Genomic DNA, 72,089 nt, shown 5'->3' with positions numbered 1-72,089 from the left:
GCTGGTATCATGACAGCCCTTGCTCTCACTCTTGAAAATGTGCTTCCTCAGAACAACAGAAGTGAGTGGAGATCTGGGCTGTACCACGATGCAGATGCTCTCTTGCTTCAGCTGCCTTATTGCAGAGTGCTCCCGAGCCCAGCCTTGTGCATCACATGTGCAGGAAGCCAGGTTACCCAGAGACCCAATGCTCACCAAAGGCAATCGACATGGTTTTCAGAAGCTCTCAGAAGCGTAATACATGCAGCTGGAGTCTGTCACTTAAGTTAAACAGACAGTTACAGTTCAGCACGAGACGAGGCCATTTGCCATGCGTGTGCGCACACTCGGGGCATGTAATATCTTTCAGCATTTAGCATGACAGGTCAGCTCTGGTTGATCAAACTCCTGAACCAAACTCCCTCTGCTCAGATGATGTTTTGCCTGACCAAATTATTCAGGATTTTGCTGCAGTCTGTCTCCCACAAAAGCATAAAGCCTTAGTCTGTCTCCCACAAAATGTAACCTTAGATATAAGGTTACCTCACGCTTCTGCTCATTTTTGTGCCACTGAAGCATTACCAGAAAATAACTCCTAAAATGAGGAACCAATAGTGAAAAATCATTATTATTACAAAACATCTTTGTCTTCTAAAACCGTACCTGTAAAGCTACATTTGAAAAGGTTACTTTCTCAAAAAAACATATAATGTATTTCATTAAATCGAGAGAATAAAATTAGGTACCAGAGCTGACAAGACTAATGACAATGCTGTTCAGTGCAGTCCCAGTGCCCAATGGAGATTAGGTTATCAGAGCACCAACACCAACTTGAAGAATGTCTCTTGAAGTCCTTATGATTTAACAATTAATAGGAGGATTTGTTTGATAGCTAGATGCAGCCAGATAAAAAGGACATTCAGTTCCAATTACCCATTATTTTGACTATAACAGATTAACAGCATGCTTTGAAGCATTTTATATCCAAACCTGTATAATTGGAAGTGAAAAAATTCAATTCACCAACTTCACTACATTTTAAAAAGAATACTCAGTTCCCTTTTAATAACAAATGTGCAAATATTCCTGACTTTGAACTGAAAGGATGAAAGATACAAGTCAAAACCTGGGAACCAGTGATGATCATTTTCTATTTTAACAATTCTAATACTTACACAATATTTTTATGATGGTTTGCAAATATTTTTTATTGCCCTCACTGGTATACATTAAATTAGTTCACAAATGTTCATCCCGCTGAAACTAGTAACAAACATCTTGTTTCTTTTTTGAGAGCTCATCTTTATTAATTGGGTCTCTTAATCCTGACCCTCTTAATTGTTAACAGCAAAGGAATGAAGAGACCTGGAACTGTGTCTGATGTGAATTACAGCTACTGAATTTGCTCTGATTTCATTATAAGATTTATTTTTGTGTTGAGGCACAATATTATTTTTTCCTACCTGTACTTCCCATTGAATGCGGAACGCTTCTCTCACTCCTTTCTCTAAAAATCTGCCTCAAATTCACCCCAACTTGTTTTTGGAAACTTTTCCATTTCAGAAAATTCAGAATGGTTTGGATGTTTCTATTGTACATTTCTCTTAAAATGCTGTTATGACTATTATTATTTAGAAAAATACACAGCTCTTAATATTATAATAATTGATGTATTGTACAATTTAGTTAGACCAGGGAAAGCTGATTTTCCATGGCACTCAACAGAAGCTGCATTTTCTTTTTTTTTTCACAGACAGACCTTTAAAATTACTTTGGTGAATGACTATGTGCTTTTTAGGAGAAAGAAAATGATCTGTTCATTTGTAGGGGACACTTTTCATAAGCATTCTGACTACGTGATGATACAAAGCTGCATATAAATTAGCGTGGGCTGAAAATGATGTCCTATCTGGCAAGTAGTAGTGGATCTGGAGTTACACAATATTTTCAATTTTAGGAATTGGTTCCCATTAAAATATCTTTTTAATTACCTTGGTATTTACCATCTTGTTAGCTACATTTGTATTTTTCTGATCTAGTCACAACAGCTATACATTTCCTTCAAAAGATAAAAGTTGTCCTCTTTTTATAAATTTGTTTGCATCAGGTTTGAAACCTTACAGAAAACATCAAATATGCCAACAGTTGACAGTAAAATCAGAAGTAGTGGTTTTAAATATATATTCTAAAATAATCAAAAGGGTTCTTTGATGCCTACCTCAATAATTGCTTACTATGTTTTACCCTTATAAAAATGTGTCTTTGCTTTACAGATGAAATGAAAACTCTTAAAAGATGTTTTAAATGAATAATTCAAACAATGATTGACAATATAATTGTTTATATTTTTCACATTAGCGTATTCACTTTATTCCTTCAATTTATAAAACAAGTTATCATTCTCTGTGATATTTATAAAAGTTGAATAAATAAAAGAAACTTTGTAAAGATGTAATTTTTTTTTACACTGTATTTGCTAATCTGTTCCCATTATTTTAGTTCTTTGAGAACTTCTGGTACCACTTGCATGCCACGTTTGGCGGGATTTGAGCTATAGTAAGAAAATACATAAACATTGGCAATTAAATTGCCTTATCAATTTTCTGCAGCTTATTAAGTTGTTTTATTGTAAAGGAAGATTAGTGTCTTCAGACGAAATAGGAAAATACCTAAGCAGGAGTCCATGCATTAAAGCTGTGATATCTTGTACAAACCCACCTCCTGAATGAATTCTTAAAGAGACACAACTAAATTAACATGGGAATGTAGGGAAGTAAAATGAAGTAACAAGCTGAACAAACAAAAATGAAAATATTAAGATGGAATTGGAACATCTTTCATATGTGCAGAAGAATCTCTTAGGGAATGAACTATGCATCTTGCGATGCAAAAATCTTATACAGAAATCATAATAAATACAGAAAAAATGGACAGCCAAAAAGCTACAAATAGATTACAAACCCACTAAGAATAAAAGTATGTTTGGGGAGAAAAAAAAAATTATATATATATATATATATATATATATATATATATATATATATATATATATGTGTGTGTGTGTAAGAACAAAACAAACAGTAGCAAAGGAGCAGCTACAAAGACAGCAAATGGAGACCACGACCCAGAATTACGGTTTACAAGGACAAAAAGGACTTTGAAGTTACGAGCTTGGCAGCAGCAGCAGAAGGGACAGCTCATATAAAAAAGGGAACATGGAGGGAGTTGCTTTCATGTCAGCATAAGCAGCCTCTCCCTTTATCCTTATTTCCCTGTACTGCATTAATGGCCAAGGACCAAATCCCATTCAGAGTAAAGGGCAGTTCCCAAGCTGAAGATGCAGCATACAGCTCCCATCATGTACTTCTCACAAGGCCATAGGACTAAAGCCTTTCCTGACATAACGTCTTAAATTACATTTTGAGTCTGTAAATACTCTAACTTCCCCAAAGCCATCCCAGTGCAAGACTAGATTTGAGAAATGCACTGGCTAGATCAGCTAGCGGGTATGTGAAGCGTTACAGGCATCTAACACAAAGATGTGAGGTTATGAATTCGTGCTATTCAGAACACAAAATGAGATTCAAATTTGACCACAGTAATCACTAAGTGGAAATTTGAATTAGACAAATATCTATGAAAGACTTTTGACAGTAGTTTTTAACTCAATATTCACAGAAGTGATACTTCCTTAAATTTCTGAATATACTTTTTCGAAGCATAAGTTCAGCTTGGAGAAGCAGAGCCTGAGAAAATCAACTAGTTAGCTAGTGTTAGACAAAGCCATACATCATGGCTGTGAAGAAGTTGAATGAACAGTTGAGTTTCAGCAGATCAATTCTGATTAAATTTTAGAGAGAGGAAAAAAAAAAAAAAGCACTGCAAAAATTCTCCTGGGATCAATGCCACCTTCCCAGTTTTCAGCCAGACAGTTATGTTTAAAAATATTTTGTTCAGAATTCAGGCATCTGCTTTGCTCTGTGTTTATTTTGCAGGTTTGTGGTAGAGGGAGTGGCAATGGTTGAGGTCTGTTGTGTACAATTCTTGGCTGCCTCTGTCTTCTTTGCTTTTAATTTATTAACTTATGTGACTGATTGAGAAAGACATTTAAAAATTTGCTAAGATGTAATTGTGATTTGAACTAATATTAAGTACGTGCTTAACTATTTAATGGGATGAAAGCAACAGTCACTCTACTATTTGCTTGTTTACTTACACTTGTGCTGAACTCAGTTCATCACTTTAAAAAATACATACAAAACTTTGTTAATTCAATTAAGGAGCTGAAAGCATGCAGTAAGGCGAGACAAAACATCATCCACAAAGTAAGTGACTTTTTTTTCTTTCATTGCAGCAACACACCAAAGCAAAAGGACGCATGACCAAAGGGTGGTTATCATTTCCAGTACCACTGCATTCTGGGGAAAAGCTTTATCATGTGTTGAGTTCAGACAGAAAGTAAGTTCAAAGGGCAGAAGGTTGCTTAAATTGATCTCTAACTACTAACACAGGAAAGGAGGAATGTACTGGAGAAAGGAAGAAGTCAAAACAAATCTAAATCAGAGGGATTTATATGCTGGTAGCAAACTAAGCTGCCTTAAAACCTTGGCTAGTAAGGGTATTAATATAAACGCATATTGTTCTGGTGGGGAGGAACATGTTCCTCTCTCTAAAGCGAAGAACTTCACAGCATTTATGTGCTCTGCTGCTCTCATAAATGATACTTTATGGCATCGATTCTGTCAACACTGTTCCTAATCCTGACATTTGCTGACATTTTCCATTTTGTAAAATAAAAAGAGTTTAAAATTTCTGGCTTTGACCTTGACATAATGAACTGATGGATCACAGCAAAGAAATTGAGATAGTATCATCAAATTTGTTCCAATCCCTCCTTTTGGTGCTATCAAAACTGCAGATTAAATTATAGTTTTTATTAGAGATGCCTGGAAAATGTATATTCTTTAGTATGGCATGGGGGTGTTGTAGAGGAAACACATACAAATGTGTCATCTAATACTGAGACAGAAGTCCAAATGTAAAGTAATTCAGGGAAAGTTTCCAGAAGAAAATGCTTTTAGAGTCAAACAACTAGGTGTTTGGGATTTTCTTTTTGGCTTGCCCAATTTAACAACATTGCTACAATCTAAATGAATATCCAATTTAAGATCTAGAGAGCTTCCTTTGGTGTTATGAATAAAAGCAAGTTGTTATGCTGTCTCCTGGATAGGCAAGAGCTTGGCACTTTGAATACTGAGAACTTGTTTATTGCTAAACTAAGTCTCATGTTAGCTTTGATGTGTCAGATCAAGTCCTGTGTTGCCAGCAATCAGTGTGATCCAGGGCAAGTCACCAGAGTGCTTATGCAGATAACGCTCCCCACCGAAAATTAATAATCCAGTTAGGTAGAATTTGGAATAAAATGCAGAGGTATTAAAATGCATATAGTACTTCGAAGTGTCTACTCCGTGTGATTCAGGGGCTAATCAAGCCTGGTGATAGCCAAAAGGCAGACAGAAAGCAGTTCCTTTTCCCTCCTTTAATCCCCCTCTTACTAGTAAAAGCACATCATAAATAGCGCAGAGCCATACAAAAACTTTAAAAGAAACCACGAAATGTGCAGATGTGATGCAGACACTTGTTTCTGCCTTCTATTAGTTAAAACAAATGTCAATGCTTGTATTGCAAGGCCTGTGATGAATCAGATTAACTGGGTTGATGGCATCATTCATGTAATGCCTACACGCACCCCTTCTTTGGACAATTTCAAGGGTGAAGTGCATATGAATTGAGAATGGGAAATAAGTTTTCTAATTTGCTTGTAATACAGTTTCTTCACTGTATTACTACCCATTCTCCTCTTGTTCTGTCTTTCCTCCCTCATCTGTGAAAGATCATCTCAGAAGAGGTTTTTGTACTGAAATTTAAGCTTCTATTATTTTTAACATATATTGCCTTCACATATTACACAGACTGAGGAGAACAATCGTGGCCAACACCCTGACAGAGCTAACATGCAGTCAGTCTGTCTCCAACCATCCAGAATTAATATAAGGTGAGGAATGTCAGCTGTGTCTGGAGTAGCATCCTTCCAAACAGTATGACAAGCAGTCAGTAACTGACAGCACAATTTATTCCTTCAAGGCAACACAGGGAGCCACAGCAATGGTCAGTGAGAAACCATCATCCTGTAGGATCTGTATAGTGTTTGGTAGCCTACCTTACACATAAATTGGTCATGAGCCATGATTCATCAGAGTAACTTGAAAATGGTTTTGCAGGGATGCCACTGGACTCATACGTCACCTAGAAAGGGCCCTCCTGAATTGCTGTGGCCAAGCTATTATGAATACCAATTCCCAGTGAGTTTCTACAGGAAATAGAGGGAATGCTGAAGGTGAAAAGAACTGAAGGACAGGGGATAGAGAGGGGAAGAACTGAGTGGCAGATGGAAAAAAAAAAAAAAAGGGTGGGGGGAGACTAGAGACTGAAAGGTAGGAAGGAGCTAGGAAAAACAGAGGTTAGCAGAGACAGGGAACTAGTAAGGATCATGCTGGGAATAAGAAGACTAAAAAGGTTTAAAGATTGTTACTGTCATTTTAGCCTTTCAAGTTCCTCCATGTGTTTCTCCCGTATCAAAATCTAATTTGAAAGATCAAATCTTGGCTTGGTAACACCGAACTTTCTTTGCTTCTGCGTAAAACTACTTGCCTCCTTCATTAATTGTAGACAGATTGATGTTTACAGATGCTGCAAGTGCAAACAAAGCTTTACCCAGCTTGGTTAAGGCTTCTTCTGTCAGTCCCTGTCATCTGCTCATGCCAGAAGGGTGAAAGGAGGGCTCTTCACCTCAGCGTGAGCCAAAGCTCACAGAGCTGAAGGTTGGCAAAGGGTCTAAACAGTTGAAAGAGGCATCTGCTTTTTACCACAAAAATGACCATAACTTTTTTGATAGATAATCCAGACTGAGATTATCTGTAAATTTCTTTCATGAAGAAATCTACAGAATTGAAAAACTGAAACATGACAATGATCTCAGAGGCATTTGTCCACTCTCCCACATCTTCAGGCAAGCCCAAGGACAAGTCTGCAAAAGACTGACAGCGCTGGTTTCAATGTTCCTTATCCTCAGCATGATCCATATTGGCAGTTTTAACTTAAATCTACTGCTTTGTCTTCCGAAGAGGGACAAGTGCTTTAAATAAATCTTCTCTTCCTGTGATCTGTGTTAGCACTTCATTTTCTCTAAACTGAGTGAAGAATTTATCCTGATTTAACAGACATCTGGGAGACACGGGAGTAACAGCACTGGTCATGAGATCTTCAGGACTGCTCCAGAATAGCTTGCAGCAAATGTCTTGGGTCAGCAGTTTAAGCTACATTCAGAACAGAACAAAGATAAATTCCTCCATGTTGTATACTAGCGTCTTTGTGTCTCAGTCAAATCTTATTGGAGTCAGAGAAAATGACCTGGGCTGGACCTTTTGCCTGTCAAATAAGGCTGCTTTCCCACACTTCACAAGCATCATGTTTCTTTCTGGTTGCTTGATAGCAACCAGTAAGAGAAATTTGAGGAAGAGAACTCAAGACAGATATGTCTACCTGCATTTTCTTGGCTGGCTTGGATAGGAAAAACAGTTCTTTAGAGTCATCAGAGTCCATTAGTAAAAACATAATATCCAGTGCAATGAAAATTCCTGAGAACTGCTTCTCTTAAAAACGTACTCTAAGTAAAAATTGAAGTCGATGTCCCACAAAGAAAGAGAGAAATACATGACTACATCACGAAGATGAAGAAGAAAACTACACTGTGCTGTGAAGAGCTATGTCAGTGGGAAAAGGCTGTTTGCTTATTTTTATTTTCCCTCTAAAATTGCAACTGTCGTGTAAACTCTTTAGTATAAAGATCAGAGCTAGTCACTAAAGTGCTAGTCAGAAATGCCAGGCACTGCAGAAATCAGAATTTTAATTTGAGTTTTGAACAGAATGAAGCCTTAACATAGCTCTCAAGCTATTTAAATATGGAAAAAATTAGCTGAATGAATAAAAGAAAATAACACAGCTGGTGACTATTTAAAAAGGAAGAGCTAGACCGAGTTTTTGAAAGTTCAAACAGGGACATTCAGAAATAAGTTCTTATAAACTATGCAAAATCAGATGTTGTACAAATAAACAACTGTATATCTATTCATCTCTTCAGATCAAGGCTTTGACAATAATTAATCGTAATGAAGGTTTCTCCAAGAAAACTCAAAAATATTTAACTCTGAAAAAGCCTACACGTTTGGTTAAGTTCATATATATGTGTGTATACATATATATATATTTATACACACACATTTGAAAGCAATTTAGTGCAAAGTACTTCTAGAAGCATCTCTTCTTTCTGTACATTATTTATCTTCACTGAATTATTTTGTAGCATTTGGAAAGACTAATTTAGGCAAAAAAAATTTCCAGCTAAAACTAACATCCAATTTTTTTTTTTTTTTAATAGTTTTTGGACTCCAGCAACATAATAGCTACTCACAGAGTATACACAGACTGCTCCACCCTCATGCTGGGCTGACTCGCAGCAGCTGTCCAACATATGTCTCTCAAGTAGTTTATTTTGCCATCAGAGCATTACAAAATGTAAAGTTTTTCCATTCTGCAGGCAAAAGACTTAAGTGGGTCAGGATCAGCATATTAACCTGAGCTCCTTCGCATCCTGCACACTAACAATTCTACCTCCCCAAAGAAATGCATTCCTTCTTGTACAGAATCCCAGCATTGTTCAGCAGAATTTATCTGCCAAAAACAACGCATCTAACTTTTAAAAAGGGAGAGAGAAAAGAAAAAAGGGGGTATACTAAACTCAGGAGCTGCGCAGATGAAAATCTCCAAGTTGTTCATGCACTGATAAAACTGAAAGGCCCACTGATATTTACAAGTCTCGCCCATCTGTACAGCCCTACTAGCTGACCTCTTTCCCACTACTGCTAAGCGTATGGATAATGCACTGCCTTTTGTTCTAGTAATTTGCATAGTAGTTCCCTTTGCTTCATATTTTTACAGCTTGCATAGGTTCACTTATTTTGATGTCAAAGTCTCTCCTGCAAACCATCCATTTATTTTCACAGCAAACCCTTTGGGGCCTAGCTTGGGTTTTTTGATAAAAACAACTTTTTAAAGAATATTTTCCTTTCCTGAGTTTTCCACTTACTCCTTTACAAGATACCATGGCCCCACAAAAACCTTTAGCAGTAAATACCTGGGCTAAGCCTACTCTAGATCAGCTAGATGAGGAATGGAGGAAAAACAAGACTGCTAAAGCTTCCACTTTGCCCCAACAGAGAAGCAGCACAGCCATGCCCTTTCCTAGGATAGGATCTTGCTGGTCCTTGGTCCAGCAATGAATCAGGACCATGCTCGTTGCCTGTCAGCCAAGGACAGCCACAGGGAAAAAGCAGTCCTTTGGGAATCACTTTCTGTTATTGTGGCTGGAGGTCATATTTCATCTTGAAAATGTTAACTCATTTCTTCTTTAACAAAGAAGGGGCACATTACTCAGGAGCCTCTGACACGATACTGGAGGTCTACCCAGCCTTCCATTCACCTTCCATTTAATGCACGATTGCTTTTTCGTTTCTTTTTTGAAACCTGTTCACATTCTGAATTCCACACTGGTTGTATTTATCATTGCTGGAGTTTTTAAACCTAGTCAACAGGTAGAATTTTCCAAGATATCACAGCTTTAAAAGCCCAGGTTGCTGTTTTAGACTCTTTCCTACAGTATTGAGTCTAATCATTTCCAGTACCACTGAACAACTTAATAGGCTGCAAAAACTTGATAAGACAATGTAATTGCCAGCTTTTATGTATATTCTTAAAATAGCTACATTCCTCGTAGAGGTTGTACAGGATATAAGTGTTAGCAGAAACAATTAAAGAACTGAAACAATAGAAGCAGATTAGAGAATTATAACATGCAAAAACTATTAAAAATTCCAAACAAAACGTCCTTATTCCTTGCCTTGCATAAATAACAATTTTAGATACTGGAACAAATTACTCAAAACCAAGAAATCTGGTTCACTATGAATAATGAAGATAATATATACCAGTGCTACAAGAAAAATAGGTATAAAGCATCTTGTATCGGTTCAGGTAACTGAAGCTCCTGAAACATTGAACTTTATCTTAAACATTTCAGGTATTCAAGCCAGTGGAAAAATACAATCATTTATGTGTTCCAAATAGTGGTGTCCAACACACAACCAGTTAGAAACTCCCAAAAGCAAAAAATCAGCTCCCGTAAATAATTATGTAACTATGAAAACAAATGGGATTCAAGAACTACATTTTTCCTCTAACCTTGACTTCTATCAATAAAGTACATTTTATTCTGTGTATCTCTTGATCACACTTTAATATATGCTTTTTAACAACATTGACAGGAAGCAATATAGGTTAACTGTTCTATTATGCATCATATTAAAAAGACAGCAAGGTTTTTCAGGGGGAAAGAAATGGTAAAATAAAAGAGTTTGTAATAAAGTGATTTGGAAGAGACTAAATTAATCTTACATTCCAATCAATCTGCAAATGAAAAGATACTTGACTCAATCTGTCAGAAAAGTCAGACAGGTACCTGATCAACTCAATGGAAATCCTTTTATAAACTCAAGCTATGATGAATACTGTAACCTTACTTGAAGAAACGGCATGCCTTATCCTCACAGGCATGGTAATAGGGATGAATTTTCAAGTCTGAATAACCTGATCAAGGCATTTCTTTATTTCATGAAAGAAATGACTCCATTAAGTGTTTAATCAAACAGCACTGTTCTATTAAATGATGAGACCTCTAAAACAATGATCTTGAGAGCTCCCCATGATGGAAAATTTCCAGATTATATGACTAGAGGAATCCTGAATATCTGCTCAGTGTAATAAGTCTGCATAAGGAGAAAAATAATCAAATTAGAAGGAGATTTCCTATCGGTATTTCTGCTGACTTCCTGTAACACAAGTTTATGCTGTTGGGATAATCAACGTGAAAGATACACAGGTAAGCACAGCAAAGGCAAAGCAGACCAAATTACTTTACAGCTCTATCTTTGCTCACCTGAAAGACCAGGTCAACTTTAAACTTTTCCAGTACATTTGGTAATCAGATACTTCATTACCTTCTGCCTCCATATGCTACATTACAGAAAAGCAATAGGGTAGTCTAATACGTTAAGGATGTTTAGATCTTATTTCAGTAACATCCAGAAGCTGCAAACCAGCTGCTGCTTAGAAGTCAGTACGACATTACTACAGTCATAGGTAGGGCTCAGCTCTAGCCACGCTAGCTTTTTTTCTCAAGTTCAGGTACTGATGAAATCTATTAAAAAGCATCATGAAAACCAGCAGTCTAGCTGCCTATCTCATCCAAATCCCAAATGGGCTTTCCAGTCTATGCTTTGCTCAGTGATCTTGCAGTTACTATGGTGCTGAATCCCAAGCACTTCCATTTTCTCAGGTTGCTGTACTCAGCCCCTCCTGTAGCTACGCTACAAAGTGGGGCAGTGTGACAACAGGGGGCTTCACCATTTTCCCCTCTAATGGCATTCTTCCTCTGCAGGAGGGGAAAGCTGGCCCCGAGCCCTCATGAAGGGTGCGCGTACTGCAGTGGGTGCTGCCTCTTGCACAGGTGGCAGCCTACCCATCAGCCAGCACTGAACACAGAGCCGCCACACTGAGCTGGTTTCCTCCAGCATAGACGTGCTTCGTTCTGGTGTTCCCTTCATATGTTGACAGCTCCACATTTAGCTGGAAGCTGTGCAAAAGACTGCACGCAAGCACAGGAAGCTGGCAGTAAAATGCAGAAGGACATAAAAAAAAAATGGTACAGGGGTAGACTTTAAGGTAAAAGTTGAGGGCATCCTTTCCCACCGTGAATGAGAATGTATCACTCCATATTAAATACACATGCTAAAACATACAACTTGTTTGGGAATCAGACCTCGCAGACAGCTCACGCATTTTAGTAGAAGATGCTCACTGATGCCAGGACAAGGTTTTGCCTTAGTCATGTTGAACAATAAGGTTAACAGCCCGATGAAAATAATGTTTTGTCAGCTGATGTCAATCCCTTGGCTTAGCTTATATTGGAAATTGGGTGAAGAGGGTATTCTAGGGAAATACCACATTCACTCAATATTAGGAGGTCCTGGAAGCTCCCTGAGAAAGGCAAGAACGCGAGCACCTGCTGTGCTTTTCCTGAAAACTTGTCATTTGCCACATGGAAAAAAAGAGACAGACAGAGGGAGGGGAGGTGTTGAGTCCTAGCGTGGGTAGTTGTGTTGCTGACATTTAGCAACAGTAGGCTGACTTTCACTGCTGAAAGTGAGCCAGAAAGGCTCAGAAGAAAGTTTGCAGTATCTGAGAAATACTGAAAGAGAGAAACTAAAATATTAGGCAGAACAACACAGCAGTTGGTATTTAAATGACAAGCAGATACCAAGTGTGGAACAAGGTAACTATGGGAACTTCCTCCAATTGCTAAGAGGTGACTGCAGTTCAAGGGCATGGTCTGCTGTTCAGTACTTTTATGGAAGTTTGTAAACCAGGTTCTCAGCTTGTGGGCTGACTTGGCCCTAAGCGAACCCATCTTGATTTACACCAGCCAAGAATGTGGCCTTAGCACATTATTAGATTCATGGAGATAAAGGATATATGTCATGGTGTTAGAAATAAGTCAGCTTATAACAGTTAAAATGAATAAATAAATCCAATTTCAGAGCAGCTCCTGATCTCTGGAGGGTATTATAACATAGCGACAGTGATTATGATAGCAAGTAATGATAAAACATGCCAGCAGATACAAAAAATATGTCTGAGACCACAGAACAAAAAAAAAATCTGACATTTAAGATCCACCAATCCATTTTGATATTGTCTATTCACATCTAAACAGCTGCTTTGGGAAACAATGATACAGGAAGGGCCTCTCAGTCTATGAATATGTGACACAAACTGATTCAATATTGTCATGAGCAACTTTTCAGTTCCAGTACTGAAGTTTTTATTATCACTGCTGGAAAGCCATGCTTACCAGAACCATTCTGTTGCCCATCACTTAAAATAGAGCCTTACAGATATTTTTTACATTAAAACACATTACCATTGTTCAAATAAGGCTTAATTTACAAAAGCTAGTAGCTTTGGGTACAGCCTAAAGGAGTTGTACTTTTCTTGGTTTGATCTAGGTTGACTTGCCATGATAATTTTGTTTTCTTTCTTTCTTTCAGTTTTGTGTACACTTTTAAATTCTTTGTTCATGTGGACTCTGTTCTGATGCATGAGCAGAGGTTTCTGAAAAATGTCAAAGATAACTTGGTCAGGAAAACATGAGAAAATCTGAGATTCTGGTAGCCACATCATCCTTGGCTGAAAGGATGCTGCTAGATAAAAACTGGAAAGATAACGTATTTTTTTTCAAATTTAGCTAGTGAGAAAACACATAAACGTGATGATTCTAGTCATTATAAAACAGGTAAGTGGTTCCTCTGAATAATAATAACAACAATAAAATGCAAAAGAAAAAACTATGAAAATTTTAAAGAAAGGCACACACTAACTTCAATAACATACACCTCTACTGCCTAGAGTCTATGGCTTTCTCCCTTCCCAGTAAGTTTTGGGATCTTTCCTGTTGAATAGGGGCCATTGTCACAAGAATTCTGCATTAATATTCTCCCCATAAAGGCACAACTGTTCTAACAGAGAGCTTGCAGCAGAATAACTCTTATCTGCAAAAAAGAATATCATTATGGGCACCAATAAGAAAGAAGTAGATGGAAGGATGCTGAAGAAAGAACCGAAAACCGCTACACGAAGATAAATTATTTACACAGAATTCCATCTAGGAGCACAAAAATCTTTTTTAAAGTCACATTCTTTTAAGCCATAATTTCAGAATAGAAACAAAGAGGTGCTGAAAGATAAATGATAGTCTTAAAACTACACACAGTGCACTTAGCAAAATAAGGGAAGAGTAAGGAATATGAACAGTATACAAAATGCTAAAAGTAACGAACAGGAAGATATATCTAAGCCATATTCATTGGCATTAGTTTTTGTTTAACAAATGTACAATTGATCTTTTATCATAAGCTCGTCACATTTAGTCCAAGCTCTATCTGGGGAGTTAGTTGTGTATGTGCCAACTTTCATAAGTGAGACATGGTTATTAGGCTTTTAAATAAAATATGTGAAGCTCAGAAAATGGTTGATATCACTTGTGCATTTTAATTGAATTACTGGGGTAAAAAAAGGTATTTTTATCACATTGCATCTTAATAGAGCCTCTGGATTAAATGCTAATTAATTTGCCACCAAAATTTGCTGTTAATCAGTTGCATGTCAGGATACATTCTGAGTGACATTTAAATTATAAAGTATAGTGGGATTATCTCCACTCTTGCAAATTACCTCTTTATAAAAGTCAAAGTAAACATTATGCACTCACTAGAGATATCATTATTCTCCTGTTTACTCTCTGTATGATTCTTTGGATTATAGGTTGTCTCAGTCTATAGATATAACACTTAGATCAATTTGGAAAAAAAGGAGTTGCATGTTTTAAGGCTGACCGTTGAAGATACAGCCTCCAATGACCAACCTCATTAACCATTGTCTCATCAGGTTTGTGTGCAGCTGACAATCTTTCTCCACAGTAAAGACTAAATTGAACCTTCCACAGAGCACTGAAAATGCTGACGACTCCATCAGAAGTACACTGGCCCTGACTCATTATCTGTAGTTTAAAAACTACAGGAAAGAGATGTATGAGTAGAAGCTCATTTTCTATCTTACCTTTGTATGAAAAATGCCCATCAACTAAAGAGTTCAACTGAAGGAAGGTAAAGGAAAACAAGGCAGACAAACGGATGGATGAAGCAATTAAAAGAAGTAATAGATGAAGTATCTGTAACAGTATCACAAATAGCTACCATCATTTTATATTAAAAAAAATAATAGAAAGTTCATTTGATACATAAGCAAATCATTTTGTTGAAAGACGAAAAACTGGGACAAGAAAGGAGAGTATTAGTTCTAGCCTTCCTCATGTTTGAACAGTCTATTACTATTTTATAAAAATTATAATTGAAGTGTCAGCTCCTTTATGTAGTGTAAACTAAGGAAGGAGCCTTTATAATGGGACTCTGAATCATCAGACTGATATATTTTTTAAAGCCATTCGGTGAGACTCAGTGTGTATCATATACACCACCATATCTCACAGACACATCCTACTAAAGCGGGACATTGGCAGAAGAGATGAAGAAGATCTTCAGAACAAAATTCTAAATTTGTTAAAGCACAGAATTAATAAATTAATTAATTAATAATTAATAAAATACTAATTTCTTTTGAAATGGATAGGGTCCAGTGGTCTCAAATTTAGTCTAAAATCTAAATTAAAAAAAAATAATAATAAAAAAAAGAGAAGAATCTTGAGAAATGTCTCTCAAAACCTTGACTAATCCTGATTTTTTTGACACAATGAAAAAGAAAACAATGGCAGAGTATTTGTTCTCAATTACAGTTTTGGTCTCATAGTCACACTTTCCAATGATTTTGAACTTGGTCGCTAATCTAAAACCTACAACTGACTAAGTATAGATTTAGGGGTATAGTCAAGTGCAATTCATAAGGGAAAGGAAAATGTCTCTAGAATAGAAGAAAAAAAAAAAAAAAAAAAAGCAAAACTGCCTGAGCATCCATGTACGTAAGAAACATTTTTTCATTTACCACTGCAACTGTTATTTATGTTAAACTGCTCCCAGATGGAGAAAAAATATCAAGTATGGAGGAAAGCATGTTGTATGCAGGGTCTTTTCCCTGTCCTTACCCAATTCAAGTAATCCTCACACAACCCACAGAGACCCAACCACTTGGATTTTGTGAAAAGGGTTCTTGTGGAGTAGACTCACCTTATTCCTTCTCTTTTGGCTCCACCATCATCGCTCAGCAGAAAGAAGTAATTGTCCTTATACATAGGTGGGAGAGTGAAATAGTTACCAAGGAAACAGGCTTAGTTTGACAGAGATTTGGAAACCCAAACCCAGCTGGAGATGGGAAATCTGAGTATCCTCCCCCAGAAAGCATTTGAAAACTAGATGCAATCTGGCAGCAATTAAAACACAGTTAACTCTTACCATTCTTCCCTTTGAAATTCATCTTTCATTTTATTTATCTACTTTTTAAAACATTCTCTCCTTTGGCTAACCAGATTCCAGTAGAACAGCAACAAACAATCCTGTAGGCCAACATCTAGAAAGGACACACAGATCTGATTTTCTAAGTTTAGAAGGAAGATTAGTCCTCTGTATTCAGGTGAGGAGAGTCCATGTTGTGCCCCTAGGAACACATGTGGGACTCTCACATGAAATTCAATCAACATAAGTAAGACCAGATTTTCTCCTAAAGCTGGAACTCAGTCCAGAGTTCAGTACAGTACAGACATGCCATTGATTACTTGGAGAGATGTTTTAAAAAGGATTAAAGGTGGCAGGATAGATCCTGAGCTGGTGTAAATCAGTGGCAGTCCCATTGATTTACTCCTGGCCAGAGGACAGCTAGTCTAATTTACACAAGCTAAGAATTTCAGGCCATTGCATTTGAAGATGCAGGCAGCAGAAAACAATACTGCACAGAGATGTATCAGCGGAATGTAAATATAACAACAAAACAAGGACGGGGAAGAACTGTTTTGAGGTGAAAAGTCCAAGAGTTAATGGCCTAGAGCTAGACACAAGAATATCCACCACAGACAGTAAAGGTGCATTTGAAAAGATGGACTTAGCAGAGTCTTTTCCTCGGAGAAAGGACAAACAAGTAACATCTCCAGGTGCTTTCCCTGGAAAGTTAGATTTCAATCTGAATATTGTCTTAACTTAAATTACTTAAAAGTGATGATAATTTTGTTTCATGTGTGATGTATTTGTTTTACTAATCCATGACTACAATTTTACCTTTACAGAAGAACTGCAGACTGCCCCCTGCTTTTTGCACTTATATGAAAAATATATACCAGAAAATTATGGAATTTTTCTTCAGTCAAGAATCTATGGATTCTTATCATAATGAGCTATGTGGAAGAGACTTAATGAAAATCCTCAGAAAAGCCATTGTTACAAATGAATAATGAGCACTTTTCACGGCTTAATAATTTTTTCTCCATACTTCAGAAAAAAGAGGTACTGCAATGAGGGAAAAATGGAGTTTTAGCTTAGGTGCACAGAAACATTCCCAGCTGAATTCATGAATAGTCTTTCCAAATCATTTTAAATGCCACAATTCTACATTTCAGATACTAGATTTCATTTATAAGGGCTTCTAAGCTAAAACCTTCATGAAAACAAAAACCAAATTACTATCATGGCAAAGTGAATTAAATTTAATTATTTTAACAGCTGCAATTGTGTCGAAAATGAACTCTAGCTAAGCCTTCAGGGATTTTGGTAAGATATTATCAAGGTTGTTGAAAATGAAAGTTGTTAGTAACCTGAGTTCACTGAAGGATGAGTGTTCCATTTTCCATCTCATGGGGATGCTCAAGCCGTGTGCAGGGCAAGTTCATCCTCTCACACAGCCCTGACCAACCCTCACCATCGCAGGGGGAAAGCAGGCACAGTCTGGCCTGAGCTGACATGGGCAGACTTCACTGGCTGATTATGCTCAAAGGTCCAAAGACCTTCCCAACAGCCAGATAGAGCACCACGTGCTCTCTCTGCCACCATGACCTACCACATGCAATGTATTCATTAGAGAGCTATTTCAACTGGAATAAGTTCTGTGGAGGTGCCCTGCTGTAACAGTGAGAAATCTTTCTCCTTGAAAAAAAAAAAAAAAAAAAAAAAAAAAAAGATCACACCAAATCTGAGTCTTCTATGATGCATAACCCACCTGGGAAGCTTTGGTGGAAGCTTTTTTTCTCCCCCCTTCCTCTGCAAGTTCTGCTAGAAGTCCAAACACTCTAGCTCTGACTAAATGCTTATCTAGACTCAGTTATCTAAGATACATAAATTTCCTCTTTACGAGCATGGGGTTTGGAAAGAATATTAATCAGTTAATTAATTGACTGTTGCCCAATTCTGTGACTATTTTAAAAGGAAATTGAAGATATGCATGCAAAACTAGACATTCTCTATGAAGACCTTGCATGGGGAATCATGAACCAGTACAAGCGATTCTCTTGCTTGTCTTGCCAAAATAATTATAAACATAATAGCTTTTCTGGGTGAATAAAGAATATTATTTGATAAGTTCTAGTAGACCTTTCATTTCAAGTTGAAAAAATTTATCATATATTCTTGAATTAAATTTCCAATGCCCCCTCGTATTTTTAAGTTAAGAATGTACAAGCAAGCACCGATCAGTTATATGTGTCAAAACAGAAAATTATGATAGTGCAAATCAAAGAGAATGATGAAACTGGAGTAAGTATTCAAAATTATAAATTGGACTGAAACTTTTGCAAGGGCTATATTGCTCTTGTATCTACATATTTACACACAGCATTTTTCTATTATTTCTTCTCTTGTATTCTAGAGGATGGTCTGAGTAGTCAGCAACACCACAAACATTACTTACGAACCTGATAAAGCCAAGTATCAGGCAGAGTATAGTTGTGCTGAAACTCTTATTTAGACTGTTCAGCAGTGAGTAAAGGTGGGGGGCAGGCAGTAGAACTGATCTGCACTCCCAGTGCCCATCTGCCCATTAGCTCCTCATCCACACAGTGCTGGTGGATTCCAGGAATGGGAAGAAGGAACCTACAATATAGAGACCAGTAGCTGTTCACTGCATGTTCAGTGGCAAAGCCTAAACTGTGGCTTGATCTTCTACTTGATCTTCCTCTATTCAATTATTGGCTTAAATTATTTCCTTTCTTGACAGTTATTAGTCTGAGTCACATAAGTAGTTAAGATTTTTTTCATATCTCTGTAAAGCTATCTATTCATACATATTCTTATATAATTAATACATTCCTACAGGCTGGCTTGATAAGTATAGAAGCCATTTTCTTTTTTTCTTTTTTCTTTTTTTTTTTTTTTTTTCCCTCTCCTCAGACGCCCCAAAAGCGTGGCTTATCTTTTTCCTAGTCCAATTTAGAATATAGTCTGTGGGCTTTGCTAGCAGGAAGAGAATTTTAAAAGGGTTAACTCAACAACTGGAAAAGAGGACTGGAAGAATAAGGACAACATTAAAATAAAAAAGGTCTCTGTAGAAGACTACACACAGAATATTGTACTTCCTTAGACTGAAGCCAGCTTTCATATACAGTCTAGTAAGTGAATCACATACAAATAATATACTTGGCCCTGTTCCTAAGTGGCAGAGCAATAGCCAACCTATTCCTACGTTTAGTTCTGCATAACTTTCACAGAGGTCATTGTTCCTGGTTAGTCATTTCTCTCCCTTGGTGACATTTTTTTTAATGAAATGAAAAATTGCAAGGAATTTGGTTTCTGATCGACCCAAAATGGTTTTATTCTTCTCCCTGCAAACCAGTAAAGAGGTCTAGTCACAGTGCTATAGAAAGTCTTCCATGAGATGTCAACAGACAGCTTTCCATGTATGGCACAAACTGGGACTTGTTAAACAACCAGGGTAACACTTCCATTTTATCTCAAACTAATAAGTGTTTCACTCTCCTTATTTAGCCATGTTTTCTGACAAGAGTATAATTTGAAGCTGCAATCTGAGCTATAATTTGATACATCAACTGTAAATTTTCTTGTTTTTCCCTAAGTCAGACGGTTAATACTATTTACAGTAATGTCATTGTCTGGCATCGATATGCAGTAATATAACACCATGTCACGTAGTTTGACACATTTTAAATTAAAACTGAGCAGATAGTCCTTTCCCATACCAAGTTCCACTATCGTTAATCAGCCACATATTGTTCCTGAAATTTAATTGTTTTTAAAACTGTGATGTTAATTCAGAGACTTACAGGTGGAGATTGCCAGCTGGCAAGCACTAGATGAGAAATGACATTGACCTTCAAGCGTGTGTATCTGCTTCAGCCCTTTGGGAGATCACCTTTTTCAGATGGAAAACTAAAAATCCCACTCTTTACTGGGAATGGTTACAAAAATCATACTAAAATGCTTTACTTTAATATGGCTTCACCTGCTCTGCAGAAGTGAGGAAGAGTTCACAGCTATACAGGCCCACCATGAAGAACCCTATTAACCTTCCACCTGCCCAAGTCAGCCTTCCCAGCATCCTTACATGAAATACACCAGAGCTGCTACCATACATAGATGCACTTCCTTGGTATGGTCTAGCTGATGAGGGATGGGGTATTGCTGGGTTCATTTCTACGGGCTACATTTCTCAACTGTAGATTCTTCTGGGATAACTGGAAGGATCTCTGTGTCCCCAGTGATGTATCTTGGGCTGCTTCTAATCTTTTTCTGGAAGATACAAGAAGCCTGTGCAAGGAAGTCTCTTCTGCAAAATCAAAGAGACCAGAAATAACAGCTTGTATCCAGCAAAGCCAAGAATTACGGCAGCTGGTCTGGATCATGCACCATTACAAAAAGATCAAAAATACTCTTCACATTTCAATATGATCCTGATAATAGGTTACAAAATAAGACTTCTACGTTTGTTGCCTAAAGCTAGACTAAGATGCTTTATGCTACCTTTTGCCTGAACAGACTGTGGGACCTTGCTTCTTTCCTTGGAAAATCTGTCACTTTCTGACTATGGGACCTTCATAAATAGAAAGGGACAATTGCTGACCTAGATGACAAGATTAACATTGCTAATCTCTTATGTACTGGCAGAAGTTTTAGAATTAGAAGAGGAACTTCATCCCAAATCAACTGCTGATCATTAAGATTTTCAAAAACTAAAAGTTCTAGGGTACAAACTTACTAAAAAGGTGTGAGAACCAATATTTCATACTTAATTTGAGGTCAGAGATAGAGACAAAATATTTATTACTATTTGATCTAGCTTTCTGATAGGGACTCGACTTGATTAGCATCCAAGCGTAAAATAGGTATCATCCTCAGATCAAGTAAAAACTACTATACAATTATAAATTTAATAAAAATCTACTGAGACCTAAAATTATGCACTGCTACGGTCAAACAGGAAAGACCCTCACTTAAAGAAACAGGGTCAATTCATTTATTCAAGTTGGAAATGTGCCTACCATTGCAGTATTAAGTAGGAAATAATTTGTACTCAGGCAATAGCTTCTAGAACTTACCAGCATTCTGTAGCAAGCAACTCATTTTCAGGTTTCCATTCAGTCCCATTTGTTATACAGTCTTAAGAAAAATATTAATCTTTGGTTAAAATATTTGTTATTGTATCACATATCGTGTCGGAAGTTTAACATTCTTGAACCAGAGAGAAGAAATTAGAAACATCTTGAGGAGAGCATTCTTGTTATCAATCATGTCATCTTGAACATGTTTAGAAGCTTGCTGCTGGCGCCAGGAATGGATGTTTTATTCAAAAGAATGTATTTAAAGAAAATGACAGCACTTTTCAATTCAACTTTTCTAAAACAAGAAATCCTTCAAGTCTTCCAAGCCATGTGGATTTCAACATTCCAGTGATTAAGACTATTTTCAATTATACATGCTTTTTCCATTATTTTTTCATAGCTTTAGGGTAGATTTTCAACACTCTAAATGAAGAATTAAGACACGCAAATCACTCATGACTATTAATGGAAATTGCACAGACGGTGGAAGAACTGGTACAGAACAAGAAAAACCAACACAAACCATCAAAAACTTGAGCAAAGCCTGTCATGAACTTTGCAGAATGGATAGACCTTTCCTGTTGTTTCCCATCTTGCCAAACTGCATGCTTCCAACTTCTAATTAAGAAGGAGAAAATGTCAAACAGCCATAAGAAGATTGGAGATGGTGAGATGACAACAGTTTCATGTACCCAGGATTTTCAGAAAGCTCTCTTCTGGATTACATAAACACAAAGATGGATAACCCGTGGAGTTTACACTCAATAGAGCTTCTGGGTAAACAGTGGTGGGGTCTCCACTTGTAAGAGGGGACAGATACTGCTGTTTCCATGTTTATCACTGTTGCCATTTGAAAAAAAAAAAGTACGATTAAACAAAGAAGGAATATACAACACACTTATCTATTGTAAGTTGTATGTATTGTAACTTGAAACTCACTTCATTACACTCCTCTCTTGCCTCAGCAATGTCCTTGTCTCCAGGAAGTAATCCAATTTCATCAATATAATTTCAGAAACAATATAACTAAAACATTCATTAAACCAAACAGATTTCAGCCTTACATTTGTTGATTTTCAGGCTGAGAAGAAAGAGGCCATTGTCCTTTTTCTTCTCCCCCCCCCCCCAAATGACAACTGTAGATAGATTCCAAGAGTGAAAAGGCTCGTGAAGAAGGCTTATGCAGAATGGTTGAAGTAAGCCCAAAACTCACTGCTGTACTTTCTCCCCCCAGCTCATTTATTTTTAAGTACAACCAATGACATTTGATTTTGTTGCACCAGTTGTTTTCTCACAGTATTATAAATGGACTTTGAGGAACGCTAACTATGTTCTCGTGGTTAGCAAACATGGAATTCAGGGTCATCTCTCATGCAATAAGCATCTAATCCAGATATTTTGAATTATGATATAGCATTGTGAATCTCTTACTCTTCACATAAACACTTGTTTGTTATACATACTTTCAACAATAACACATTATTTTCAAATAATATGGTTTTGCCCTCAAGCACGTGTGTACAGTTTGAAAAGTTACAAGCTGTTTTTTGTGACCCAAATGATTCTGCTTTTGTATATATTCAGCTAACAAAATATAAAGTACAATTATTTGGTTTAAGCTGAAGAAATGTATCGTTAAGTACTACACAAACATCATTCTTCATTATACTGTCAGAATTTCCTTGAAATGAATTTCATCACAGTACGATTTGAACCATCCAGCAGAATAATATTAAAGCAATAAACTATGTGAAAGTATACGTTACGGTACACTTGATAGATAAGTTGGACAACCTGAAAAGTTATTGCCATGTTCTCCATTTAGTATCACAATAACTAACTGCAACTCGTAACATTAGCTATTCTGCTGTTTTCTCATTTTTATGGCTCACTGGAAAAATAAAGCTGTCTGCTGTCATTTCAGATGTTTTTGGGTGGTTGTTACATAGATGAAGACTAAAATATGTATCTCATATATATACACAATACCATCATTTTTACAACCCAGAGACTTTTTAAATTAAATGACGATTCTTGCTTGAGAGCTAGTTTCTGAATCAAAGCTGGAACAGCAAAATGGTGAACAAATGGAAAGTCTGCAGCTAGAATTTATGACTCATACTTTCTTAAAAAATGGATGCATATGTTTCATGATTTACTTCTCTGAAGTTTTCTGTTCTCTGGAATTTCCTTAGTTTTTGTACTGTTTCTTATTGGCATGTTTTATTCATCTTCAATCACAAAAATATAGTATTTGAAAACCATATGAAAGCTGTGTGCTTTGCAACACACCTTTATGGACAAAAAAAGTATTTCAAAAATACTGCCAATGCATCTTAAAACACATTACTTTGCTTGCACATTGTGATTCCCACTTTTTACTGGGAGAAAGTGAGCGACCCCTGTCTGCCAAAGTATCCAGCTTCCTAGCCACTCTTCCACAGGAAATGCAGACCTGGAAAGATCATGGGAGCAAGCAGCTGGAACACTGATTGTTACAGGGATGACTTGGGGAAGTGCAGAACAGTTTCTGACTTCACAAAATTAAATTTATCTTACAGTTATAAAAGGTGAATTTAAAACAGGTGTCACAGACAACAGCACTGCTCACCAGGAATGTGAAGATTCAGTTAACTTGGGTCATATGAGAAAAAAGAAAAAAAACGAAAAAAAAAAACAACTTTAAAGCAGTCTGTTTTCATACAAGGTGTTTCTAAAAAGCTGACCAGTGTTTACTTGGCACCGTTTCCTGGCTTATAAAGATATTTACATGAATCACAAATAATTTATGGCTGTAAGTACAGGGAACTCACTAACATAAGTGTTCACCTACCTTGCTAGAACTGTAAATGTTTACAAGAACTGCAAAGACGACATCTGCTAAGCCTAGCACATTGGTAGTTCAGTGGAACAGTTTAAAAATTTATACTTACTGGAATTTCTAGTTGATGTTCTTAGTATGTTCTTTACTGGGTTGATTTGTGCTCTTATTTGAGAATTAGGAATATATGTATTTTATGACATAAGGTCTACTGTCTAAGTAAAGTCTTGATAATCACTAAAGGAATCTAGATAATATCTTAGCACACACATCTGCTCTTTCCCTTGACACCTCTTGGAGTAAGGCTGGCAAAGGAGGTAACTGAAGCAGTCTCATGTCTTTGTAACTCTTCTGGAGCATAAGCTACAGTTACACTGCAAGTGAACTCTCATTGCATCATATAGTCTCAAAATGAACAGTAATCTCTATTTTTACTTAGGAGAAAACAGACTGTGTATCTCATCTGTTCAGCTATATTTTATTCCCAGCTGCTTTTTATGTTCTTGTTTCAGACAAAAAGATACTGGAATCTTTTAAGTGCCTCAGAGAGCCCATTTTGTCAACTCCTCTGAAAAGGCAGCTTTAAAAACCCGTGCACTAAAGGGCTAACCTGCATTATGGAGGACACACAACAGCTCTTAGGTCTGTGCACTAGCTCCACATTGACATATTTAAAAAAAAAAAAAAAAAAATATATATATATATATATATATATATATATATATACACATATAAACCATAGATCATGACTACAAATCTCTGAGCATATGACAACATGCAAATTACAAAACATACAGGAGCAGAGCTGGGCCAATAAGTGTATACTGGCTTGAACATATAAGCTGACCTCAAACAAGATGAGCCAACAGTAACTTAGAAGTATACCTAAAGCAAGATGTCAGCTCATGTAAGACAGCCAGTAATGATCTGTTTTGGCATGGGTTTATAAAAGCAGTCTATTATGACAGAGGTCTTTGAAAAATTGCAGATTGCCACCTTCTCAAAATTTTCCTTTACTATGACAAAAATGTCACTACAGGCTATTTTCAACATCATAATTCATATGCACCATCTAAAGGCTCCTCCTATTATTTATTCTGGATTTTAAGATTAAATCTACAAAAACAGATTAAAAAAATCCACTACCACCACCAAACAGTCAGATGCCAGAAAACCAACTACATTTTGTAGAAGATCAGCCCCCATTCAGGATTAAAGCAAACAAGTTTTGAGCTCCTAGCTGATACTTTTAATTGGATTTTAGAAATCTTCATTTGGATGCCTACAAAGGAGCAAAAATCATGCAGTTCCAGTTACCCAAATATCCAGCTTAAGGCCCCCTTTGTAAGTGTTGGTTTAAACATGGTATTTGACTCAAAATTGAGCTCCTTTGGAAGAGCTGAAAAAACTCTTCCCAATTTCTGCCCTCTCTACCATAATATATGCTCTACCACAGCAGTAGTAATTGAGAATTACCTACCTTTTCTTTATACAAACACATCCACATCAAACACTTCCCAGCTAGAAGAGATATGTTTATACGCTGTGCCACGGTATCATGATACACCTAAACAATACTGTGAAACATTTACCTTGAAAGTAGTTTTACAGATCAGCTTGAAAAAGAAGGCGTTCTTATTTTGTCAAACTATTTCTGTCTTCAGTCAGCCTTACTCAGAGGCTACAAATAAATATACTATTTCTAGTATGCAAAGTTTTACCTAGGAACCCCCAACCGAAGCTGAACAGCACTTCTGAGGGGAAAGGGACAGTATAAAATAAAAGATTCGAACTATTCAAGGTTTCCTTGGTAATACTGTCTTCAACATGGATGAATTTTTGTATAGTTAGTGTTACATGTGGAAAACAATTACTACTTACAAACACTAACAGAGACAGGATGCACAGAAGCTGGTTAATTGTCAGCCTAGCAGTCAGGAACCAAATCAAGCTTAGGAACATCGAGTACCAGAAGAATAAAACAGAAAACAAATTGCGGTTCTGTATTACTAAAAAACCTGCTTTCCCTCAACAAAAGCTCTCTTACTAAAAAACACTTGTTTATCTGCAATATCACTTTCATTCAGTTCTGGAGTACCATAACAGGTGGGGTCCCAGCAGCCACACAGGCATGTTATGATCATTGGCAACTATTAACCGTATGCTAATAAATGATCTTATGAAGTAAGGTATAATTATTCATATTGCACAAGTTCATGATGATAGCTCACAAGTATTTCAGATAAACAAAAAATTGGAAAAAAAAATCATATTTTGAGGAACACCATGAAGGAACAGGATCATGTAACATCTAAGCAAAAGAATTCCAAGCTTGTTTTAAGATCAGAATGTTGTCATTTTTGCTTAGTTCAGAATAGTCTCTGGATAAGCCACACAGAACTTTTTTTTAATACCTTAACAAGAAGGCACCATTCTATGTAAGTATATAACAAGCACATTAAGACAAAATAAGACAGTTATTTTAAAAATAAACCAGCTATCAATCATGCAAGCAGCTAACTTCACTTCCCGTGTTCATTTACTTACGGGCCTTCATATCTTTATTTAGTATTAACCATACAGCTGCTGACTCACAAATAAGTACAAGCTGACTGTGCCAGGTGAAAGCATTTTCAGGTCTGCTTACTTTGGCTTGGCTGTTACATTCAAGCACACACCTGGTTGGAGGTAAGTAATTTGTTTAACATGGTTCAAGCTTTATCAAACATTTCAGATTTTTATTTCCTATAGGTCTTTTATCAAATAAATATTTATGGTTTTCTGAACAGCTGAGTGTCAGTGCTTATAAATATGTGGTCCCATTGCTCATACATTTTTGTACATTTTGGTTATTACTTCTGTTGTCAACTATTTAAGGTGAGTTGCTTGGGTTTTACTGTGCATTTTGTAAATGCTTAATGCTTCACAGACGAGTGATGCTAGTATCCTAAAAATCAACAAAATCAACTCAGACTTGACTATAAATAACACACAGAGTATGGAAGATACACCACCTTTTCTGCTGAGAGTCCAGCTCTTGCTATCCCTCTGCTTCCTCACACCACACAGTGTGTACACGTTACGATTTCGGGAGCATCCAAGATCCACTGGCCACACTGAGCTCTGCCAAGATAACCTAGGGCACAAACATAATAAAGTATTTCCTGTATTATGCAGCCAAATCCTACAGGTTGCATAAAAAAGATGCAACTTTCTTTTGATTTGAAAAGGACCGGCAACTTTTCCAAATTCCAAGCAGTCTTGGCTGCAGCACACATGCAAATAGGACTTGCAGTGAAGGTACATGTTTCATGCGCTGAGTCTCTGGTAAAGCAGAGGTACTGATTAGCACTATGTGCAGGGCCTCCAAAATACTTAGGACAGGTGCACAATCAGCTGAGCACATATCTCTAGTAAAATACTTGTCACAAGAGTTTAGGAAAGTTGTCGTTACTTCAAGTTAGAGTCATCATGGGACTCATCTAATGACTGCTGAAGTCAATAGAAACACAGGCCAAGGGCAAGGGACACTGGCTTCATTAAGACTCCCAGTCAATCTTAAAAGATACTCCAAAGATTCTTCTGCAGTCTTTTATAGCCTTTGTTCAAATACGTATTTAGTCAATAAATTAGGCTGTCAAGTTGCAATCCTTTAGAACAATCAGTTCTTTTTCAAATGAATGATACAGCAATTTCTTAAAGGCAATTCATACTTGCTTTTATCTCTTGCTACAAGAAGACAAGCCATCAATAAAATTAGCTAATTGGAATAAAGGAAGTTAGATATCATTTTTCAGTACTTCTCTCTCTAAAGAAAACACCCTGGAAAAAAAATGGTATCCCATATCTTCCTTTTCCTTCACATTGTTTTTTTCCTTATTACCTTTAAATGAAATCTACCAGGACAAACTTAACGATGATTATAATTAATAATCTGGAAAAATGATACAGCCAAACAGATTTGTGAATGATCACGTGCCCAGTTCAAAATGTGGTATAGTGTAAACTGTACTGCATCAGATAGGATCATCCAGATATTATGTAATAAATCCCTGAGGATCTAGAAAATAGTTGAAATTCTGCTTGCAGTAGCCATAAAGTGTTTGAAATCCTGTCATGAAACAAAAACACATACAAAAGAAAAAACACCTACAACTAATTTCTTGTTATTCAAAAAGATAAAAATAAAAAAGCAACACAATATTAAGAAACATATTTAATCTTAAATAAAGCATTTTACTTCTGAGCTATTCATAATCTTAGAGACTATCAATGTAAGGCACAGTCTGCATTTCAACAAATAGAGAAGGAAGTTGGCTGATCAGTTCTGATAAACACTAAAATGAAAATGAAGTAAATCCTTCCCATGAAGACAAACTGAAAGCAAGCTAATAACTGGAAGTATTGTAATATAAGCCTTGAAATCCAAAAGTGAGCCCAAGTAATATAGAAAACCTTATGGGAATAAGGAATATTAATCCCCAAACCATCTATAGGCTCAGTAAGGACCTGATTTACATCTTTGCTAAAACCGTTGTTTTCTACAGAACATTACAGGATTAGCTTCAGATGGAATTTCTCCTGGTGAGATATATCATGGCATTGTATGAGCATAGAAAACACTTTTTAATATTATAAAACAAAAAACTTTTTTTCGGTCTACATGCCCACTTGTAAATTTAATCTCTTTTATGTTTCTCACAAAAGTGTGCCTCCTTTCAGGGCAGCCTAGCTGAATTCCAACTTACACATGTGTTTATTGAAAGAAGTACAGGAATAACAACTGTTCTTTTGTCTCTGTGAGAAAAGGCTGCCTAGAGCCAATTATTGTTTATCATTCCAGATACACATTTTATGATCATTGTGTTAAACAAAAAAAAAATGTTTAAGAGAAAGGAGCCAATTTAATATCTTGAAGTCCAAACCACACAGGAAAGGATCCCTTACTTCTATTTTATGTTGCTCAGTCTAATTGTTAGGTTTTATTAATTTTGCATGCTAAGCTGGAAACATTAGGCACAGGTTTCTCCTTGGGAGAGCAGCAAAGCTAAAAACAGCACAAGCACCAGAGGAAACTGTGTTTATAATTGCTCTGTTTCTTAGTTGGACTTCAGCTCAACTTGGGTGGCAGAATGACATGGAGAGAAAAAGCTCACTTTGATTTGGAAAAGGTTGTTTGCAGGTGTCAAAACAAAGTCTACCAGGAAACCAAGGGAAAAATTAAATGCTGTGAGCCATTATTGCAGGTGTGCTCTAGTGAAAATTATTGTCCTTTTGTTTTTGCTTCTGTAACTATGCTGTGCAGTTGAGGCCAAATGTTGGAAGAAATATGAAATACTGTAAGCTTACAGTTAAACTCAAATTTAAATTTCTTGATCCAAAATAGGTTAGAAATTATTCATCCTTCTCACTAAAGACAGGAATACAATGCAGGCCAATAAAAAATGAGCACTGAGGACTGACCATGCAAGAAGAGGCATTTCTGACGCTGCATGGGTCTAACTTACAGCATTTAATGAACAGCCACCTTAGAGGCTGTCTGCAAGCAGTTAGTGTGCATTGGCAACACATCTCCCCATGCAGAAGAAAACACTTCTGCCATGCTCCGAGGGGCACATCAGCGGCTGCACCTGCTGAAGCCATCCCCTGGCAAGCAGGCACCAGGCGCGTGCTGGCTCCCTGGCCCCAGCACTGCTCAGCCAGGTTCTCAAACTGCCAGGGAAGACCCCGGGCTTACTGGAGGTGGTCTCCATTTAATCCTGCTCAAATCTGGGCATAGGTTTGGGACAGACTGACTCCTGCTCTGGTTTCATCTAGAGGCCATATCGGAACATGGGAAAAAAAGACATCTGCAGATTTTTTTGAGGATGTTGGATGGAAAAGTAATCATTCCTACCACTCCACAGCTAGGCTCTGGATTAGGATAGAGTCTACCTTTTCCTGGTTCTTATACATGCATGTTTGATTACAACACAGATTTTATCTGGGGAGAAAAAAGGTCTGCTGGAATTGGGATTTGGAGACCTTCATGCAATTAGATTGATATGGATTCAAAATGATTAAATGATGAATGATGGAAGTGCTACTTTGCTTCCTTCAGAGCCTTACTTCTTGTTAAATATCATCATCTAGTAGATCTACTTTGGGGTTACTGAGAAGGCAAGTGACAGTGTAGAAGGTTCATAAAAAATGTAAGGTAATACCATTGGTAGCTAGACACTGTGCTACCAGTTTGGGAAAAAATAAAACCCCTCCAACAACCACCAAACTTTTCCTGACAGAAGATTATCAGCAGAAATGAAAGAGAGAAACAGAGAGAACAGAAGGATGAAGGGGCAAGACGAGAGCATTCTTGGTATGAATTAATATGGATATCCAAGTTCCTGCAACAGTGATATACTGCAAATAGGGCTGCATGCTAAATGGGACTCTCTCAACAACAGAGATTTATTAGTCCCTGTGCTGCATTGTGTGCTGTTGGAAGCTATTAATTCTCTAGGAAAATCTGGGAGCATCCATGTCTTTTATGAGAGAAGTGCCCAAGCCCTATGCAAAGTCTAGGCTCTAAGAAGTGCTTCTGGAAAGTGGAAAAAAAGATGAACTCTGCAAAACAAGCTAAGCTGACCAAGACAAGACACTTCTTCTTACAAGGACAATTCAAAGAAATTGAGGGTGTAGGGTATATCCAGTCTATTTAGTCTACACTGATAAAGAGTGAAAAGAAAGGGCAGGTGGGAGTTGAATGTGCCAACGGTGAAAATGTTTCCAGTTTAAAAAGTGTATGCCTGTAACCCAAGGTCGGTAAGGGCATGTGGATGTTCTCAAGAATAGAGGTCTTTGTTTCCTCTAGAGTGATATACTTTATTTCTACACGTTTATTAGAAGTGGTCCAAATGTTATAAGAAAAAACGTTAATTTCACGTTGTTTCTCTGGCTGAAGGTTGCCATACTTACAATACACTTTGCCTCAGTAAAGTTCGGGTATCACATGGATGATTTTATGCTGAACTGGCTTCCATAACACCTCACCGTGGATTATAATTAAAAAATACACACAGGCTTCTGTTCCTGAAATATAGAAGATACACTGAATACACTGAGCAATCATTCAAAAAAAAAAAAAAAAAAAAAAAAAAAAAAAAGATTAAATACAAATAGACTTCAATAAAATGAAGCATGAGACTTGAATCCACAGGTTCAGAGTTGAATTAAGTTTTAAGTTAGGGTTGTCTTTCTGTGTTTGCTTAGCTCAAGATATTTAATTCAGCGCAACACACACTGACTCTCCAGAGGTATTCATAACAGTAAATTACTTTAGTTGTCTATAATGCTGTAACTGGAGGAGTTGATATATCACAGGCATCCCTAAACGCCCTTCCCTAAAGTACACAAAAACTGGAAATCTACTGTCAGCTTCCTTATCTACACCAAAGCCATTGAACTAGCCCAATTCCATTAGGTCTAAACTGATAGTTTTAATTCAAAGTACATTTTTATAACCTTATTTATAATAAGAATAAAACAAAATGGTCAGAAAAATAGAAAATTAATTTCTACAACCTACTCTTTCTTAAACTAGAAAGAAAATTGGAACAATCAAGGAGTATAAAAGAGTTTCATATCTTTTCTGAACAAAAAAACACATCAGTGACCAGCAGCCATAATTCTAAAGCAATGCAAAAACCTACAACTGCCTTTGAAAGACAACAAAACTTGTGCACACACTAGTTAAAAGTTTTACTTACTGTTGATGTAACAGGGCAAAAATCAAGGTAATCCCCATTACCAGGGCAATTTTCTTCATTAAACCTGCATACCTGTAATTACACAATTTCTTTATATTAACAGGGAGTTTTACATCATATTTTCTACATATCCAGATATCATTAGGACAGGTGTTAATGGATTACTGCTTTCCAAGCCGAGTTATCATTTACCTGATGGTGAGTTGACATGTGATTTCTAGTTGAAAGGAACCCTAAATTATTAATAGTGTAGCTGGGCACTCAGATGGGTACCACCTCAGTGCTGTTATGGTAGCCATGAGGAGCACCACAGCTTACTTTTAATGTTCCATCTTTCAACACTTTCACTGATATATTGGAAATCAATATCAATAACCTCAGAAAACAAAGTATTTTTTGGATTACACTGATACTCTATCATTCCATTATAAAAACTTTTTACCTTGCACCTATATTAGAAACATAATGCATTCTGCCCCAATATTGAGACAACTTGAGACACCTCTCACTTAGAAAGTATTTTTGCTATAATAGCTTTTTGTCATGCAGCACACCAAAGAAAATGATCTACAACAATCGAACCACAGTTACGACAGGTGGACAACCTGTGGCATATTAAAAACTGTAGTTGAAATGGCTTTAAAATTTATAGCTTAATTATAAAAACACAATTTAAAGCTCGTAACAGGGAAGCAGAGGCAGGCACTTTGAAGTTCCTTTCAGTTCAGCAAAATTTACTTCAATTAAGACTGCAGAAATAAGCTATAAAGAAAGTTCAGCAATACTTTGAGGTCTACTTTATGTCCACCACCTTTATGTATATTTTTACTCATGGCAACTGCCATGAAACTCTAATAGCTCTCTACAGCCGTCCAGGCGGCTGGGTAGCCATTGCCTGGATATAATGGTAGGAGGACGGCATTCACTGGGGTTTCATTGGTACTCCAGTCACACAACAGAGTTGTGGCTATGCCATGATCCGGCCCTTGTGTTAGAAACAGAACAAAAAGCCTTAACCCTTACACTTCAAGTTCTTTTATACCAAATGCTCCACTAAACACTACAAAAAATATCATCATTATTTGTGCAATTTTCATGCAAATGCACAGCATAAAAATGAAAGCAAGCCAGCATCATGTCCCAAGACCTAGTTCCCACTGGAGCCTATACTATTACCAGAAAACACCTCTGAAAATAAAGCAGCCATGATTCCTGTCTTTCCATAATGCTCAGGCAAGTTAAAGCACTGCATAAAACTGTAGGTTTCAAACACCCTCACAGTTAGAAAATATTAGAAGTGAAATATCAACATTTTCTAAATGCATTTCTAGCATTTCTTAAAAGCAGTTGAGAGCCTTGGTTTATGGAGCAGAACACCATCATTAGTCGGAAAATCCTCTCATCACCAATAGAACCGACCTTATGAAGGTTTATACACAATGTTGCTTTGTTCCTGAGGCATCACAGTTGCTACCAACAGTAGCATCTCAGGACACCAGTATTTGGATGACAGTGCTTACAATGTTACTGAAACGGGCTCTTTTTGCTCAGGAGTAAGTACATGTACAAGAAGAGATGTGGAGTGCAGGAATTAACACAGGTAAGCTTTTAGTCCAGGGCTGTACAGAGGATAGCACACTGCTTGCAGGGAAGAGAAAAGGGGAAACGGAAATATTTTTACTATATTATCTGGTTGTTACTTTTTTAAGTTTTTATTTGGTTGCAATTTCAGAAATATAATTAACAGTCCCCAGGCAAAACTGAAGAGGTGGAATACTAATGGAAATTTTAATCTTCTGCATAAAAATCAAAAGCATTTGAATACCCTATATACACATATATCCATTATTTAACACTTGAGACCAATTCAAATGTACTATTTTCTTACCAACTAGGTCTCCATTTCTTTCTACAGTAAAATCATTTTAGCAATTCCATTTCTATGCCCACCTTCCCTTTTGAGAGACATTATATTGCTAAGTGTCATGTTTGTAGAGGTAAGAATAGTAATCTTAAACCTCTGGGTTTGATTTGTGATGAGTATGGGGCAGGTGGGATATTTCTATCTTGGATTTATTTATTTAGGTTATGGTCCTTACAAGAAAAGTAAAAACATTTTGGAATCTTCATATGAAAGTTCATGCTGCCTCAGGAGAGCTACTTTACCTTTTTTTTTTTTTTTTTTTTTCTAAGGAGTGCGATAGGATTATTACAACACTGCAATGTTTTCCAGTTACGTTTTACCTTGTCTAGTACAAATGTTCTGGGGAAAAAAAAAAATAAATCAAATATTCTGTGATGTGGTGAATAAATCAGTGATTCACAGATTTTCTGGTATTTTCCCTTGCTCGTCTCCAGTCATACCCTTTATTTTTGGAGGATATATAGTATGATATAACAGCCTGTGCATGAGAAGGGAGCTCTCCTCTAAATTCCACAGCCCACGATGTGATTTGGGTCTAAGCTATATACATGTAAATATATATACATGCATTTTTATATATACTTCATATATTAGCCAGACACATTTAAGCTGATTGCCCTACAGAAAAGTCATCAATTACAACTAGGGCAATACCCATTTAATAGCTGAAAAATGTACCACTGACCGTTTATCCTTCATTTCAGGTTTAAGGTAAGTGTCAAGACTGGCACTGACACCCATCATAGAAGTGGGGGAACGAGAGGCAGAGAAGATTAAAAAAGAAAAAAAAAAAAAAAGGCAAAACGAAACAGGAAAAATGAAGGATAAAAATAGAATATATATATATATAAAAAAAAAAGAAATGGGAAGTATAACAACTTCACCGCAGGTGTGAATTGCTGTTCCTTGGTGTTACATCTCAGTAAACAGAATAAATGCTTGTTGTTGTGTGACTGCTTTCCAATCAGTGAGAGCAACGTGCTGTGACTAGTAATGGGTCATCTTTCGGCCTTTCTTTCTATGGGAAAAACACAATGATAATGATAATGGCAGACCTGGACTGAAGAAAGGATGAAGACTGGTCCACGAATTCAGTCAGGAAAGTCTCTAAGTTTTTAAGTTACAATCATTGTTACAGTTCAGAGTGGGTTTTGCCTAACATGTTTGTAAAAAACACTATGGCATTAATTAACCATTTGTCCACACCCTTCCTTCTTAAGTAGAAGCACTATGCTTAGCATTCCCAGGACAGTACTACTTAGGTTGTCATTTATATTGTAATGTAATAAAATCTTAGAAGAAACTGTGTGTTTCCTGACAAGGACATGCTAGAGGATCTCATTTAATGGTATGTTCAGGTGCTCTATGCTTTCTGTAACTGTGCAATTTAGCAAAAAGGCATTGAAGTAGATCAAACCAGCGCAAGCACTTAAACACTCAAAAAAGCATAATATGCACTAACAGTATGAAACATCAGCTACAGTAACAAACATTGCAGAAGGCCTGGTTCCATCATCTTGCCCACCACAGATGAGTTTCACAGTCAGTATTTTTTATTTCTAGTAATGCAGTGTATATTACTCTTCCTAGCGCAAGGCCACTTCTTTGACTGTGGAGAGCTGCATCATTGCCTAGAGTGGTTCATACCAGCTTAGGATGCCAACAGGTGATGGGAATTCACAAAACAGAATAACAGTTTGGTTTCTGATTCCAGCAGGAGCCAACCCTGAGGATTCATCAGACTGAACAGGGATCAAGGGAAATAGGTTTTATTTGAACATTGAACAGTTATGACCTGTGCTATCACTTGCCATTTCTGATCTGGCCAGAGAGTCCTCACCCCCATTTTTAAACTATTTAAAGTGGACGTTTAGTTTCTTCTATTAGAAAATAAAAAAAAAAATCCAGTGAGAACGGAGCTCTGAATGATACTGAATCAATGTCAAGTACTCAAATTATTTGTTATACATCAGCATGACAATCAAAAGAAATAGGAATTTCATTCTAGTGATCTCACTAAATCCTGATCTTTGTTGCAATATTCACTTTGTGATTTTAGGGCTGCAATATTCAACTTAATATTTTATTGTTAAGTTTTGAAGTCTTTCCTGTAGATGATACACTGTAGCCATTCCTTGAGGCATATAGAAAAGTTGGCAATCAGTAGTCTGCTGGTGTATGACAGTATTTCTTATCCCCCGATCAGTATTGTTTTACCATTGCTCTGTGTTATGCTTCCACATTTTGTTTCTCTGTATCTGTAAAGGTAGACATGAAAACAAGTGCTATTTTTCCATCATGGCAACTTACAGCCTCAGGTTGCCACCTTAGAGAGAGAAATTGGATGTAAATAATGTCATTTAATGTACCAAATAACATTTATACGCAGTAAAATCCTCCCTTCAGATACTAACTGCCTACTCTCTTTTATAGGCTAACACTTAGCAATTAAGCCACTGAACATCTGGGCTTCTGATCGCTCAGTAATCATTTAAATCAAAAAGAGGATCTACTGAATGCCTCTATGGGTCATAGTGTGGAAGAAAAGCCCAAAGCAAAATATCTGTGGCATGTACAGAAGGGCACATTCTGAAAACAGCTGATGCCTCTTATTCAAAATTTACTAAAGCAGTGTGGGAAGCTGAGAATCCTGATGATTTATGTGGATAAATAACTTAGTGAGATGCAAAGGTTTGCACATCTTTATTACAATAAAACAACACCTGGTGCCCTTTTGTTACCATCTGCATGTTCAAGATAATTTGGTCAGCATTATTGGCTTGGAAGATAGCCAACAAGTCAAATTATTCACTAAATGGTGTGTACGAACTGAGGAATTACAAGCAGGTTTTGAAGTATGTTAAAAACAAATTTTTACAACATGTTGCTCTCACTAACAGATAAATGGCAGGAAGAACTGAAGGTACTCTTTGACGTACCTGGCTAAACCAAGATTCCTACAGGAGAGAAAGAGGACATTGCAGTCAACACTTGTCCCTTATGACTGAATAATCTGTTTGTGAAGCATGTCTATCCCAGGAAGATCTGCAAGTCCACACTTAAGATTACTAGCCACTTCAGAAAGACAGAGGGAAACAAAATAAAAATAAGTACAAATACTAATACTAAAAATTCTAATTAAAAAAACATTTTCTGATGAAGTTTGATAGAGCCAAAATCCATTCCCAGACCTTTACCATATGGAGACACCACAAAAGAAGCATAGGGGGTTACAGAAATGATAGTAGTGGAGGATAAGCACTACTCCAAATTCTCATGGAAACTTCTCCTGCACTTTATGTTAGGAGTAAGCTTGCTAGAACTGAGGGAATTAAATAGTACACCAGGGAGTTACTTGTACTAAACAATTTTTCATCAGATATTGTGAAAGCTATACTTTCTAATGAATGCATGTCAATTGCTTGTTTACTCAGACATAGATCTTAATCTAATATGGAAGCTCCTTAGCACACAAAATTCCACCTATTTGGACCAGACAGATGGGATTTAGGCATTTTTGTCCCTCAGCAACTGTCATAGTCAGAAGCTGGGAGTGATTGTATTTGTGACCAAAAAACACCATCCACAGGCACAACACGATTCTGTACCTCTTCCTTATGATGCTGCTTATTGCATCTTTCAGCAATTTACCACATTTTCATTGAAATCAAATGTAAAATGGTTGAAAGAGTCCATGAAATGTCATTAAATACATTATACTTGATTGGATCTATATATATTTTTATCAACTAGTCCAAGGACAAATCTGGAAATGTACAGAGGTGGGGTGTCCACTCTAGGATGTGGCTTCTAGCTTGTGGTTGTGTTCTCCCTTTTCCCCTACAAGTAAATTAAGTAGCTGTGGAGTAGTTCAGACCCTTTCACAATCCAGCCACAGACAAGCCAGTTTCTAGCCTGTGGCAGACATTACAGTATCTGTAAAATTGACTTACCTTTTCTAAACACTATTTTTCATGAATTACTGCCCCATCTGCTTCAAAATGCATTGACCTGAAACATGAGATACAAGTTAGTAGCCTAGAAGCAATGTTTCATGTTGATATAAAACACAGTGTAGCGAGGCTATTTTCGAGTACAGAAAACCAAAAAATCATAATTTGGGTTTCCTTCATGAGCTCTTCCAGCAATCTCTTCATAATAAGAAGTGCATTTATATATTCAAAATCTAGTCCTGTAGTTCAAAACTTAGTGTTGCCTTATCTCCTGAACTATTTAAATATAAAAGATTTCTAATGTGAAAATTGGCCTCTGTGAGTAAAATACTACCAACACTAGATTTTTTTTTCAGAATTGCTGAAAATCCTACTAAAAAGGAGAGAACACTGCAGTATCTGCCTTTCTGAACACATCTTAGTTCTACAAACTTGGACTAAGAAAGTACATTATAGTTAAAAAAAATATCAGCCTTCCTGTATTTTTTGAAAAAAAAAACAAGGTTACTTACAGTAACTTAATCTTAAATACTAACAAAATGAGACATAAGAACAGAATTCTTGGATATCTTGGGGATAATTTGCTTGCATGGAATTATTTTAATATTCTAACAGGAAGAGGGAATGGAAGGAAGAAAAAGAGAATTGTTTCCTTATTATTAAAGCATGGCTCCACTGCCCAGATGGAGGGTGTAATTGAGCAAATCCACAGTTAGCATCATTGTAAGTGGGCTTGTTTACACCAGCTGAGGATTGGTACAATAAATAATACATATGAAAGACTCAGATACTGTTGGACTATTTAAATTTCAGTGAAATTTTTTCTTTAGATTTCTGAAAAATATAGAGTGGAAACAAAAGAGGCACAGTCTTTTTGTTGCCATGATGTTCTGCATAGGAAACTTGTCTCTCTTCCAGTAGCTCCACAGGAATTATATGAAAAAATGCTCAGATCTCTGATCTTCCTTGTTCATTTTCATGAGAACAGACAATGTTGGGGAAACTTGCCAAACACAGAGTTAGCATTTCCTCTTTTTTGTTGTTTTGTTTTGTTTTACCCTTTGAAATAAGGGGCAATCTCAGGCAGTGTTCCCCATCCAACGTTGTTAAATCACACTGCTAAATATGGGTTGTGCGAGTTTCCAGCACTGCCCTGATCCTACTGTGCACGGCACCCACAGGCACTGGCACTGCTTGAAAATTAAGTTCTTTAAGCCAGATTAAGGGAAATTTACAAACTGGAATTCACACAACATCAAAGAATATGATTTAGACAACACTAGTCTCTAAACAATTATAAATCCTAATGTGAAATATACATGCTGAGGAAGAGTTCTCAAACTTAAGCAGCTTCAAAAATTGCTCATACAGCACTGCCAGATGCAGAAGCAAGATTCAGTAGTTGTAACTCAGTCACCTAGGTACAGAAAACTGTTGGTATGGATTCACTTGAGGTTAACTGGGAAGTCTAGACTCCAGCTTTAGATTATTGAAAGATGTGAAATCTACATTGGGACTGGAAAGGACAAATTTATAATTCTATTTTAATGTTCTCCCAAATTAATTTATCACATAGCAGTTTCTAAAATCATAGATACTGTTCAAGACATTTAAAATGCTTTTTAACTGGTCATGCACTGTGCTTTTTTAAATAACCTTTGGAAAATCTCAGTGGCTTAATATTTTCACACGAACAACAGTAAAAACTGCGGCTACTTTTTCTTCCTATGGGTGCTTACACCTGAAGGTTAACTTCACCAGATTTTGTCATTTGGTTTATTGACAGGTCTGGCATGACATAATTAAAAGCTTGGGTGATTCGCTGTAGTTTAACATTATCAGAACCAGTCCTACGCAAGAGTTGGGAGCACCCTTTATTAACATAACAATGACCACGACAACAGCCTGTAAGATGAAGATGAGCTGAGAATATGAATGAAGACTTACAAATAATTTTTTTTATATATAAAAAGTGTTTGCATCTTGAAAGCATAAAATATTTGTCAGATGGCATAGCAAGCACTTCTCAAAACTGACCGTACCTAATAGAGATTTCCACTTTACTCTTAAAAACAAAACAAAACAAAATGGACATTTTCATCCTAAAGTGTCAGCTGATACTCTCAGCCCTACTAGCACTTCATTGGTATCAGCAGGGTTTCTGGCTACCACAAGGATTATTTATGGAGATCTTGATGAAATAGGCCCAGGAATCATAAACCCGTTTACTCACAAAAGTAAAGATAAGCCTGTACTCATTGGCACAGTATTTACCCATAAGACGAGAAGCTGAAGATGTGTTTACAGGTTCAAAACCCGTAAACACCTACCTCCTGTTCGTAACTAGTAAAAACACTGTATTTTTTTTCTATTTTAAAATGATAATACAATTCATAAACATAAGACTTACATTATAGAACAATGAATCTCTGGTGTCACACTAATTAAAAAGCTAGTATTACATTACTTCCTCAAGGGCTCATTTTATAATTTTTAGGATTATAGCACATTGATTAATTTATACAAGTTTTTAATCCCCTAGTATTTAATGAAGTCTAGGAACTTGGGAACGTGTGTATAATTTAGATTTGTATAATTTTATTACATAGGAGAAAAGTTGAACTGGTCATGTACTACTTCATGTAGAAAAGTGTCTGAGCACACCAGTTCAACCATCAGCCTATTAACCATTTGCAATGAAACATTTGAGTCTAAATTAATTCTAGGGTTATTAGATTATTTTTCAGCTTGCTAAGGACTCCAACAAGCATTGCTTGTCTTATGTGCTTGTCAACTGCCTTTTAATTAGCTACTGTGTAACAACTGAGCACAGTGGGAAACTAATATCTGTTCAAGTTATCTTCCATATCATTTAGAGCGCCTTGAAAATGACATTGTCATTATCCTGTACAGCCTCAGATTTACCCATTTTGGCACATCAAGTTAAAATAGCATGATGCAAATAGAGGTTCATAAATGCACTGCAACTAAACACAAGGGGAACAAGCAAAATGAGCTGTTGAAGAAAAAATCTTCTACTGAGATAAAATTCTGAGCTGGGCTTTGGACTAGTTCATTTTTATAGCCTCCAAAATGCAGCTTGGTCACCTCTAAACCCACCTACAAATCACAGGCTCACACACAAAAGATTTACTTTTTTAAAAATCTTCCATATAAAGTGTAAGAATTCCCAAAAGCTGGAGTTTTGGGAAACATAACCATAAAATCTAAAGCCAAGCCAAGCCTTACAACTTCTTCATGGGGCAACAAGACAAAGAGAAAAAATTCCCAGGCACTGAATCTTACTGGGCTCTACAGTAGGTCAGGGGCTAACTCAGCTCAGGGTGTTAATCAAGGGAAACAGGAAATTTCTGGACGTTTGGAGTATATTTTCTGGTCCAGTGATGCCTACAAAGAAATATTGCAGTCTCCAGCACTCTCCAAAGCATGGATGTAAAGAAAGGAGACTGCTTATTTAAAGTACTGAGATAAGATTATTATGGGGGTGGAGGAGGGCACACAGCTCTATTTATAATGGCACTTCCAGACTCCAAAGTCTTTTCACTTATGTGAGAAACACATGAGAATGAAAGTTTCATTCTTCTGTTTTCTTCACAGAAGACCCTATCTGAGTTAATTACTGAGACTTTTCTCACACTTTGGATGTTCCAAGCTGTGAGAAATAAGAAAGAGAAAAAAAGAAAAATAGGAAATGAAAGGAATAAGCTTGCACTGTCACAAGTACAAGTTGAGCTGACCAGGAAATCTTCTCAAATTTCAGATTTATGAACAATCCCGTAGCGACATGTTGTACAGATTGTTTTTTTGTCATGTGTTGGTTTTATAAAGTGTCCTCTATTTTCTCTTTAACATGGAATTACTACATTTACATGATAATAAGGAATTCTAAAAAGACACATGAAGTTAGTTAAGTAATAACTGGAATTATTAAGCACTTCAGTCTGCACTCTGAGAATTCAGGATTTGCATTCTCCTTCACATCACTTTTCTATCTGGCAGCATCTCAACACTGCCTTCACCAACTAAACATGGCAGCTGTCTAGATGGGTATTGACAAAGACATTTTCTGTTGTATTTATGTTTTCCAGACAAGTGAGCTAGCATGATATAAAACACTACTTAACACCTTGCCCAGATACAACTTAACACTGTTTTTACTCAGGAGAATACCTACATTAATACAGGAACAGCTCCTGCGTTGGTGAAGGTGGTACGTTGTCTCTACGTGATAAAAGATGTTCCAAAACCTAATAATTAACTCGAGTTAGCAGACTATTTAAAGAAAATTCCTTTCTGTTACTAATTTTAAAAGATCTAACACCGACAGTAATGCTAAAAATTACTTTAGTGCCAGAAAGTACTCAGCCGTAAACCATTTGTCACTTCTTGTAGAGGAAGCACCTTTATATTATTAAGTACCTAGGTTTATTTCCATGCGTAGTGTAGTACTAGGCAGGGAGGTAATTACACAGCAGGGAGAAACGTGTCTGTGAAGGCAGTGGGAAGAAAAGGCCTTATTTGTTTCAACTTCCCACAATTATATTCATTTTCTAAATGTCTTTGAAAATCTTCCTGACCTGTCATGCTTCCACCTCAGACAGCTGAAAATGATGAGGGTATGAGTAAGAGTCATGCTTTCCTTTGACAGTGAGGCGCGCAGTGTAAAGACAATGACAATTTTCAGTTCAGTGTCTCGGGGAGCTGAGATACAGTACATGTGGTAGTGAAACAAGGCTTCACCGTAACAGCTTTTACTTGCTCTTTACAACTTCAAACTTTCAATATTTAAATACTTTAAAAATTAAATTCTCCATACATTTCCTTTTTGTTTTTTGAATTTAAAATGGAAAATAATTACTTGTAAAATGGAAGATGAGGAAGTGATACCTGAGCAATGCTGTAAAGCCTTTCATCACCTCTATGAATTTGTGGAAAATTATCTTTCTGTGGTGCAATTTAGCAAATTAAATATATGGAATATATGCTGTATGGAGATTGCAGAAGCTCTCAGATTTATATATATATATATATTTGGTATTATTCTTTAGGTTTCCATTACAAATATTGTGCATCCTTTTGTAGTGCTACATGACATTCTCAGCATCGCCCTAACTCACTATTCACATATTATCTTTTTGCTACCTCTTGTTGTTCAGCTATGTCCAGTTCACCCCAAATACACAGCACAGTATCTGTCACACATCCTGTTCAAAAGTGCTGTGCAACAGTGCCATTCATTCCACACATGCCATCACTGTAGGATCACTTACTGAATTGCGTGGCTCTATGTCCATAGTGCAGTACTGGCATGTTCATCAGGCTGAACTAGGGAACCATTTCCTTAACTGTATGGAACATTACAGGAGCTGACAATTTCTTTGCTTTAATATGTTTTACTTCTATTGTAACACCTATATAAGGGTAAGTGATGCTGGCTGTGATGTTTAGCCAAGACTGCCGAGATACTTTCTGTCATAAAACCCTGCTTTAGCTGCTTATAGGTTTCTACACTTTAATTGCTCAGACTGACATTTTCCATTCCAGGCTGATGTCTGCCTCGGGCTGATTTGATTTGATTTGATTTTTGGTTAAGTTTCAGCAAAAAATAATTCTGCTTTTTCAGAGAATAATATAGTGGAGAATACATTGTTCTTACACTGGTAATTTTTGCCATTTTATTGAGCAATTGTAGTATTCTATACTTTATTCTATGCTTTAGAATAGTGACTTAATGTTTTATTTCAAGTAAATGTATGAAGAAGCTGGAAAATGTGTCCGAATTTACACAACTTAAGAATTTGGTGGGAATTTCAGATAGAACGCTTCAAAATGACTGAATTGCTCATGCTGCAAATTGAAGCATTCAGAAGTCAGGAGTGGCAGAACTAAGGAATAAGCAGCAGCTTTCCCCTGATTCTGATTACATGTCATATAGCCTTGTATTTCATAATTTAGAAGCAGAGGTGACTGAATTAAGGTTGCATATCTTGCATTTCCTAAGTTTTGAGGGTTTTGTGTTGGTTGTTTTCTTGCAAACTACCTCATTCTTTTTAACAGCAGTTGATTTTGTTCTGAAGTTTGCAATAAAATAGAGCGGAATGCAACATCCGCTTACTTCAAAATACAAATCAAGGATTCTCTACCTAAACTCTGTTGAAAACACATAAAGGTCTCATGCTAAAAAAAAAAATCTAAATCAGACACTTGATCAAACAAGCTATTGTTGGGGTGGATTGCCTGGGAGGGCTTGTATAGCTGAGTTTAGTAACATCAGGGATCCTGTCTGAAAGACGTGTTCAGCAGGAGGATCTCTAAATGATTTATGAACAGCTGAATCAATAAGCAACCACTGGCGTTGAAAATGTCTTTTGAAGTAAGGTATCCCAGTCTGCCTCTACAGTGCCTGTCTAGAGTCCAAAATAAGGAAGCAGGTTGAAGATTAACATCTCAACAGGCTTTTGAGGAGTAGGATTTCCTAAGGAAATCTTTCTTAGTCATTTAACTGCTACTTGCCCCACAGACAAAGGTTCTGTCAGAAGAAAATTGAAGAAAATGTCATGATATAAGCTATGGGATTTCTGTAGCACTGGTGATACAGGAGTTTCCAGTGTGCAGCTGAGAAGTGTTGGTTACTGCCTGTATAGATGCAAACAGGATTTATTTTCAAGAGGAAAATGTCAGTGTTTTGAAATGCTTGGATTCTGCATCATGCATAATCTTTTGCTTAGGTTCTGAATAATGAATTTTTAACAGCAACAACAAACTTTAAAAATATTAGAAAAACAAGAGAACTTCCTTTCCTGTTTCACATTTAGAAATGCCACAGCTGTTGGCTGTGAACTTCAGGGGCTCTTTGGCTGTCCTTAATGCACAGGAGCAAGCTGAGAGAGGACTCTCCCTACAACAGCACAAGAGCAAATTGATGGAAACCCAAGGCTTTGTTGCTTGCTTCTGAGAACAAGAAAATCTGACACTCCCAGCTTGAGTTAGGGGGTCCAAGAGCTGCTGGGTTCACTGTCACAAAGCATTAAACTCAATATGAAGACAGAGCTCTTCAGCATGCAAGATTCCTCATATAAAAGTAGGATCAGGCTCCCAGGCTTCTGGGCTACCAACCTTAGGACTAATAGCCTGCAGCAACCATTATTATAATCTTACTCCACAGCTGTAAGTTCTGAGAAAGAAGATGGGAATATCTATCAAAGCACATTTCCATCCAAAACATGGAACCGAAGTCAGAAATTCTGACTCTTGATGTTCCCCTGCTAAGAACACCTGTAAAATCTGCTACCAGAAGTTGTATCATCACTCCACTCCCAGGAGTGACAGAATAGCAGCCTTACTGTACTAGCAAATGTGTCATTCATCCATGGTTTCAACCCATAAACTGTGACAGACAACCTTCTAATCATTTTCCGAGAGAAAAACTTTGCTGAATGAAAACTCCTGACCCAACTATAATAATTATGTTCAAAGCCATGAGAAGTGCCAGGTACCTGGATGGACTTTAAAAGTACTGAACTTCACTGACTATCAATTCACAGATTAAAGATTTTCTCTTTTTTTTTTTTTTTTTCTTTTTAGGGGGAGATAACACCAGACATCTGGCTGAATTTTAACATTTCTTAGAAAGGGACTTGACAAGACAACAGATTCACAGTTAATGAATTCAAAGCTTCATGAATATATAACAGCTCTAGCTTTGCGAAAACGAATGTTACCTCCAGAGAGCTAAGCCACAGAGCAGTGATGCTGTATTTTGTCAGGAAGGCTACCCAGCTATGTCGCCATAAAGAATCAGCTGATTTCCTTTGGGATTGCCAGTGGTTCAGAACAGCTATATCTAGTTAGGATAAAACACACCAAAAATGTAAACAAATAACATAAAGCTGATTATCTTCCCTTTCAATGAAGTTTCAAATTCCTCATGACATATCAGTGATGGATGCAGACTTCTTTAAAGACCCTGTGGCAAGAATTATAGCACAGAGTGTAAGAGAAAGGAAAAGCTTATTAGAGCTTACACAGGGAAAAAAATTGGCACACGAAGAAGGGGTCTCCAAGTCTATGTCTGAACAAACTATTCCACATGGCAAATGAATCACTGAAAAGCAGAAGAGCTTTGTGATGCCAGCAAGTATTCTTGCTTTCAATGTACTAGAATCTGGAAACAATAGGAAATAAACCAGAAGATCTTAAAATGTCACAAATAATGTAGGCATATGTTGTAATTAGGCTGCATGAATACAGCAAAAAGTTACCATAAATATTCACTCTGATATTTATAGACACTTGCTATGGTCACACTGACTCACCTTGCCACGAGCATTCAATAGACTGGGACAAATATTTGTAGAAAGCAATTTACAGCCATGGAAACAAAACTCCATCTGCCTGGGTATCTTCCCTGAACTGTTTGCAGAGCCAGTCATTGTAAAGAATCAGTGCAACAATATACAATATGACACAGACATCTCACTCCTGGCTACACACCCCACAAGCAGTGAGAGAGCGCGACCCAACTGCGCATTGCCACCATTTGCATCTGTGTTCAGGCAAGTGCCAAAGCCTACTGGGACATTGCCATTAGGAAATATTGCTGGAAAAATAAATTAAAACAAATGTTGCAAATGAGTAGATATGGCAAATACAGATTTTAATATCTCCACTTCACGGAAATGACAATAATACTACAGCACGACAGAGGTTAGGATCACCAGATCTCATGGCATTTTTGACACACCTCTTTCCCCTTTCAGAACACAGAAAATGCTAAGTGAGTTACTTGCAATATTACTTCTAAATGCCTTTTCTTGAACTATCATATATAGAGGAAACTTATTTCACTATATGCTGGACAACAGTGGGTTACAAAGGGACTGAAGGGAGACCATACACTGGTGCCCTGTCCCAAGATTTTTAAGCTCTGTATGCACACATCACTTCACAATGAAAAATAAAACAGGTGCTGTCAACAAGACTATGTTAGAGGAAATCAGATAGGAAAGCATGAGTAATTACCTCACTAAATCAAGTAATCTCTTTAATCTTAAAAGGAAATTTCGAACCTGTCTTTTAGCAAGCTTTATTTCAGTTTCTATACCCAATTTAGGTGTAAAAATGTTTGGTTTCATTTTTAAGAAATCCATAGCAGGGCTGAACTTTGAAGACCGTGTCTTGTTGGGTGTGAAGAAATTATTTAAGACAAATTATAGTGCTGTCACACTCATACCTCATAGTTTAAAATAAATCTTGTCATCTAATTATACAAGAGCTTGAGTTTGTTCAACAAATTTCTCAGAGGTATTTGTGTGGCACTACATTTCCCTTCACCTCTGATTATAGCCTATCATTTCAGTCTTTTCCCTCTATAGCTTTCTATGTCTTATTGTGCTGTATAACAGGTTGCATTTATCACATCTCTTCAGCTGTGCTAAAGCAGATAAAACCATGAAGTCTCAGCACAGTTCTTGGCAGTTCACAATTAAAGAAATATTTTAAAACAAAAGTGCCCCAGAAGGGGATTTCTGCTCCCAAGCTAAGAACTACAACTGTAGAAAAGTGGGTCTCTGGAAACAGTTTTGATGTCCCACCCACAGGTCTACTGAGAGAATTAAGGGAAAGGGAAAATTCCCCATGTGTCTTAATTCCCATGTTATCTTCTCAAAGTGTCAGGACAATCTTGACTACAGTCAGCCAAGTCAAGATAATTATTTCAAGGAAAAGTAGTCTTCAAAAGAGTCTGTCCCCTTCTTGCTTATCGTTGAAGTTGGATAAACTGTGAGTTGTTCTAGAGTAGTCTTTATTAAGGTGACAAGAAGGATCAAGAAATGCCTACACCAAAAAAAAAAAAAAAAAAGAAGAAGAAGAAAAAAAAGGTTAAGTAACTGCTCCCTAGGAAGTGCTTAACCAAGTTGATTTTACATCAGTGAAAGAATTCCATCAATTGATACATTAGTCTAAAAAATACAATAACCAACCTCCATAGGAAATGCAAAGCACTTCAGAAAGTGTCTGGAGTAAGTAACTAGGCCTGATTTTGAAAGACGACGTCTCATCTTACAGATGTTATTTAGTGTAAAACAAGAATGATACTTATTGTTTAATCACCTGATCACAATTATCTGGCTTCTTAGTTAATCATAACTGCAAGTAATTGTGGACATACGGTTGCACATCCAAAACTGGAAAGCTGCATAAAGCCCATCTTAAAATGGGTCAATTAGTGTGCTCCAGTCCGTATCTTGTCAGGCCCCTGGACAAGGATTTTCTAGTTCTCCAATCAATCTAACATTACATACCTCATGAGATCAAACTCTTCCCCAGTGGTGGTGAAGGAGATATTGTATCATAGCTTGGTTCATGTGCTCACTAATTAAAGCTACCTTACCAAATGCCTCAGTGTTAAGCTGTGGTTGACATTAGCAAGCTGCTAAATTAAATTTTGATGCAGTTTTGAGGCCTCCCCTCAAAACTCAAGTGCAAATGTGCCTATTTCATTAAGTAATTAGGATCACTGGAGCTCATATGGAGGGAAATAGCTATTTTAAAAGGGCAATTGTATTTGCTTAATTTTTTTCCTTAACCTATTCTGACTGTTTTTTTTTTTTTTTTTCTCTCCAGTAGAAGAATTGCGGCTGCCCTATCACTTCTTTCAGACAATTATAACACATTCCTATTATTAGACATATTCCACAGGAATCAAAGTTATGATATCACAGCATTCAACAATATCATTGCTGAATTCTGCAGTTCACTTTGTCAGAAATAAACTGACTAGCTTTTTTGTTGTGAGCTGAAGGCTTCCAATATTGAAATTTAAATTAAAAAAAATGGGAAGAATAGAGGATAAGACAATCTCATCTGTCTACAGTTTAACTCCATCAAAATCATCAGCTTTTCCATTCTTTCTATTATTCAGAACTTAATTCAAGATCTTTTAAAACAACACCTTTATTACAACATGACTTCAGATTCAGAGGTTCAAAATTCAGACTTCACTTATCATAGTAATCATTAGAGCCACACCTTAGCAATAAAATCAGCAAATAAAATCAGAAGCAGCCAGCCTTAACTACTAGTTCAGGAACTTTGATTGAAAGTAAAAAATAATAAAGGAAAAGAATTACAAGCATATTTTCAATAATCAATCATTCGTCAGCAAAATTCTTGCTTTTTAAAGAATTTCCACTGAATTTCCATCTTCATCTTTTTAAGAAGTGAGAGTCCAGCTAATGACTTCATTTCAGAATGACAAAGATTTGTCTTTTCACATTCTAGTCTATGCCCCTCCAAGAGACTTTCATGTTTTTGTTGGTGATGATGAAAGAAGCTGTTTACTTGTGACAAGAAAAATCTTACTGATGGAAAGTGAGAGAGCTTTTTTGTTTGTTTCTTGATTAAATCAATGAAACCCAAAATGTGCCAGTTTCAGTTTCCATTTTGAAACACACTGGACAGCTGCAGGGCAGAATGTTATTCCTTCATTATTCTCTCTATTAGTCTTCAAATAATGCTATTTGGGATCAATGATCACCTCAGACATGCTAATATAAACACAATTTGTTTCCATAATAATTGGCATGCAGCTACTTAGCGCATTATAAACGGCAGTATAAATTAATCACAGATTCACACACTGGCTATGTGCTCTGCAATTTGTCTTTGCAGAGTTACTACTGTCAGATCAAGTTTTTATCTATTCTTAATTTTAAGCATTTAATTACATTAGTATTCACACTATAAAACACACAAAGAGGTCTCAATTACCATTGCCCTTCATGAGATGAATTAATTTAAGTCATAAATCCACTCTGCTATACCAAGTAGCATGCAAAGGTTCACTGTTCAGCTCATGGACTGTCTGGTGTTTTCTTTCTGTCCATATGAAATATCTTTACTGTATTCTTACTGAAGTGTACAAAATGTCCATTTGTCATTGTGCTTTTCATTTGCTTTTGAGTTGGAGGAATAACCCCTCATCTGTTAGTTTATTTAAATGTCACCGAACCTTTATGGGTATGCTGCCCCATAAGTAATGGTACATATTCTGTAAATCAAACTTGTAAAAATATCTCTGGCTTTCACAGTCTGGTAGATTACCCTTAAAATGAACCTTTTCTCAAATTATTGCCCTCTGTGTTCCAGCACATTTAACTTACAGAAACTGTAACCACAGTGGAAAAAAGCAAAGGAAACAACAGAACAGATTCAGCATTAGTGAATTTTGCAGATGGATCTTTGACCTTAAAAAACTGATTAGGAGTTGCTCTGGTACATGAGAAACATCCCTCTGTGACTCATGACTCTAACTGTGGAAAATGTTCACTGATGATGCTCAGATTAGCAGGAATTTCATGAGGTCTGAGTCGAAGAGCCCAGTCCAGACTGGGCACTTTGTCCTTCTCCTCACTGCTGTTCTTTTCGTTGACTTACTGCACATTCCCATGCATTGACTAATAACGTATGGATTAACCACCTGCAATTTTCACAAGCTGCAAGACCATGTTAACACTACTCTGCATATAATGTTTGCCACTGTTCATCTGCCTGTGCATCAGGAGATGCTTTCATCTTGCACAAAGCGCGCCTTGCCCACCAACTTCCTCCCTTTCCCTCAGAAGATGTATTTGCCAGCTGCCAAACTTTGGGTGAACTTCTCTAAGTGACTATATCTAGGAAGCCTTTTTATTCTTAAACACACCTCAACCTGCCTATTCTCAAGCAAAAGTACCTCATGATGTCTCCTCCCATAACAATGCCTGCTGGCCTACGCCGGCAGGGCCCATGGCCCACTGCTCACCGTGTCAACCCAGGCTCTAGGGATGCTGCCCTGTGTGAAGGGACTGATGGAATTACATCTAAGTTACAGAAGGGAGATAAAAATAAGGTTCCTACTCTTGCATGAGAATGAAGAAGAGATGCTTTTCTAAAGTTAAGAGGGAAAAGTTGTGCAAGACAAAATAGAATTGGTGAAATGGATGATGGAATGTATTATGGAGTGCAAAGAAAGGGTAGAGCATGGAGCTAGCAATACAGTAGGATAACTTCATGTACTGGTAGAGAAGCCAAGAGACAGCACTAGCAGATAGTGGATGAGAAGAGTAAGAGGATATGAAAGGATTATGAGTTCAAAGCTAGCTTACAGTAGCTTAGTCTCCATGCTCAAGATACAGATAGAAATAGTGAACACAGGTGGCTCAAAAGAGAGCTTTCCATCCAGGTTACAAAAGTGCACTTGTCAGGTACCACAGAAATGTAGAACAAGTATTTCCTCTTGACTTCCTTGTGCAACTCATAAAAGAGATTATCCAATGAATAGAAAGGCTTGTTCATCAACAGGTCTATTCTGCATCACAGACAACAGGCAAATAATACTCCAAAGCATGTCTAAGAAAGAGGAGAGTAAAGTCATCAACATGCTGCTAGAAATGTTGCTCTTTGAATGGCAGTGCCATGGCTAAGAGTGAGAGGGCTGCTGAGCCAGGGCAGGTCCTTAAATGAGAAGTGCGACAGCTTTTCTCCTTGTCTTAGCAGAGGTAAGAACATAATTTTCAGCAGGGTCCCTGCTCACTATACATGAGATGTTTTCTCAGTACCATGCAGTCAATCCAAGTTCCTTCATATGAAATGTATTTAAGGAAGATTTTTAATGGTGCCCTTAAAAACAGCTCTACTACTTTGAACTCATACACATCTTGTTTCTTCCAAAATCCTTCTAAGCAGCTATTCTGTCTCTACCCTCCTGAGTAACATGAACAGATTTGCTATTAAGCAAGGTAATTCATTTCTTCTCCAAATCAGACATAGACCTGAACTTACATATACCTTATGTAGTCAGTCAATAAAGAGAGAATATCGTAAGCCAGATTCGTATTCTGTGAACCAACTTCATATTCTGCCAACAAAAGGATTCACTCTCTCTACACTCGCAACTGGCAGTGTTTAAGAAAGGCAGGTTCCTTTAGATGTATAAAGTAAAGTTATAATCATCTCCAACCTCAGTACCAAAATCCCTTTAAAAAGGTAGAAGTGGTTCCTGAAACACTCCGGTACTCTTTATAAGCTTCAACAACTTCCAACCTAAGCAAATGAGAAATTTAAACAGTAACAAAACCAGCTCACAAACAAAGTAGCCTAGAAATATGTCTACAACTATCTAATTTTTAGAACTGTACTATTTCTCCATTTCCCATTGTTCAGATGCCCTAGCCAACCAAAAGAACAATACAAAAAGCAAGTATCCTCTAGCTATAAACTCCAGCCATGGTAAAGTCCTAAAAAGAAAGTATGTATACTAATTTGCTCTCCATAAAGTCACTAATTATATTGGGAAAAAAAACTGTAACACATTGATTTTTTTCTTCTGCCCTTGGGGAAGAAGTTTGTATATAATTATCAGTTCCCTAACTCTTTACTTGCCCTTTTGTTTTAATAATGAAAGAAATTCTTTCATCTGTCTGCAAAATAGTATTGCACTGAGACAGGCTGGAGGAAATATGAAACCCAGCGACAGTTCAGGGCTCTGGAGAAAACAAGCAATATTTATTCCTAACCTCTTACTGACCTATCACTGGCCTTAGACAAACAAGTTAAACATTCAATTAGTAGAAAAGAAATGAACGTGCTGTTTATTAATTTGGAAGAGAAGATGCAATGTTGTGCATATTAATTCACTTAATATGCCACACAGCATCTGAACTTCTGGTAGATAAATCCTTTCCAGTTTCAGATACTCAGTCCTAAGAGGCAACTTGGTAGCAAAATGTCTCGCACATGGGTCTTTGCATATTTGCATTACATAGGAGAAATTTGGAATTAATGATTTCGTATTTTCAATATGTCTTGAACCTTGTTTATTTATCACAGATCGAAGCTGCCTAACTCCTTGATATCTATTCTTTGTAACTTGTTTTCCATCCCATACCTACTCCCTCATTCCCTGCTCTTTCCTTTGATCTTTAACTTCTATCTCGCTTCTGATTTACATCTGTATTTACAACCACAGTCTTCTAACCCCATTACAAAAAAGCCTCTTCGGTTCAACTGCCTATCAAGCTGCCTATCACACTACTCTCCTACCCTCAGGATACCCAAGTATGCTGCCTTGCAGCAGCTTCTCCACCCCTCCACTTGCTCACGCCCTTCTATCGGTGCAAACACCACCAGCACTCCTCACCTTCCTTCCTCTCTCTTGTGACAGGCTGGTATCATTGCAGGGTCCATGCAGTCTGGATGGGTGGACTGCAGTGGAAGTGAAACCAGGCTAGATCACTGGGCTCAAAGCACAGCGGTCACTGTTCTGAAGCCCAGGTGGCAGCTGGTTAGCAGTGGCATTGCACAATGCTCTGATACTACTTACCATCTTCATCTAGAAAGAAAAACAAACATCACCTCGTCGTTCTTCCTCCTGTCCACTGCAAGACTAGAAATACAATCTCAATGCATTCTATACGTACTGAAAAAAAATATATATATACACATTTTCACTCTGAAGAGTAGAATAGACTAAAAATTCTCTAACTGCAGTGTAAGTCCCTCAGCTTTCTAGCAGTAGTGTTTCACTACTGCTCAATAAAATACAGCTATTGCTGATTTATTATTCTATTGTTTGACCTTGAGAATATCTGATCACCACGCATCAACGCTGCCTGTAAAAAATCCTCTTCCAATCTGTTGTGCACTATTGCAGATAAGAACTTAAAACTTAGTCTAGTTAATTAGATGTAAGAAAGAATGGGACATAGAAATCTGAACTCAATATTATTCATTTCTGGAGACAAAGAGGTCAAATGTGCAGTACACAGGAGAGCTTATACAGCTTTTCCGGGTATTTATTCAATACAGTTAGTCTGAAGCTTCAATTGGTAGGCAGCAATGTCCCATTTCAATAATGTGCTAGAAACCGTAGGTACTTCTGGAATTATGCCACAATTTACATTGACAAAGGAAGTTTTAACACAAATAGCTCTGTCCCACAGCTGGAATCCCAAGTATCTGTCAGTATGAAATCTCTCTTGAGAGGGAAGCTGAATAACAATATATGTTTCTTCCCTTGGCCTCCAAATGGAATTAAGAAAAAAAATAGTTAAAATACATTCATATCTTGTCTAGCTGGTAGCTGGTATTTGAAGTATTACATTTGTTTTCATGCAAACAAGATGTACTACAGGTAGAATAGTCCTGGTGCCTTATTTCACAACACTTTCTTAGTTTCCCATGTTCAAAAAGAGTTCAAGACCTATACTCATGAATGATAAACAAAATCAGATTCATTCTATTAGTCTTTGGATAAAATCCATTAGGATTCATTCCATCAGGAAAGTAAGGAAGTGTAGAAATCTGACTCCAAGAAAGCACATACATTCATGTATTGCCATGAACATTTTTCACAGCAAATGTAGAATCTTTTTACAACAACTGACAAATAATAAAACTTTCTGTGTTCTTTCTTACTGTATATAGATGTTCTCTATATTTGTGATCATGCATATTTCATGGCATCACACAGTTATGAATACTGGGCTATCTGTTTCAAAAAGATGCATCTGATCTTCTTAGTCATAAATTGTCAAAACTGTTTCGTCTTCTCCCAAGGCCTTACTTTTTGTTCAGATTTTTAAACTGCAGAACAGCATTTTACCAGACTCCCAGCTGCATGTTTCATCCTAGTGTTTTGATATGCAGCCATATATTTCATTGCTTTGTGGCTAATTCACATTTCCCTTAGGAAGAAGGTCTGAGGACCTTTTTTATTTTATTTTTTTATTTTTTTTTCGAGAATAGATCGTATTAACTAAATTTGTATTTTTCTCCAGAAGACAAAGAAGTCTGCAAGTAGTTTTGTGTGCATTGTTATTGTTAAGACCATTTTTCTTGTAAAGTTCTATTGTTGCAGAAAAGTTGAGTAGTCTTGGCTAAAATTTAGAGACAATACAGAAACCTGCTGCTTTACTCAGAGCTGTAATAGTATACATTAGCTGGTGAGGAGGTTTGCAGAGTGTCTGTAACAAAGGGCAGCAACACGGAACTTCAGGAGATCTAAATCTGGAACATCTCAACTTGACATTTCATTTGTTTGTATAAATCACTGTGGAAGATGGTTGAGCACTCAAGTTAAAGCAACACTTAGATTATCACATTCTGAAATCATGACTAAGAGTAATCAAATTGTCTAAACAATGTGAAGCTGTCTTATTTGCTGCCTTCCTAAAGTAATTATAGTGCTGAGTTGGTAATTTTCTCAATGTAGTAACTTCATGAGCAACAGTAAACTTTCTCCATAATACGAACATAAAGGGAAGGACAATAGGTATTTTGAAATAAAATCTATTTGGAAGAGTACTTATTTGCTGTCTGTATTAACAACTTTTATTTTTAGAAGTCTGTCTATACAGAACAATTTGGAACAAACAGTCAAACTTCAAAATGTGAAACGGGCGCTTTTTGCTTACTGTTTTGCTTTCAATTTGGTTTTGGGGGTTTCACTGCCACACTGATGAGTCAATGAGGCTACTTCTGGGTGTAAGAACAAGAGCTGGAGTGCATAGCAATCACTACATGGAAATATCTGCTGGATAGCAATGTTTATAGTCCAGGAACTCTTAAAAAGAGTTTTCAGAATAACTTTGGTTACATTTGAGCACTTTCTCTGGAAATCTAACCCTTGGAACTACTGAAAACATTGGGGAGAAGGGTAGAAAAGAAAACTGACCTGTGCAGCTGTTCTTCTTGGCTAGCTGGGCTACAAACGATGTCAAAGGAGACAGCCTACATCCAAGCACTAAAACACAAGGACATGATTATTGTCAGAGTATTTTATCGCTACCTCTTATCTTGCACAGACAAAATTGCAGCTTGGGAAAATAAGATGGGAGGAAGCAGGAAAGATGAAGCTAGTTTTGCCTTATGGCAAAATTGACTTTAGTGAAAATTCATTTTTGTCTATGTGACACAAAGAAAAAAGGAATAAATAGAAAGTTCAGGGTTTCACAGCTTGGCTGTAGATGAAACACATCTTGTACAGCCATGGAACTATACTGGAATAAGTGCCACTGGGAAAATTAATAACAGGAACAAGTGATCGCGTGAGCAATAGAACTAGTGAACCTTGTTTTTTATAGATTTAAATTGCGTGCTTGGATTCTCTGGTGTTTTATAAAGCAGAACCCTTGCCTGACTGTCTAAAGCACTGCCTGTCTGGCCTTTCCCTCCACAGTGGTATTAAATAGGCTTCTGTACTAGTCCTTGCATATATTCATGACTTCTTTGCTATTTTTGGAATCTTATTATTTTATTAAATTCAGTTCAAGTTAGCCAACTGGACAGACAACACTCCAAATGTTCCATATTCTCTCTGTCCCATCCTCAGAGTGATAATTTGTATGATTTGACTGAAAGAGGCAAGACTAAAAAACACCCTTCGTGTTTTCCCATGCTACCACAATTGAAAGGAGCTTCCACAAACATCTGCCCAAGTAATGCATCATCCTCCTTCAAAAGTTGCTTTAACATTCCTCTTCTCTGTGATGCTGACATAAAAACTGACAATGATTAGTTTGCTAGTGTCCTAAGACCATTGCTTATCTCACAGACCAAAAGTGCCCCATTTTTTCTTGTAGTTTTCAGTTTGTCTGTCTGTCCATTGCCTCATCTTAGTTGGATTTAGACTGCTTTGAGACAGAGATCAGCCTTTTCCCATTTGTTTCAGAAGCAAGAACAAATCATCAGTGTTTATGACCAGGATATCTGAACACTGTATTAATGCAATTAATAGATAATAATTACATTAAGAAATAATAATTGATCAGGATACTTGTGAGAATCATATAGTATTCATCAATCTGACATGCTGTCGTTGATAAGAGACTGCTGGTTGTTCTAATGCATTGAATGAAATATTATTCACATGACAAACAAATCTGTCAGTTGGTTTTACTGGACAGCCCAAATTCTAACAGTGTTTATCCAAAGCAAACCCCTGCGTTAAGCTGGCAGATTCATTATTTTTCATATTAATATTTGTACCAACTTGAGAGTTACTACCAAACCATTCTAGGCCTTTTGGATTGATGATTGCACTTTGATTTATGGCTCATCACCAGGACATTATTCACTAGGCCTTGGTAACTCATTTATATTGGTCAGCATGTGCATTTGACTTGGCAGAATCATTATCCGCATTATCACCAGAACTCACAAATAGATCTCTGCCTTTGCTCTGGAATTGGTATTGGCTTTGAAATCACTAAACACTACTCAATCCGTTCCCCCTCGGAGCTATGCCTTGCTGCTCATGTTGCACTGTAATCACTTAGTATCTAAAGTCCCTCACGTTCTTTTTATACATCCTATCTATGAACAACATTATTTTTTTTACATCTGTTCTACATTACCTGATATTTGAGATGTTATGTTTGCGCTTAAAATGTCCAACAGTAAAAGAAGAAACCTTGACATCACTAACTTCTTCCAAAACATTTATCTTTATTTATATCCAACTAAAATTCTATCGTACCTTTTGGGCAAATTGTATTTTTGCATTGTTTTAAACAGACCACCACAATCTATGAGCACACAGTTGCTCAGACCTCTCCAAATCAGAATAAAAATACCAGTTCTGAAAATCAAAATTGTCACAATTCAGAACACTTGAGTTCTATTCCACCCTGTGATGGTTTTGGTTTCCATACACATGAACACTTCATACAGGCAAATGCTGAAATGAAGAGGGAAGAGAAGAAGATGAAGCCTGTCCCTCTTCTGCTATTTAATGGGTTGTCTAAATCCTTTAGACCACAGGAAAGAACCAGGTATTTTATAAACAGGGACTCATAGGCATAAATATTTCATGTTTATGCATTTAATCAGACAACATAATAAATGTTATCTTTTAAGCAGCTGGAAGCAAGAAATAATTGGGCAAACTTTTATTTTCCTTTCAGGCATTATTCACGTTCTGTTATCAAGGTTATTCAGTGCTTAAACAGAAATATAAACAGTAAAGATTTGAGAGATCATGTAAGAAATTACCTTCAGCTGAACAACTAATTCTAAGTCCTTGTTTGCACAACCAGAATGGTCACATTTCTTTTTCTTTAGTCCTTTGTCCTGCTGCTCTTTCAGTGATACAAAAAAGGAGAGAGGGGGATGAGAGCCAAGTTCATTATTAGTAATTCTGAATGTCACAAGATCATTTCAAAAATTCAGATCATCACATCATCACTTCAGCTTCTAGAAACTCACTTATTTCTGACCTGTTTTGCATTTCTGACCTGTTTTGCTATTTATGTAAAAAAGATGAATACTGTTACCTTAGCTGCCACTGCTTCTGTTTATCTGTGCATAATATATACCTCAGTTTGAATTTATTATCATAAACCCTGGGATTATAAAGATTTTGTTTCATGTGATAAGTTTGCACCCATATATTTTTATTTATGATGCAAATTAAACTATACAGGGACTTAACTAAACTACATATATATTTTCATGAAATAACCATGGCAACTGAACATACTCCATGCTGAACATAACCATGTCTTGAACATCATCTCCCACCAGAACTTCTTTAGCTAACTCAAACATTACCAAGACATTTACAGTCTGCAAATAAACTATATATCATGGTAGCATATATTCTTGAAATTCTAATATAGAAAATTGTAAAAGCTAGTTTCATATAGCAATCATATGGGTACATAAACATTTCTTCCAACATGTTTAAGAATCAGGCCTTACCACGATAACAGCTCACTCTAAAATAAAGATACCCCTAAACTACAGTGATGAGATTTATAGAATGTCTGTGTTGTTTCTCACTAGTACAAATCAAAAACACCAGACTTACAATATGATGGTCTCACCAAATGTTATAAAATAAAAAATGAAATACATGTCAGACATTGTTTACTCCTCTTATTGAGAGAACTGTCATTGAAATTATTAATTTAGATTTCATATGTCCAACTCTTCTAATTATTTTACTAGTGACTGCTAGGAGAGTCCATCTAATGCTATTAAGATTAAAAAGATGTATTCATCAGAGAGCTCTTTAGCAGCAAACTAAATTAGCCATGCAAGACAAAAGCCCTGCTAATTTTTGGAAAATTGTAACACTGGAAAGTAATTACTTTTTTTTTGTTCTTGTTTGTTTGTTTGTTTTTTAATAACGTTGATATAAACAGTCCTGACTATAACTGACTAGAGTAACTCATTTTGCTTTTTTGTTTTGTTTTGTTTTTGTTTTTTTGGGTGGCATTCAAGACAGGCTCAGAAACAAAACTTCTCACAATAACGATAAAAATTCCTATTTTAATACCTTAATAGGAACCTGTTTTATTATAAGACTGAAAGGGCTTTTCTCTTGCACAAGGTTATGTCCTTATATCTGGCAAAACCAAAAGAGAATTGTTTTTCAGCAGACTGAGCCATTAAGATGAAAATCCCATCTTTTGAACAAGGCTGATACCTAATCTTTATCACTGTATTGATTGATCTGGGTTGTGAGACTTACCTGTATCCAGCTTAGCTGCCTGGCAGACAAAAAAGGATAGAAGGGAGAAATCTATGTCAATCAATTTGTTTTTAAAAAAAATCATCTGAAATTAACTACTAAAACACTATATTTTAGTTGTCTAGAGAGAGGTACAAATGATGAAAAGTTAATTTTAGGAACTAACAGGAAAGGAAATGCCAGAATTGTCAAGTTAGTTGTCTTTATTAGTCCCCAGCACAGCACTTCACACCCTCAGGATATAGGAGCCTCGGACCAATTTCTATGACAAGGTGATCAGCTAGAGAACCGGTATATGTGATAAAAACAGGGGAGTGGGGAAAAACTGTCTCTTCCTATGTGTGTTTCAGCCTGAAGCCTCCTATTATCTTAACACTATGTAAGCCTTTCAGAAACAGCCAGCTAGACTACTTTGGTAATTAGCTGAAAAGACAAAGGGGAAATGTCAATTAGCGTAGCAGGCAAAGGCTAATTGCCAATTCATCGCTGGGAGACCAACTGGGAAAAGTTAGAGCCAGTGGCTGGTCATAAGTGATCCTCCAAAGTTTGTGAGAGAACGTAGCACAAGGAGGAAGAAAGGAACGGGAATTATGGCTGGGTTTCTTTTTTCCTACTTGTAGAGTTAAGTTACCCTGGGAGTTGAAGAAAGAGCATTACTCACTTGGAAGGATTATTTTAAAATGAGACAGATTCACAGCTCAAACCGATCATATGACAATTCCTTTCTGTGCCTGAGGAGACTGAATCCTGAATGCCTGAGGAGAGTTTGCACCTTCACTAAAGTGTGCTTTAATGAAAATCATCATTTTTGTTAGTATAAGGAATTATAATCTTTCAATTTTTTCTTACGCATTTACTGGAACAGAAACTATAAACTGAGTATCCCACCTCTTAGGTGAGAACTCTTACTATATACCTGCACAACTGTTTCTCTGGATCCATACATACCCAAGTGGCCCATGCAAAGCAGATCTGGTTGTACATGAGGAAAAGTTAGCTGAAATGGCATGGGAAGCGTGTCTCATTACTCCGCTTGTCTATTTATACTGAAACTGTTTCAAGAGTGGAGCTTAAGAGCACTGAAAGCCAACATCTTGTACAGTCTAGTAGGTTAAGCAATAAACATCAGAATGCCCTACGTGCTGACTCATTGGATTTTTCCCTTAACGTCTTCCCTTCAACATCTTTTTCCCAGCTGTACTTACTTGGCAGGCTCAAGTAATCTAAAACAATAACTGATTTTTCTAGGAATTTGATATTCAATGCATTTAAACTTACTTTGCTCCACTATACACCATATATCACTTTGTGTAGTTTTTAAATGTTTAACTTGCCTGTTAGGCCTCCTCAGCAGCACGGTGGAGTCTTCTTCACAAGAAAACATTCATCTATCAAGGATTATGCTGTGTGTATACCCAGGAAAGAGGGCGTTATCAGCTGAAGATCTCTCTGCTTGGTTTTCTGTTTTTGTAAAGGCTTCACTTTTGTGGTTTTGTGCCAAGATTGGGTATCTCTGTTGGCATCATCACAAACAGCATTCCTTTTCCTGCTGAAGAAGTAGAAAATGTTTTAATGGAGAAGTTTGGTCACTGAAGTTTTCCATGTACAGTGTAAAGAACAAATTATATATATAACTATTGTAGTTATTTGTAGTTATAGAAGCTCAATTGATCATTGAGCTTCTATGTCTTCAGTTTTGGCCACTGAAAGTTTTGATCAGTTCAACATGAACAGAATCACAAAATGGCAGAGGTTGGAAAAGACCTCCAGAGTTAACAGGAAGGAAGAAACGTGCCATAAGACTTTCGAAATTTCCCCTTTCCTTCTTTTACGGTGCGATTAGCAAAGTTCAGTGCCTCCAAAGTGGCATGAAGGTGTTTAATGTCAGAGCTTAATAATACAGCATACATTAAAAGTATAAATACAACATTCTTGCAGCTTAGAGAAAACATTTGCTGAAGACGAATTACAAGTATGTAGCTGTATCACCTCATGTTTTGCTGGATATAAAATGACCCTTTAAAGCCTTCTGACATTCTCCTCGAAGCTGAGGATTGAGGCTATGACCTTTTCAAAGCCTTCCAAAGAGCTTCACAATCAACTAACTCTCAAAGAGAAAGTTTCAATAGAAGCAAAAGACTTTTTTGATAATCGTGGAAGCATGGCTGCCCTGCCTCATGAAAAGCAGAAAATAAATCACTTCTTGCTATGTGAAAAACAAACAGTTTGTGAACAAACTATGTGAAAAACAGCTATTGGTGCCAACTGAGTTGAGAAGAATCATTTTGTAATTTGAATGCAATCTCCTAAAAAAGGAAATTTTGATTATATGCAAAATAAAATAAAATAAAATAAAATAAAATAAAATAAAATAAAATAAAATAAAATAAAATAAAATAAAATAAAATAAAATAAAATAAAATAAAATAAAATAAAATAAAATACCGTGAAGTGTCCAGGGAGGCTATGGTGTCTCCACCCCTAGAGATACTGAAACATGACTGGAGAAGTCCTGAACAAACTTATCCAGTTAGACTCACTACGAGTAAGACCTACCTCCCAACCAAAATTATTCTATGAAACCACCAACTGAACTTAGCATCCCTCCTTGTCTGTATTTGCAATGCTAGGAAAGGGGAAGAATGCTCATTAACAGTTGAGCTGCCTCAGGATAGTAAATGGTAGTAAAGGAATCTATCAAAAATAGGATTTTGAAAAGGATAGGGCAGGATAGGGCAGACCAGATCTCTAATCTGAAAACTGACACTACAGATGTCATCTGTCAAAAAAGGGAGGAGTTTCCACCTGAGTGAAAATAGCCAATTTGACTACTATTATATCCTAGTACAGATATAAAATAAAGGCTATCAATCTCCAGTGTAATGGATAGCTTCGATGACATATTCTGACTCCCATTGTACCATCTTTGGAAGCATTTATAGAAAGTTTTAATTGCTATCAGCACAACACCAGGAATACATTAATATCACCCCTGAAGAAAAAGGCAACAGAGGAAAGAAACTGAGCACAGATCTTTTTAGGATGGTTTTGTAGCAGGGAAATTTATGGCTCTTCGCTGCTCAAGCTCATCCCAAAAACACGATGAACTTATCTATTCTAAATATGTAACATACAGCTACACCCATTTATTGTGTTACTGCATCTATTGAATAAGGAAAAAAAGTTAATACATGCTGCCAGTTAAACACATGAACATGTTCATGCTCTTACATATTTAAACTTCTTCCTTATGTTTATCATCACTATTGGGTAAAGCTCTGCCTGAAACCAGAGCCCTGCAATGGGCAGAAGGGAACCAGATCTTCCTAAACAAGAGCTGTTGTAGGCCTTCGGCACTGAAGCTACAAAGTCGCTTCAGTGCTTTAGAAGTCATTCCTGTGGACCACTTGCTTAAATATAGAAATAAACCACTTCTCAGGAAGAAATGAAACAATCCATTTAGTAAAAGAAAAAATTCAGAAAATAAACTTATGCAATCACACAGCAAAGAATCTGGAAGATCATGATGTGAGTATCAGTTCTCCTTCTGTTTATTTTCTTTCCCTTTCTGAGATCTCTTTTCCTCTACCAAAGACTTTTCTCCATTCCTTAGTATGCATCAGACAAAGCCTTAGATCCCTAGGCTTTAACAGAGAAGCCACAGTCTCATTTTTCCATTAACAATATTGTTTTTGTTTTTGTCAGCCCTTCGGTGCTGAAGATGCCAGACCAGAGCCATTTGTTTTTGCAAACTCATTTGTGGCGGCCCAGACCAGCCCACGAGGCACAGCGTGCGGCGTGTGCATGCTAATGGCCTTCTGCAGGTACACTGCTGTGGCTGCCATCGGTGGCAATGCCATTTCAGAATCCCCTTCTTTTACCCTCTACCATTGTCGATCAAAGCGGTTCATTCTGTGCCATGACACTGACTGTCAGCCTGCCTGGTTTGTCAGAGATGCGGCCAGCAGTCCCCTCAGCAACATTTCTTGTGCTACCATCCTAGGGGGGCCTCTCCTCCTTGCCTCCCTGATGGCTGCCAACTCCAATTTCTCTTCCTCGTGCAGGCTGTGTATGTAAAGTTTCTTCCCTCACTTTTTTAGAAGAGATGTACTTTTATCAATAGGATATTGTCATTAGTCTTACTATCTATCTGTACCCAAGTGTAATTTCCCCAGGTAGGAACCATTTTCCAGCTGGGGACTGCTGGAATATGGCACATTGTAGCTGCTCTTGCACACCCAGAGGTCCCTCCTGATGTTGACAGTGGAAGTAGATTATTACGGTGCCGTTCCCACTGCCAGCAGCAGACAGCACAGACTCAGCATACTCTACGTGCACTTCTTTTTCTTGGCATTGCTAATTGTGAAAGGAAGCTGATTAAGCAGACAGTTTTGCTCTCTGTCAGTTCAGCCCTTCACATACAGGGAGAATGGCAAAGCAAGCACCAATTCACATACTTCATAATGATTTCACAATCACCGTCTTCTAGAAAGAGAATTGTAGCTATTCAGAAAAAAACAGCCATAGTAATTGCTGCTCAGTGACAAAGCTACGGAAAATTCCTCTACAAATGACCATTTTCACCCTGTGAGTAGCTGCAGCGGTGTTCAAGGCAGCGCAGTGCCCATCGCCTGGGCAGGCAGGGGCAGTGAGCTCTTGATTCAGCTCAGACGTACTGCTCACACTGAGCTTTGAAGATTGACAGCTTCCACAACTGAAAAATGCCTGTCATAAAAACATCTTAGAGGTCTAACCAAGCAAAACCATTGAAAATCAAAACTTAATAAGAAAAGATTTGTGTGAGGAAAGAATTTGAAAAGAGAGTCTAAAAGGGATTCTGTGTTTACTAATGGTTCTTGTTTTATTTCCCTGTTTAAATAATCTTCTTTCTGTTTTCCAAAAACAGTTTTTCAAGAAAGATTTTAAGATGGGACTGCTCCCATGGAGCAAATTATCGTTATTTCTAGGGTGAAGCTTTGCAGACAAACAGGAGGGAAAACACAGATCTCGGCAGCACTGCACAGGATATGAGTGTAAAAGTGCATGGCTTCCCTGCACAACATCCAGAGCTCTCCTGTGACTCACAGACACTGAAAAAGAGTAGACTGAACTCCTGGAGAAGGTTATTTGAATCACGCAATCCCTGTTCCCAGTTCTGTGATCAATGGGGACTAACAGGAATGACTCAGGCAGGGTCAGGAGGGTTACCAGGTCTGGGGTATTTCATGACAATCAATTCCTTGCTGGTAAACCCATTGCAAGACAACAGAAGTATTCTGTGGTTTCTCTTCCCACCTAACCACAGGTCCTATTCTGACTCTCCCCAGACTGCTTCGCCTTCTGCTAAGAAGAAGAGTTTTTCCATCTTGCACAGCAGTGGTTGAAATGGTCTCATACAAGTGTAAAGGCAGGGCTAGAGAGTTTGAAATGTCTGCCGAGGTCTTTAGGACTGGTCTGGTCCTTACAGAACCACCCTTAAGACCTACTAGCTCTCTTCATTTGCACGTACAATCACTGGAACCAGATTTAATTGGAGTAAGGAAAAAAGAAGAGGAAACTCTCAAAAGGTTTTGAAAGCACAGGGTTTCTTTTTCTTTCTATTTCCTTTTTTTTTTTTTTTTTTTTTTGGTTCCCCAGAGTTTAGCAGTATGAGAAGAAACTTCTGTAAACCAGTGAGAAATGTGGCAGATTCAGTCACAAACAAACCTTTTTTTTTTTCTTTTTAAACTTATGAAAGTTGTATAAACAAGAAGTCTTTGAGCTACTTGCTGGCACTGAAACCTGGGACATTCATCCTTAAATCGCAAACTCTCAAACTGCCAGAGAGCAGAAATGCCATCCTGCAGAGACTGTCAGACACAGAGGGGAGTGAGAATTTCCCCTCACCTAAGTTTCCAGTACCCCAGACCAGCTCCTTTAAGGATGCATGCATATCTCTATATTGCAGTCTGCACTTTAAATACACCCTAAAGGCAAATTTAATCTCTTTGATTTAGCTTTCCCTCAATAATTTAGTCACACACATCCTTACACAGCACATCCACTCACTCACACACATAAACAAACAAATGAAGGAATGAAAACCTATGAATTAATCAAGCCATTTCCCCGAAGACTCTGAAAGAAGCAAGCAAGAGAAATTGTAAATGATATTTCTGTTTGGGAGGCAGCTGGATTTTATCACGATGGGGCCATCCAAACATATAAATATCTGAGATGAGAAGGAAGAAGATGAAATGAAATGGATGGAAACATTTGTGCTGTCAGTGAGATGAAAGAATAAAGTTGTGGGTGCAACAGAAAATGATTCTTTAAATTAGGCCCATATCCTCAGCATCATATTTAATATCCTTTCCACTAACCTGCCCAGAAACTCTTCTTGATATTCTCAGACTTGAACCTAAGCTTCTCTCCTCTATAGTCACAGTGCTTCAATACCTAAGAAATGTGCTACACCCAACAGTTAAATAATGCAGGAGGCAGCAGCCTAAGGTAACGTTAGTACTTGTATTTCATTTCTTATTTGGCAGCACTGCCCACTTGAACATTAACATAGCTATTTACTGACCATTAAAACGGTTACATATATTTTAATGATAAGCCTGTGACTCCAAATCGAATGTATAAAAAAGACATTCATTTCTATTGTATCTATGAGCAACTTACTCCCAGAATGAAGCTCCAGGCAGTTACTGCATTTAAGCACAATAGGATTCTGATTCTTTAACTTGGGACTGTCTCAGATTATCAATATTCTCTAAACAGTTATTTTCTGCCTCCTACACTTTTAAATTACAGGTACACAATGATTGTTTAAAACAAGCAAACAGGAGAATTGTTTTTCTAGTAAAGTATTTCCTGAAGAAAGAGCAGTAATCATTTCAAATTATTCCCAGGAAGTTAAATAACAGGGAAAGAGAAAAGAGGAAAGAAGAGAAAAGAGAAAAGAAGAGAAAAGAGAAAAGAAGAGAAAAAAAAAAAAAAAAAAAGAGAGAAAAGAAGAGAAAAGAAAATAAAAAAGAAAAAAGAGAAAAAGGAAAAGGGAAAAGGGAAATTCCCTAAGAAACTTTGCAAACTGCAAAATTCACAAAATATCTCAAAATAACTGATATGGGAAAAAAAAAAATCCCACTGAATTACAGCAGTTTTGTAAACAATGGTGAGTGTGAAACAGACAATGAATGGCAGATGGCATATGCTTTGGAGCTGAAGAAAATGATTTTTTGACCAAAGCAATTAAAGACTTCCAGCAACAGAAACAGATAGACGCTTCATCAGAAGGACAGATTTCTCTTTGTAGGTAGGCAGAAGACATATTTTCAAAACTGGCATCCGAATGGGGTATAAATTTGAGTGAGCCTTCTGAAGGAGCTAATATTTTGATGTCCACTGACCACCCATTATTTGATGTAGAAATACGTTTACACATTTATTCAGTTTCTGCCTACTGAAAACAAACAAAACAAAAAAAAACAACGGCAACAAACAAGCATGAGGGATTTATCACAATTTACAAATAGCCACAAAATATTTAGTCTAAAATTGTACTGGTTATTTGTCTATGAAACAACATGCAAACCAAGAGCCAAGGTACCCTAACATCTCCATTAATTTTATTCTGCTTCTACAGGACTACAGAAGAGAGCAAAGGTAGGAGTGCTCTGCATCAAAATGGTCAGAATTTTGATTATGGAAATACAACAAAGTGCTAACAATCAGGAGGTAAGTTCAAACCTTTAAAAAAAGATAACGTTCACTTATCTCTTTATGGCATGTGCCTTTTTTATCTCTTCACAGTCCTTTCCCTCTGTGATCTGCAGAAGCGATCTTTTCACCCTGTTAAATCATCTTTATCAAGAGTCTTGAATGCAATAACCTGTTTGGCACATTACTGATCTTTTAGGATTTGTATTTAATATATTGTGTTCTTTTTTTTTTCCCTAGTAGGTTACTCCAGAGCTCAGAACTGTTGGATTGCTGATTGATTTCACAGCTATTCTGGGCTGTTTCCATCGGTGTGACTCTCCAGTTGCAAAATGAATACAAAACTTTCAAAAAGTAAGAAGATAGAAGGAAAAATCCCTCTTCCTCCTCTCTCTCTCATACATATACAGAGTTTATTTAATTAAGCATACATTATTTCCGATGGAAAATACCTCAGCTTTCTACATAGTTTTTATAAAAGAATTCTGCACATATCAGATGAAACATCAGATAAATGACTTTAAATCCTCTCTCTGTCCGTAATCCATTTTGTTACAAGGGTACAGGGCAAGTTTTGTCCACTATTTGTGGAATGAAGACTGTCTACCAAGCCCTTAAAGCAAGCTGAACTGTTAGGAAGTATAAAAACAATGCTAAAAACCGTAGTGGTGGTAGAGTACACCCTTGAAAAGTAAACTTTCCCCTTCTGTAGTATTGTGGTTTTATATATGCAGTTACCAGGAAAAGATGTCCCCATTTTCATTAATGCCTTAGCTACTTTACAAGTCTCCTCTCCTCTTGATTCGATTCAAATTTAGAAAAAAAAAAAAAAAAAGAAGAATCTCCTGTCAGCCTGGGACTTGCACAGCAGAGCTCCAGAAGAGGCAGTGTCCAGCGTCCCATTCCTCTCAATCTCCACGCTGCTCACTATAAGCAGAGCTAAGGAGGGTTACTGTGGTTTTAGTTAGAGTGAAGGGCATTCCCCTGATGAATACAAGAATCAATACCTCTCTGGGTGAGATGAATAGCTGGTTCTCTGCAAAAACAAGACCTCAGACTGCAAACAGTTACTCAAAATTGCTACTGGCTGTTTCCATCAGGAATATTTTCTTGTTATTTTTAAACACTCATTGGCAGTTAAAAAATCAAAAACATCGAGGTATTTTTCATTTGGATTCTTACACAGAAGAAATAGGTACTGGCTTTTAATAAAACATTAATTTTCACCAGAAACTTGATTATTTTTTCAAGCTATTAGTATGAAACATCTAAAATAAAGAATATATAAACAGACAAGCTACATAGCTATATATACCTTCATATACATATTTATCTATACTGATACATAGACAGGCAGCTCTTTGTCTAATGGCACCTTTATCCTTCAACCTCTTAAGCCCATGACTAATTTTAAGTATGGGACCTAGTGACTCTATGTCTTTCCAAGACTGTTGCATAAACCATTATCACATAGACATCTGATCAAGGAAGAGGAATGCGGTAGCTGCTACTCAGCAGGCCATTCTCTGAAGCTTTGCTTTTGTAGTGCTTGGCCTCCACTTCCATCCATACACCCTCATAACCCTCATAACTCAATGTACATTCAGCTTGCCCACCTACCTACAACATCATTGCTCCTCAGGCATCCATCAGTCAATAGCAAACCTGCCTGCTGCCCAGTATCCCTGTGTAATTCTTACATTTTTTCTGATCAAACATGATTTCTACCTCTCCCTTCTTTATAGCACTGATTTTGAATGACAGTATTATTTGGAAGACTTGATGGTCAGCTGAGCATGTTTCTTTATGCTATCACAGCACACTCATTTGTTTCAAGTTAACAAAGACACTGGATAATAACACATTGCACAAAAGCTCCCAGTACAATATGATTGTCACAAGCCATTGCAAGAGAAGCAATTCCTCACAGAGCAGCAACTCCCCATGGCTTGCATGTATGAAACCCTCCACTGGAGGGAATCAGTTCTGTGCTTGTGATAGCAAACTTTATGCTGGCCAAGAGAGACATACTTGTAGACCTCTATAATTACTGTTATTATTGACATCAACAGAAAACCTACTGTAAATTTAGCTGTAGTGAATTAAGGATCATTTTAAGATAAAGTCTGCTTCACTGCAGATGGATTAAGTGAAGAGTTAACTGAAAAATCAGGTATACAAAATAACTGCTATAAAAGCATTTTTGTTACTGTCACTAGTTCCCAAATTCAAAAAAGCTTGGAGAAAAAAAAAAAAGAAAGAAAGAAAAAAAGAAAACAAACAAACCTAAACAAGCCTATTAAAACAAGAATTTCTGAAGAAATCCACATACTTAGGTGGAAAGAAGCAAAGGGATATTGGGAATAAAAGCATATTTCTAACACTTCAACTATTTTTCTGCATTAAATTTGCTCACTGCTACAGGCAAGATGGGGAGCCTCTACACCTGAAAAGAAAGGTGGTCACAAACTTTGACTCTACAAACGAGCACTCCAGAGCCACACAGCTCTGCAGCCACCCAGCCCATTTGTAGGAACAGGGCTCAACCTCATAAAAGACACCTCAAGGTCTTGGTAGCTCCGCTACGGCAGCTTTAACTCTGTGGAGCACTGGTTGAGGCTGATCCCTGAGCTGCCTCCATCACCCACTGACCAACAGTAACACCCTGATGTTTAGCAGCTCTCAAAAATTGTAAGTTACTTAGCATGTATGTAATAAGTCCTTCTAGGCACTGGGGACATGTTGCCCTCATCACAGCCTCATAATGCCACTGAAATGAATGTGCGTACCTGGGGCCTGGGGACTTAACCTGACCCCATGTGTGGAATACAAAAGCAGGAGGGAGGCCAAAACCCACACACTTATGAATAGTCTCATTGACTTCAATAAATACACTGGTATGAAAAGAAATACTAAGAATTTGGCTCAATATAAGGAATTTCCATCCAATATACTAGGTTTTCCTGTTCTCTTACAATAAAAAGCACTCTGGATTTCCTTAATATTTATGATAGTATAAACAAAGGCTCAACAGCTTGCCTGAAAAAAATGAATTCTTTATCTTTACATCCACAATGCTATAAACTAGGCCTTTTCTTTATTCATAGACAGGCTTCCTATGTGATTAATTAATAGCATTAAGGAATAGAACTTTGGTATTTTTACCATTTTTTGTGTCATGTTCTACAGTGAACTGTAGGGTGGTAATACGAGAATAATTTAGAGATAAATTAGCATAATAATTAGAAGCCTAAAAGTCTTTATAGTGTTTTTAATATTTATGCTTGATAAATATTGCTCTATTTGTCAGTTTATGCAGTATAAAGTGAAAGTTAATGTAAGAAGGTTATTAGCATAAAATTAGCATAATGAGTAAAAAGCAAAACACAAAGGTAATCAAAAATAACAGAGGTTGTTTCCCATTGCCTCTCTCAAAGGACATACTTTACACCCAAAAATCTGTGTTATGGAAAACAAATTTCATTTAAATTAATTATGAGGTTCTATTATAACTGTGAAAAATGGGTATCTTTTAACAGTTCTTCCAGAAAGTGCTTTTTTTTGTCTCCCTCAAACTTCTTTCACACAGTCTAGCCACTCAAAGAATGAGATCATTCTGGTCACAATGCTTAGGAAAACTGAATTTTAAAGAAGGACATTTGTCCAAACTAGCAAGACAACTTAGCCCTGGTGCCACAAGGATGTCTCTGTATGAAACCAAAGAGACAGAGCATGAATTCGTACCTTTAGATACTAATGAAGAATAGTAAACAGCAACAGGCAAATGACAGTAATATCTTCACGAGCAGAATGATTAGCCAATAATTATGTCTGGATTTCTAAAGTTATATGTCAATGTAACATTTAGCTGCACGCTTCAAAGTTCGGGAAGCACACCTCTGATACCAGATACCTGACATTTATTTTTGCTGACTCGTATGGCTTCCTAGTGATACTCGAATCTCTCTTTTCAATCTCCTTCAGTTACAGTTTCCAAAAGTTTGTCCTGTACTAGTGAAACTCACTGCTTTGTAACAACTTCTCCAAGACAAGGGCAGTGACCCAGCTGAGGTGAGAGCTGATGGAGGTCACTGAGAATGGAAAGGCTCCAAACCATTCCTTAAGCTCCTCTGCTGCGACCTGCATCGGGTTTATGAGGGAAAATGTTATGAGACCAGCTAAACCTGGCTAAAAGGGGTTTCAAAACTATTAAGCCATTATTCCTTGGGGAAAAAAAAAAAAAAAAAAAAAAAAAGTAAGAAGCAGTTAAGCTCCTTCCTGATATCACAAGCTGAAATGGCAAACATCTGTCCAGAATATACAGCGATACTCAGAATTAAGGAAGAGCATCACTTGGATGTGCTTTGAGATTTGTGAAAGATAAAAAGAAGAGAGAAGCTGTGCACACAGACAATTTCAGGCCCGCACAATTCGTTTCCTAAGGATGCAGGTAGCTTGAACTCGCTCTGGTACAGTGGTGCTAGCCCTACACCCTCTCTTCCTCAGCCCTGTCTCCTGAGAGAAACAGGGGAGTACTTAATGGGAATCACTATAACGGCTTTGTGATATTTGGAGATTTCTCAAAGCATTCTGGCAATAAATGCTTATTCCACTTTTTTTTTTTTTTTTTCTGATGCCTTATGAAATTATTATTGACACAAACACATGGTTGTATAAAACACTGCTCTGAGGATATGCCCACTTGCTGCTCACTGTATGCACACACAAAAGACCACTACAGACACAGCAAGCAAGCCATGTTTGAACCCTCTGTGACTTCACCCATCATCTTCCACAACTCCATCCTTCCTCTTGCTTAAAAGTATCAACTTCCAGCACTCACCTAGAGCTGAAAAGTCAGCAGCCCTCTTTGAGGAGAATACAGGTATAACAAGGTGAATTTGCACAGGTTATTTTTTTTTCTAGCTGAAAAAAAAATTATCACCTTGTTGACATTTCTGCTCTAGTTGGTGAGAGGAGTCCAGGTTCAAAAGTCGCTCAGAAAGCCAGATCTCCTTGGCAACATATATAGTAAAACACAGCTTGGGATTATTGCTTTTTCCTAATACTATTATTTTTATGGTGCCCACTACGGTATTAGTCATCAGAAGGCAATTCTTGGTTTATGCTGAAAATTTATGATCCTTTTTACTC

General features: G+C 37.0%; 1 long non-coding RNA gene across 1 annotated transcript; it reads right to left on the bottom strand.

Annotated features, from left to right (window-relative positions):
• Positions 1-31,862: 31,862 nt before the first annotated feature.
• Positions 31,863-57,824, bottom strand: LOC116493997. The gene is made up of 4 exons (XR_004253821.1): positions 57,749-57,824; positions 55,431-55,499; positions 37,697-37,754; positions 31,863-31,891 (listed from the first exon to the last, which is right to left on the bottom strand). It is a non-coding gene; the product is annotated as an uncharacterized LOC116493997 (long non-coding RNA).
• Positions 57,825-72,089: the final 14,265 nt, after the last annotated feature.

Source organism: Aythya fuligula, chromosome 12 (genome assembly GCF_009819795.1).
Source record: "Aythya fuligula isolate bAytFul2 chromosome 12, bAytFul2.pri, whole genome shotgun sequence".
Lineage (NCBI taxonomy): Eukaryota > Metazoa > Chordata > Aves > Anseriformes > Anatidae > Aythya > Aythya fuligula.
Note: the sequence above shows the minus strand (reverse complement) of the source record. Positions and strands in the feature narration are given on the sequence as shown.